At 40.6% G+C, this 67,326-nt stretch overlaps 4 protein-coding genes across 6 annotated transcripts; all 4 read left to right on the top strand.

Moving 5' to 3' along the window:
* The first annotated feature begins 1,295 nt into the window (after positions 1–1,295).
* Positions 1,296–6,629, top strand: LOC130918779 (gastrula zinc finger protein XlCGF57.1-like). Its single transcript, XM_057840835.1, has 2 exons — positions 1,296–1,394; positions 4,844–6,629. The coding sequence occupies exon 2, from the start codon at positions 4,925–4,927 to the stop codon at positions 6,455–6,457; it is 1,533 nt and encodes a 510-aa protein (XP_057696818.1). The 5' UTR covers positions 1,296–1,394; positions 4,844–4,924; the 3' UTR covers positions 6,458–6,629.
* Positions 6,630–13,317: 6,688 nt separating this feature from the next.
* LOC130918963 (gastrula zinc finger protein XlCGF7.1-like) lies at positions 13,318–18,608 on the top strand. 2 transcript variants are annotated; one of them, XM_057841294.1, is made up of 3 exons: positions 13,353–13,424; positions 16,393–16,420; positions 17,065–18,608. In XM_057841294.1, the coding sequence occupies exon 3, from the start codon at positions 17,146–17,148 to the stop codon at positions 18,118–18,120; it is 975 nt and encodes a 324-aa protein (XP_057697277.1). In that variant the 5' UTR covers positions 13,353–13,424; positions 16,393–16,420; positions 17,065–17,145; the 3' UTR covers positions 18,121–18,608. The 2 variants fall into 2 exon arrangements, with proteins under 2 accessions (XP_057697268.1, XP_057697277.1); XM_057841285.1 differs by lacking the exon at positions 16,393–16,420 and having other exon boundaries at positions 13,318–13,424; positions 17,065–18,604.
* Positions 18,609–27,561: 8,953 nt separating this feature from the next.
* On the top strand, positions 27,562–66,769 carry LOC130916764 (uncharacterized). Its single transcript, XM_057837759.1, has 7 exons — positions 27,562–27,654; positions 27,930–28,057; positions 31,104–32,215; positions 35,351–35,354; positions 49,624–51,507; positions 55,897–56,061; positions 65,372–66,769. The coding sequence occupies exons 2-7, from the start codon at positions 27,995–27,997 to the stop codon at positions 66,767–66,769; spliced, it is 4,626 nt and encodes a 1,541-aa protein (XP_057693742.1). The 5' UTR covers positions 27,562–27,654; positions 27,930–27,994.
* Positions 37,173–57,089, top strand: LOC130918662 (piggyBac transposable element-derived protein 4-like). Of its 2 annotated transcripts, XM_057840577.1 has the most exons (5): positions 37,173–37,338; positions 43,255–43,373; positions 44,620–44,743; positions 49,624–51,507; positions 55,897–57,089. In XM_057840577.1, the coding sequence occupies exons 4-5, from the start codon at positions 49,705–49,707 to the stop codon at positions 56,260–56,262; spliced, it is 2,169 nt and encodes a 722-aa protein (XP_057696560.1). In that variant the 5' UTR covers positions 37,173–37,338; positions 43,255–43,373; positions 44,620–44,743; positions 49,624–49,704; the 3' UTR covers positions 56,263–57,089. The 2 variants fall into 2 exon arrangements, with proteins under 2 accessions (XP_057696560.1, XP_057696551.1); XM_057840568.1 differs by lacking the exon at positions 44,620–44,743 and having other exon boundaries at positions 37,174–37,338.
* Positions 66,770–67,326: the final 557 nt, after the last annotated feature.

Genomic DNA, 67,326 nt, shown 5'->3' with positions numbered 1-67,326 from the left:
ATGCCGGTAACACCATGCTCTCTATTTAGCGTGAACTTGCTCAAAACCTAGATTTCACTGATGTTATAAATGACTTTGCTGTCAAAAGAAATCTAGGCGCATCACAGTTTGAGGGCTTGATAACCCCAGGGATGTGGAGGGGACAGGCACAGGATCTTTAGCTATACTGTTTTGTTGCTTAGCAGGCAGGCATAGCACTCTCAGTTGTATTGAATTGTAGCCTACATGGGACAATAGATGGAAATTGTTTGTTTATATTTTGTTACATCACATTATGATCTGTTAAATTTAACTGTCCATCTCAAATTAAATAATTTGAAAATTTACAGTCATTGCTTGCAAAGCGTTAAGGTACTGCGTATGTTGTCGTGACAAGCTGGTGGCAGGGGTGGGGTAGAGGGCCCTATAATCTTCTCTTGTCCCCAGGCCCCTTCAAGTCTGTTGACAGCCCTGATAACACCAATAATAATACATATGAATAGCTATCGCATATGTAATAACACACATCTAATATTTATATATATGTGTGTGTGTATGTAGGATGTTGAAAGACCCAAAACACCTCATGATTCGAGGAACATCATGTTCAGGTTTTTTAAGATGTGTGATTGACTCTCTCTTTTTTTTTATTTTATTTAAGTTCTTCTATAGGGAACCAATAACACAGCTCTTCTCTGTTCTATACGAAAACCATCCCTAAGTGACATCCTAATGCGTATTTTGGCATTTATTTTGAATTCATTAAACAAGTTTTTATTTACATTGCATGAATTTATCAATTCATTTATTTCATACAATTAAAAGTAACACACAAATGAATCAAAATTTTAAGTAATGTATTTGCAATTATATACTATATTCATCAGTCAAATGACACAACCTGCTTTGAGTGGAGGCTTCTTGCCAACAGCGACCTCTCCTGGCCGTTGCTGTTCTTCGCCTCGAAGTAGTTCTTCTTGTTTTCGTACTTTTGAAATAATTGGGTCTCATGGCTAGCGAAAAAAGCTAAACCAAGTGAATCTGAGAATTTTCAGTGCTTTAAAATGAAACGAGTTCATTGTGATGTTCCTTGACAGAAGAAGTGCAGCGAACGCAGTACAGTCAAGATCGAACTTTTAACGGTCAGAATTCTGACCCTTCAAAATGAAGTTATCGAATTAAATACGGATACGCCTGTCATATTTATTAAATATTTTTGGAGTCCATGATTTAAAGTACAGTAGTTTTGGTTCCAAACGCTTCAAAGGATTACCCTGAAGTTTCAGAGACTGAACGTTTCTACTTCCGGTTCACTTGACGCAACTCAAGACTTGCAATTTCTTGCAGTTCTTTCCTGTAGCCGTTTTCTAACCAAACGCGTTTCTTCAAAGTGTTCTCATCAGGTGAGTACCCAAGTAAGAATTTAGTGGAGTGAAACGTCCCATCTTTTAGCTTAGTGGAAGTCGTTTGGCTTGATGTTGAAGCTTCCTAGGCTTACTTAACTTAGTTTTGCTTAGCTTAGCTCACTAGCCAAGACACGCTAACGCATTCCTATTGCTTTGGCTTAACACCACTTCCGATTTGTTTAAAGAAAAAGTCGATTGGTTAACACAAGAGTCGGCAACCAAAAATGTTGAAAGAGCCATATTGGACCGAAAAAAACACAAATATGGCTGGAGCCGCAAAAAGCGTGACATGTAGGCTGGTAGCAGCAATATTGTATTTGTGATCAAGATCATGCTAGAGAAGTCATAGGCGGAGTTTGACTTTTGGGGCAGGGGAGGCACAACATGTTGATGACCCCGAAACGCAGTGTCAGCATTAAAAATAACTTACAAGAATATTTATAATAATAAGTTGGCAATGAGCGTTTTTTTTTGTTTCCCATCATTCTTGAAGGGAATTCTAAATCAGGCTGCTTTGGCAATACAGTGGTACCTCTACATACGAAGTGAATCCGTTCCAGGACCTTGTTTGTAAGTCGAAATGGTCGTATGTCGAGCAGGATTTTCCCATAGGAATACATTATAATTCCATTAATTCGTTCCACAGCCCAAAAACCTACACTAAATCCCTGATAAATACTGCTGGTACAATTACAAATGGCAATTACACATAGCAAAACAAATAAATTATAAATAAAAATCGGAATAATATAATAAAAATAATTCCTGTATTAATGTAACAAATCGGGTTATAATGTGGCGGACGTTTTATGCTGTACCTGAACGCACCGCGGGGCTGACGTGCCAGAGACGGAGAGCGGTGAGTTTGAGAGTTTCACTTTCACTTTTAATGTTTTCTTGAGAACACCATCAATTGCGGCACACAGTAGGTGTTTTGTGTTGAATAAGTTGTGAAATGAATGATAAAAACGTGGCGAATCTGGCAATTTCTTTGGAGATGTTACCACAATGAGAATTGTCAGCTTAATTTATAAAGACTGGCGAACGATGGTCAGAGGAGGACTGTGGAGATTTATTGTTTAGCCATTTCACGGATGCCCAGCCCACGCTCATATTTTTCTATAATTTGCATTTTCATTTAGAAGGTAAGCGTCAACTTTTTCCTTGTTTCACCACCTGTACCAACCTTTTTTTGAAACCTGTGTCGATTTGTCACACAAGAAAATCCGTCGTGCATTCGTCTGCGGTGCTGCCATGTTGTCGTATTTCGAGCTTTTCGTCGGATGTAGAAACAAATGGCGAGTCAAATTTTACGTCGGATGTCGAAAAGATCGTGTGTCGAAGCGATCGTATGTCGAGGTACCACTGTACTTTTCGCCAAGATCGTCATCCATTGAATATGGTACGCCCCCGGTGTCGTGCCAATGTAGTTACCACCGTCAAAAATTGTATCCCCTGAGCGGAGCCATATGGAGGTAGATTTGTGTCTTTATTATTCAATCAAAAAAAAGTTGCTTCAATCAAAATATAGATTGTCAACCCCCCAAAAAATCGCTTCAATTTAAAAAAGTGAATGTAAAAATACATTTGAAACTCAAAAAACTCCCAAAAAATGCATATGAAAGCTATTTTTCTTTGATTTTCTTGATTGAAGTTTTTTTTTTTGACTGAAGCAACTTTTTTGATTAAAGTAATGTTAATTTGTGTTTGGGCCACATTTTGGCTAGGACATTTTTTTCTTTATTAATCAAAAAATAAATTGCTTAAAAAATATATAAGATTAAAAAGAAAAATCCCTTCGATCAAAAAAGGAAAAATTTCAATCAGAAAAAGTTTTTCAATGCGAACAAATATTTGAGATTGAAAAATTTGCATTTGAACACTTAATTTTTCATTTAAAAAGGTTTCTTTGATTGAAGCAATCCTTTTTGTGTTTGGGCCATATTAAGGGTAGGACATTTGTGTCTCAATCATTCAATCCCTCAAAAAGTTATATTTATTATTTTAAATATTTTCAAACAAAGAAAAGAATCCTCAGAAAAATAAAATTGCCCTTCCCTAATATATATATATCTATATATATTTTTTTTTTTCATGAAAATTATATGCAAAACAAATGACCGTCTAAGGTGCTAGTCACATGATCTGTTTGAAAAATAATTTTGACCCATTATAAAAATGTATTTATGTATTTTATTTTTTTGTTCATTTCATTCATTTTTGTTGCAGTTGCTTTACAATTTTTATGTATATAGGAAAGTCAATTACATGCAATGACACTTTTCGGCCACCAGCCCCCCCCCTTAAAATCCGCTTATGGAGAAAGTCCGTGCATCTCCCCTAAAGAAGGGAAATGTATAGCAGTGTCCTAAATCAAAATGCAAGTACAGGCCATAACTTTGATCCCATAGAAATATGACAGACGAGGCGGAAGTTCTCTCTCACGATTGCAGCGGCGTGGAAGGGACGATGGAAGGAACGATAGTCGGGGACTACATGTATTTTTCTCCATATCGCCGACATCAACAAATTGGCATCAATCGTGAAGGAATTCGCACCCCCCCCCCCCCCCCCCCAGCCACGGCGACAGCCGAACGAAGTGCCACTCAGGCGATGCCGCCTCCGTGAGTCAACCGGCAGGGTCAAATATTCCGCGTGTTCCCTTCTTGTGTCAACCCTTTGTACTAACTCCATGTTCCAAAAGTTTGAAGAAGGCTCACCGAAAACGGGTTGATAATTTATTCGTTGACAATGGTCAATAAACAAGGCAAAAACAGACGACAGAGGGACAATTCTGGATCCAGGGTCGTCAAAACAACGGCTACATAGCAATGACCCCGAGCAGCGAATCCTTTGTTATCTCAGTGTCCAGTCTTTTTGAAGGCTATGATAGAGTGGGCCGGGCCGAAGGTGTGGCTGGGTGTTGTCTTGGGATAATCCCTCTGTGGCCAGTTATGGGCGGTTAGGTTCGTGCGTGGATGGGACGTGGTTGCCACAGCAACCGACGCTGATCTTGACATCCCAAGCGCCCGCTATCAACTTTGTTATCCTGGCTGGGTGAGACTGTACTTGTTTAGGACAGAGCACCCTGCTCTTTGTCATTGGAGTGGCTGGGAGAACTGATTGCAAGAGTTGGTGCGTCAATCTTGCTCGTGACGCACACGTTGGGCTTCTGTGATAAGATGGCGTGTATCTATTCTGCTTCTTTTCATTAAACTATGGTATGCTATTTATTTTATATTAGGTGTGTTAGAGTAGTACAGTCCTACAGTAAATATAAGAAATGATACTATTCCCTGATTAATTATAGTACGTGTGTTAGAGTAATGCAAACAGTTATATGGTGTGTGCAGGAAAGGTAACTATTCATTTTGGTCGGGTATGTCCTAACCTGGGGACTACCTGTATTTCTCTCAATATTTCCGACATCAGCAAATCACGTGACTTTTTTTTTTCAGTGTCCCGCGGACGTTACTGTAGAAGATATTCACCCTGAGAAGAACGATCCCCTCCTCGTCAAACAGAAGGAGAAGTCTGGGATGCCGTGTATCAAACGGGAGGCAGAGCCAGAGACCCACGACATGAAAGAAGAAGAACAGGAAGATGAAATCATTGCAGTGACCGTCGGTGTTAAGAGTGAAGAAGATGAAGGTCTAAGCGAACAGAGCACAGCAGCGAACCCTTCGAGCGGCAGCTCATTTCAGCACGTGACAACAAAAGGAGAGGGACGATCGCAACCGGACGGCCTCTTAGCTCCGCTTTCGGACAGCGACGACGTAACGTCACATTCTTCTGACTTTAATTCTGATGAGGAAGATGATGACTTTGACCAAAATGCTTCAAAATCTTTACACAAGTCATCAACGAAAAGAGACACAAAGGAATGTGTAGTCGAGAAACCTTTCACCTGCACACTTTGCGATAAAAGATTTTCTCATAAGCATGTTTTAGAACAGCATAAGCGTACACACACTGGAGAAAAGCCTTTTGCCTGCACATCTTGTGGTAAACGATTCACCCATAAGGGAAATTTAACCAAACACACACGCAGACACACTGGAGAGAAGCCTTTCGCCTGCACACTTTGTGATAAAAGGTTTTCTCAGAAGACTACTTTAGAAATACATAAGGGCACACACACTGGAGAGAAGCCTTTCACCTGCACACTTTGCGGTAAAAGATTTTCTCTGAATTCTAGTTTAAATAGACATAAGCGTACACACACTGGGGAAAAGCCTTTTGCCTGCACTTCTTGTGGTAAACTATTCACCCATAAGGAAAGTTTAAACAAACACGTACACACACACACTGGAGAGAAGCCTTTTGCCTGCACACTCTGCGATAAAAGATTTTATCAGAAGACTGATTTAGAAACGCATAAGCGTACACACACTGGAGAAAAGCCTTTTGCCTGCACATCTTGTGGTAAACGATTCACCCATAAGGGAAATCTAAGCAAACACACACTCAGACACACTGGAGAGAAGTCTTTCACCTGCACACTTTGCGATAAAAGGTTTTATAGTAAGGCTGATTTAAAACTGCATCAGCGCACACACACTGGAGAAAAGCCTTATGTCTGCACGTGTTGTGGTAAACGATTCACTCAGAAGGGACATTTCGTATTGCACACAAGAAACCACGCTGGAGAGAAGCCTTTTGAGTGCACATTTTGTGGTAAAAAATTTGTCGATAAGGGAGGTTTAAACAAACACACAAGCAGGCACACTGGAGAGAAGCCTTTCGCCTGCACACTTTGCGATAAAAGATTTTCTCAGATGAATATTTTAGAAAAGCATAAGCTTACACACACTGGAGAAAAGCCTTTCGCCTGCATATGTTGTGGTAAACGATTCACCCATAAGGGAAATTTAAACAAACACAAACGCAGACACACTGGAGAGAAGCCTTTCGCCTGCACACTTTGCGATAAAAGATTTTCTGAGAAGTCTAATTTAGAAATACATAAGCGCACACACACTGGTGAAAAGCCTTTTGAATGCTCACTTTGTGGTAAAAGATTCGCTCAGAAAGGAAATTTAGTAACCCACGCAAGAACCCACACTGAGTAAAAACCTTTGACTTGCAGCATGTTACAAAATATTTGGATTCCTGCCACGCATTTGCAGTGGGAAAAGCATTTCAATTTCCTTATTCAGTTTCTCTGAAGCCTGTTTTGAAAAAGTTGTTGAAATGATTTTTCAGGTAATGTTCTTTTTCTATCCAATATATCTATTCAATAAATACATATACTGTATATATATATATTTGTAAATTGAATAAATTGTGTTACAAATCTTTCTCTTGCGATTGTTCTATAACGGACGTACTGGTTTTAGGGTGTTATAGAAAATCGATTCTGCGATATGTTGCGATATTAGGTGTTTTCCGAAATTTCCGGGTTCGCGGTGAGTCAGTAACAAGCACACTTTTGCTCAATAGACGATGTTTATTGATTAGAAAATACAGAATAAATGAGATTTATTGATTATAATCCCGCAAGAGCAAGCAAACAAGTATCAAAAACAAGCATAACAAATGGCAACGATGATGCTTGACTTGAGTTTGTCAATCCCAGAATCCCCGCGCCACCGTTACAGCACAACCAAGCGTCCCTTAGCAATGAAAATCGCTTACTGTGACAAATGAGTGGGAGCCAACGCTCTGGTAAGGCGGCGATGGAACAAAGCCAGGCGATCCGTACGTGACCCGCTGGCGGACTTCACGGGTTGCCCGGAAATGTCCGTTTTTTGTAGGGACGCGCCCCGCGGAGGCGGAGGGGCCAACTTCTGTCTCCGAGCGGTGCGGCCCTGCCAAATGACAAACATTAAACCTACTTTTGGTTCAGCCCCCATGAAAAAGGGCTTTTCACATGGGACAAATGAGCTTTGCTGCAACAGATTCACCAAATGGTAATTATTATGGGTGCAAAACAAGTTATCTCGTGAGATTCCCTTCTAGCTATGGGACCCAGGCGTGTAATAAAACAATACTATGGTGCAAAACAAGTTATCTTGTGAGATTCCCTTCTAGCTATGGGACCCAGGGTGAATGTGCTAATGTTAGGGCATCTAGGTCACAGAGGCAATCATACAGAATGTGCTAATATTAAGGCACTTAATATTTTTCCTTAATATGCGTAGTGTTACGCAAGTGCTGTTTTCCAGTGAATACATGAAAGTGTTCGCCTTGATGTCCACCTTGAAATGCTCCCACATTTTTGACATTTTCTGCTTTTTCTTTGTACCTTTTTGCTTTCATCGACTTCTTCGTTGTTATCTCTATATTCATGCGTGGTTGAAATCAAATGTATCTGCCGCCTCTCACTTCTTCCTGTACGCACGTGACTTCAGCCCATTGTGCCGCATTATAAGTTGCTCGTGAAACTAACGTGACGTGAAACTACCGTTTAACTACCGTTCGATTCAAACCCTTGTTTTCAAAAACTACTAAAGAAACATTTTGAAAACGTCAAGAATAAATGTCATCAGCAAATTTAAATTGCAATATTTGAACATACATTATATTAACAGCATACACAATAAATACAAACTTGTTAATAAACTTTTAACTATCGAGGAAGCCCGAAATAAACATTTGTCTTAAGACCACTCAGCATTGGCCGCCTAAATGAATTAAATATAACAAAAACTTTTTAGTAAGGGAATTAAAAAAAAAAAAAAAAATGGAGCCTTCAGGTAAAACACTACTGCTTTTGGCCACAAGCACAGCCAAACTCAACAAAAAATTAATTCAATTTTATTTGTATAGCACTAAATCACAACAAGGTTGTCTCAAAGGGCTTTGCAGAGGCAATGTGATACACCGTCAGAAACAGCAAATGAAGTAAACAAAGATGAATAAATAAAGTTCAAGTCCTGGGCATCCCCCATCCTTGGACCTTCCATGTCGGCAAGGAAAAACTCCAAGCTCTTTGGGAAAAAATGAGAAACCTTGGGGAGTACCACAGTCAGGAGAGATCCACTCCCAGGACGGATAGACAGGATGCACCAGGACTGCTAATGGGAATTAGCAGACGGGGTTACAGTCTGTAACGATGCAATAGAGTAAAGGAACAAGACGTCCATCTAGCCAGATGAGACGGGGTGGCAACGAGGACGTCCATCCAGCCAGGGGTCCGGATAGTCAGGAGGCGGCAGCTGAAAAATAGCCTCTCCCCAGAGGGGAGGGGGGAAAGGGGACACCGGGTGACTAGTGATGAAGAGACTAGTTAACTAGATATTAACACTGGAAAATAGAAATAAAGTAAGACAAGTGGTAGGTAGAGTGAGAAAAAGGAGATAGAACTCAGTGGCTGTACTTACCCCAGCATGATAGCTTCTAGTGCAGCTTAGACTGAACTGTGAGTCTAATCCGACTTCAAGTAGCCTGACCATAAACTTTGTCAAATAGGAACGTTTTTAATCTAATCTTAAATGTGCAGAGTCTCGGCTTCTTTAATATTAGCTGGAAGCTGATTCCATAAAACTGGGGCGTGGTGGCTATAGGCTCTAGCTCCGACAGTACTTTTAGTAACCCTGGGAACTACCAGTAGACCTGCATTCTGAGAGCGGAGTGTTCTGTTGGGGTGGTATGGAACCAGAGCATCGGTGAGATAAAATGGCCCCAACCCTTTAATGGTCTTAAATGTAAGAAGGAGGTTTTTAAATTTAATTCTAAACTCGACTGGAAGCCAGTGAAGGGCCTGGAGCACGGTTGATGTGCTCTCTTCTATTAGTTCCTGTTAAAAGTCTTGCTGCTGCGTTTTGGACTTGAAATTAAGCTTTAAGACCTCATAAATAAAATGGAAATTGGGGAGAAGGGAATAAACCTCGGCACACTACTTTTCTTAAAGTTTAATTAGCGCTAACAGTAGAAAATGTACAGGAGGATATTTCTCTCAAAGCAACTTCCTGACTTAGGGACGTTCACACAGATTAATGTTCTGCTAACTCTGATGCAAGTTGGACTTTCAGCAGAAAAATTAGTGGTGGTGTGTTCACCACCTCCACAACATTGACATTGTCTTTTTGCTTTACTTACAGTGGCTGCTACTAGCGCAAGGAAAACTTCTAATATCCCTCCTCTTCGAAAGGAGCGGAGGAGGCACCTTTTTGCAGTGTTGTTAATAACGGCGTTACAATATAACGGCGTTACTAACGGCGGTATTTTTTTCAGTAGTGGGTAATCTAATGAATTACTTTTCTCATCTTGGCAACGCCGTTACCGATACTGAGGGCGGAAAGGCATGCGTTACTATATTGGTCGAAAAGTCTGAGGGAGACGGACTCACCGAGATGACAGAGCAGAGCAGGAGTGGAGAGAAGTCAAGAAAGTTGTGACGCCGAGCAAACGCGATGCTAGGTAGCTCCAATAATACATGTTGTAGCCGATAGCCTACAAACTACGCCCGCATGTTATAGATATCACATGTACTGTATATAGATATAACTAAATGCAAAATGACAGACATGGCACTAAATGCGTTAGTAGACAGCCGCCATCTTAAAGCAGTAGACTTTTTAAGACGGCTCTGTTGTAGAGAACCTTCCTAGCGAACCTAAGTAACTTTTTATCTAAAATACTTCTAAATCGGCAAAATCTTGACTTGAATCTATCTTTAAATGATGAAACCATTTTAAAACTTTCATATGTCGAAAGTAGAAAGAAGGGAACTAATGCAATAATGGGAGCAATTTTAACAACTTTTAACAGTTGATTCAGGGTAAAGGGTAAATTAGGGTAAAGAATTGGGCTCGGGCCAATTGTACCAAAAACCTTCACAAAAAACTTCACATAGTGTGGCCAATGTTTTTTTTTTTTTTTTTTTTTTTTTTTGAGGAAAAAAAAAAAAAAAGTAATTATCACCAATTACTTTGCCAAGTAACTAATTACTCTTACATTCAGGTAATTGAGTTACTAACACAATTACTTTTTGGGAGAAGTAATTTGTAACTATAATTAATTACTTTTTTTCGGTAAGATTAACAACACTGCCTTTTTGTATTTGTGATATTTTGTGTTTTTTTTGGGGGGGGCTGTGATTGCGTGTGTTCAAGTCATCAGTCAATCAAACATGCGTTTGAGGAAAAAAAATGGACTGGCGCATTCTGCAAGTGAAAAATCTGTACATGATGAAAGTAATTCACCTAATGGTCGGGTCAATTCTATCCTTGCAACATATGGAAAGTCAATCTAAATGAGCTATATAACAAGTCATACAGTATAATGCAAATAAGGTTGCTTAAAAGTTGGTGGGGACAATTTGAGCATCCTGAAAAGTTGGTGGTGTTATGTCCCTACCGTCCCTATCCAAACCTATGCCTTTGGCTGAGTGTTTTCCGCCAAGGATTAGTCCTTTTCTCAATCTGAAATTTGGGCTCATTATGGCTATTACTTCACAGACAGAGGCATGTAGTAGGCTATTTAGAATCCTGCATTCAAGCAGGTTTGGATAAAAGCAGGTTTGCATGAAAAATACAAAACGCGATAATGAAAGCTATATGTTGTTCAAACATAAAACAAAAACGTTTTCTTGAATGCTGGAGGTTTCGGGAAAAAATTGATATAAATGTGCTTTTAGGCATATGTGGAGATTGAAGGAAGGTTGGTGGCCCAAACCCCCCCCCCTACCCTCCAATATCTTCGAATGTTGTTAACAAGCTCTAGTACGTCTGACGACCGGGTTTGTTCCTGTTTTATCTCCTGTCGCACCAACCAGGCAGAGGCGTGTACATTGTTGTCCTCAGTTCTTTCCGCTATCTCTGCACCATCCAGGCAAGGACACGTTTATTGTTTTCGAATGGACTGAGTCGCCGTGGTTGCCCCCACCCCGCACAATCATTCCTCTCAAGCACTCATATTTTAAATGTCTTCTGTTGATTAAAAACATAGTTCAACAATCTTATTTTATTAGGTACTACCAAGGGCGTAGGTTTGGTCTCAACATTGGTAGTGACGATACAACAGCATAACCTGCATGTATACTTTTTTCTGGCGACGGGACATTAATAAGACCAAACAGATTATTGACCGGGGGTCAGGTCCACATTTCTCAAGAATATGAACCTAATTAATTGAAATGATCAAATCAAAATTCATGAAAAAAAAATCTTGAGATATCCAAGAACCGATCTACATCCGAGGCATCCGAGACGACCAAAAGACTCGAACCAAAGTACTCTCATGAAATTCTGATGTGTGATCTATTTTCACAGATTTTTTTTTTCATGTTCATGTCAGTGTCCCTCTGAAGTGGACCCATTCTTGGACTTGCACTCTGAAGCCACCGCGTTGCATTACGAGAATGCACATAATGCAAACAAGGATCCAAATCAGGGACGGCTAGCTTGACTTCATTGTTCCTTGTGAAGGCTGTCCTGACCGAAGTAGTTTTGAAAGTTAGCAAGTTTAAATAGATCAATGCTATGCTAACTCTGATGCAGGTTGGACTTTTTAGTAGCAAAATTAGTTGGTTTTTTTTACATTACTTACAGTGGCTTATGCTGCCTGAAAAAGACTTGTAATATCCCTCCTCTTCGAAGGAGATGTAGGAGGCGGCTTGTTTTATGTTATTTATCGATTTATTTTTTGAGGGGGGAAAAGGTTTTGCCATTTTCAACCGATATGTTAACTTTAGTCTATACAGGGGTCGGCAACCTATGACACGCGTGTCAGCACTGGTACGCGAAAGGTTAACCAGTGACACGCGAGCGCATGGCAAAAAAAAAAAAAGCGCCTTTTTACCTGAAATTAAGACATTGTGGCGGATGCAATGCCCAGTAAGCGAGTGGACGTTATATGCAAGCAATAATGGATTTTTAGCACACCTTGTGCTCTTCCTCAATTTAGGTAGGTAGGCTTGGCTAGTTACTTCCGCCATCTCTGTTTGTGCGTTGTGCGTCTCACAATAAGTGTCAAACGCCACTACGAGACAAAACATGAAAATTCATGGAAAACAGGGCCAGGGATCACATTAAGGTAGGCATCCTTCATATTTGTAATAGAAAATCTAAAATCGTGCATAGAATTCACTATTTTAAGTGGCTAGTGAACAAGAAAAAATGTAAGTCGCCTGTTCTGACTTTGAAGGTTAAAACAGCCCGCTCTGTACTATATAAGAGATCTGCACTGAGAATCACATTTGTTCCCCTTTTCCTGCTGGGGTGTGTGTGTGTGTGTGTGTGGGGGGGGGGGGGGGGGGGGGGTGGAATATGTTTACAAAAGATGATGCTGTTGTAAAGCTATTATTACTGTTGCACTTATTTTCAAGTTTTGATATTTTCTACAATATGGATTTATTTTTTAGTTAATTGATGAATAACAATGGTAGTTATTTGATTTCAATGTATGTCCATGTTGTTTTGTTTGGAGTAAAATTACAGCTCTGTTGGTTATAAAAATTCGGATGTGCGTCATTTATCTTGGTGAGGCACATTGATTGACAAGAAAATTTGAAAATGGCACTCCACACCAAAAAGGTTGCTGGCCCCTGCACTCAGTCTACAGCCGCTGTGTCAACTTCTCTCTTGGAGAATTGGGAGAGAGTCTGGGCATCTACCAACAGTGACCTCTCCTGGCCGTTCCCTCCCTTCGCCTCGATATAGTTCTTACTTGCTCTCTTCTTCTTTCGTGCTTTAGGAATGATTAGCGGGGGAAAAACGCGAAATTAAATGAGCCTGAGAAGCTTCAATGCTTAAAAATGAAGCGAGTTCTTTGATGGAAGAAGTGCAGCGGAAGCAGTACAATAAATTGGATAACGCATTTACGAGTTATTCCAGTTCCGAGCCTTCAAATTGAGTTATTGACAGTGATGACTAATTTGTATATGTTGATCATATTTATTGAATACTTTTTGACTCCAGTGATGTTAAGTCGTGATGGAACTTCCATACGCTTCAACATATCACGCTGAAGTTTCAGTACGTGAACGTTTCTACTTCCGGTTCACTTGCAACATTTGTTTACCATCCGGGTTGTGCAGTACTTTGGTGTAATCTTTTCCCAACCAAACGAGCTCCTTTAAAACATTCTCATCGGGTAAGTACCGAAGTAAGAATGTAGTGTACGAAAAAGTCCCGTTTTAAAGCGTAGTGGTAGTCGTTCGGCTTTATTTTGAAGCTTCGCGGGTTTACCTTACTTAGGTTAATTTAGCTTAATTCGCTAGCTAAAACACGTTCACGCATTCCGATTGCTTTGGCTTGACGCCACTTCCGATTTGTAAAGTTTGTTTTAAGGAAAAGACTTTCGGTTAACACGGGGGTCGACAACCTAAAATGTTGAAAGAGCCATATTAGACCAAAAAAACTAAACACAAATATGTCTGGAGCTGCAAAAAAATAATAGCCTTATAATGAAGGCAACACGTGATGTCTGACTAAGCTGGCTACAAATTCATAATGAGCCTCCATGATTAAATGTTTATTATCCCTGAAGTGAAGTGCATCCCATAGAGCAGGGGTCATGAATTAAAAATCCTCTGGGTCCGAAATTAAAAAAATTACAACAATCTCGGGTCCGGAAATATTTTTAATGCTTCTTTTTTTCAAAAAAATACAAACGTATCTTTACGTGGCCATGCTGATAATTAGAACATTCAAAATTGTAAATAATGTATAAAAGGTGCATAAAACTAAAAAAGTGCTTTAATTCAATCATTAAATAGCAACATAAGAGCATGTTCAAGACTTTTTTTTTTTTTTTTTAAATTGTGGATGCTGACAGGGGGACTTGCTTTATTTTTTGACAGACCTCTTATTTTTGCTTTCCATGAAGCAAAGTTTCAGCAACTGCACTCATACAATCTTTGACAATCGGTGCGTCACCGAAAGACTTTTTGTTTTGACCCAATATCCACGCTATTCTGAGGGAGCATTCATTTGCGCATTGCTGTGCAGTGAATGAATGAACCATGAGCATTGAGGTGCGATCATATTGAGCCCTTAATTCTGCTATTTTTTGAGAACGGATGGCAGAGTTCAAAGGGAAACTTTGCGAAAAGGCTGCGTGCTTCGTCTCGGTGCATTTTCAAATCGCTGCTCTTTATAAGCACTACCGTCTCTGAACAGATGAACCGTAGCGGTCTTGTGCTGCCGCCAGGTAAAATGAATAAAAATGTGTTTGTCCACTCCTCCTTAGACACTCTGTTTTCTGCATCAATCTTGCGAAGTTTTGAGCACCCCATTTGCTGTACCTTTTTCGCCTCTTCCTCCAACTTCATTCGGCTCAGTATTTGGCTGTCACTCCGCGGAGTCTGGAAAGCGAGTGTGAGGGGCGGTTTGCATGGTGACTCTCCGAGAATACGAAAAATTTCAAATTTGTATTTGCGTCTCCATTTGAACAATGTCGCAATTCCGCATTAAAACGATGTAGTATTCATGCCAGGCCCTAGGTGGACAGTGCAGATTTACAGGGCGAGACAGAATGACGCACTTTGACCCCACCAAGCTCCCTCAGCCCGGAAAAACAATATGCCCGCCCACTCGAAGCAATGGCATTTTTTTTTTTGTTCAAAAAGGCACAAAAATTGAAACATTCCACATATTTAATTTAAAAATATTATTAAAACAGTAAATTAAAGCCGACATTCTGCTATATTTGCTGTTTTTAATGTTTAGTAGCACCGCTGCACACGCCCAATGTGACGAGTGCTGACGTTAACGTCGCGGTCTCGCGCTGCGGGAGCCTTTAATCTGCATGCCGAGGAAGCCCCCCTCATTTCCCGGCAATCGGATTCTTCCACTTTGGAGGGAGGATTCAGAATTTTTCGTTTTCGCCTTCCGTCTTCGCCGACACCATATGCGCGCGAGGCAAGTCCGCTACTCAGTCATTGCGTCTTTGTGTCGCAGAGTTGCCATGTAAACTGCCCCTGAGACAAGCTGTCCTAAAAATAACTTTCAAATCCTGCACTCCCTTTGGCTGGCTCACGCTCATCACCGCTAAGGTTTTTGTTTGTTGCCCACCTCCGCTCTGTAAACCCGCAGACAAAAATGATTTTTGTTTTTGCAACGTGTATTAGTCCCGACAGCTTGAGATCCGGTCCAGACGGCTTGGGGGTCCGGAACCGGACCAAGGTCCGCGGTTCCGTGACCTCTGCCATAGAGAATGACGCACCACATGACTACTCTGTTGCATGATGTCGCTTCAAGCTTTACAATTTTAATGAATAAAAATAATATTTGTGTCGTGTTTTTCCTCCTACAGAAACCATATTAAAAAAATATCTATATTTCCCTCTCGCATCTTTTTCCATTTTCAAACTTTTGTGAAAAAGCTCCAGGGAGCCACTCGGGCAGCGCTCAAGAGAGCATTCTGCTCTGCAGACACGGGTTGATGACCCTTGGGTTAACATGAGAGTGATTACATTTAATTGTACTGTATAAGACGCTTCTCAACTTATCTTTAAGATGTGACAAATTACTACTGACTGAAGGCCAACACAATCCCAAACATCAAGTCAAAGAGTAGGGACGTGGAAAATGAGGAGAGGAAATCCATGTTTCGACGAATAATTGAAAAACAAAACATAATGAGGGTAATTGTTGTATTTTTCATGCAATATTAGACTTGCTGTGATGTGACCGAGATCAGTGTTTGTGACACTAGGGCAGGGGTCAGGAACCTATGGCTCACGAGCCAGATATGGTTCTTTTCACAGCTGCATCTGGCTCGCAGACGAATCTTCAATTATTTAGAAAAAAAAAAAAAGTTTCGTCATGTAATGACAAGGGCGCTAGGACCTCGGGGAAAACCCGGCGGACGTAAGGGCCACAGGGGAAGCGTTAAGAAGAGCAACCAGTGAGTGAGGGGTGCTCACATTTTTCCATTGGCAAGCCGGTAATCATGTGACATTCAGGACAGGTGTGGCAGTGGAGAACGTCTAAAAAGTCTGATGATGCCTGATGTCTGATAATAGCTATGCATCTGTAGCGTGGTGCAGGTAGAGATTAAATGCTTCAGTCAGTTGCTACACATTTAATTTTGTTTTATTTTCATTTTTCTTGTACAGCTTAAACAAGAAAAAAAACAATGTTCAGGTGAGTACAATTAATTGAAAATATTGGACTGTTTTCCTGTTCAGTATGCATTTTGTTGGACTCTGAAAAGAGAAATCCTGCCACCAAGCATTTTAAGAGTTGGAACAGAAGTTCACGCCCTGAATTTTGAGCATTGGTGAAGTAACACGCAATTTACATGTGCTTACCCTGATCAATGTCCACCATTCGGTTTGCAGTAATCGATGTTTTTATCATGTAATCAATATATTTTGTTGGAAAACATTTTTTTTCTCTCAAACATTTAAGCTCATGATATGTGTTGACAAAAATTAGCTGACAATGCCACAAAAATGCTAGCAATTTTGTCGTATCGTTTTTATTTCAAATCAGTTAACTTCAAAATCCTGACCTGATTGAGAGAAACGGATGCCATTTCGTGATTCAGCAGTGCAAAAATACCCTAAATGAGTTGTAGAAATCCAAATTTCCAAAAACATTCAAAAAGTGAAAAATCGTTGCCAAATACACTCCAGTTCTTTTCACAGATGTTTATTGGCCATTTGTGCTCTCGCTAAAATGTCAGGGGCACAGCAAAAGCTGAGCGCTCTGCCTTGAAAAGCTACCTGTATTTTTCTCCATACCTGTGACATCAGCAAATCATGTGATTTTTTTTTTTCACCCAGTGTCCCACAGGCATCACTGCAGAAGCTCTTCACCCTGAAAAGCACGATCCCCTCCACGTTAAGCGGACGGTGGAGTCCGATATGCCGTGGATCAAACAGGAGGCGGAGTCAGAGACCCCTAAAATTAAAGAAGAAGAACAGGAAGTTGAAATCCCCAAGATTCCAATGGGTGTCGGTGTGAAGAGCGAAAAAGTCGAAGGTCCAAGCGAAGAGAGTGGAGCAGCGAAACCTTCGAGCAGCAGCTCATTTCAGCACCTGACAACAAAAGGAGAGGGACGATCTCAACCGGACAGCATCTTGGCTCCTCTTTCGGACAGCGACGACATAACATCACACTCTTCTGACTTTAATACTGATGAGGAGGATGATGACTTTGACCAAAATGCTTCAAAATCTTTAAACAAGTCATCATTGAAAAGACACAGAAAAGAATACGCGGTTGGGAAACCTTTTCCCTGCTCATTTTGTGATAAAACATTTTCTTGGAAACGTAATTTAAAAGTACACATGCGTACACACACCGGGGAGAAACCTTTTCTCTGCACGTGTTGTGGTAAACGGTTCACTGTGAAGGGAAATTTGAACGAACACAGAAGAACCCACACTGGAGAGAAGCCTTTTGCCTGCTTACTTTGTGGTAAAAAATTTTCTCAGAAGACTCATTTAGAAATACATAAGCATACACACACTGGAGAAAAGCCTTTTGCCTGCACACTTTGTGGTAAAAGATTCACTCAGAAGGGACATTTAGTATCGCACACAAGAATCCACGCTGGAGAGAAGCCTTTTGCCTGCACACTTTGTGGTAAAAGATTCATCGATAAGGGAGGTTTAACCAAACACACGAGCACACACACTGGAGAGAAGCCTTTCGCCTGCACACTTTGCGATAAAAGATTTAGTCAGAAGACTGATGTAGAAACGCATAAACGTATACACACAGGAGAAAAGCCTTTTGCCTGCTCACTTTGTGGTAAAAGATTCACTCAAAAAGGAAATTTAGTAAAGCACGCAAGAAGCCACACTGGGTCAAAACCTTTGAATTGCAGCATGTGACAAAGTATTCTGATTCCTGCTATGCATTTGCAACAGAAAAAGCATTCAATTTCCCTATTCAGTTTCCCTTGAGCCTCTTTTGAAAAAGTTGTTGAAATTATTTTCCAGTTTTCCTTTTCACAACTATGCTTTTTTTTAATTGAATAAATTGCATTACATGTCTTTCTGTTGACATTGTTCCATAACTTACATACTGCTTATTGATTTTTGCTGTTTTACTTCTGAATGTTAACATTTGACATCCATATCTATATTTCCTCGCAAACAACCTCCTCCCTTCCCCCTTCCTCTGTCACCTTATGTTAACAAGACATCAATATATGGATCTTTTCAAAGCTGCTTTTAAGGGTGTCAAAAAAATCGATTCTGAAATATATTACGTCACGCAATTCTCGTATCAATTCCAATTCATCTGTATCGATAAATACACATGAATTTTTGGTGGAAATAAACAATTCAGTTGCTGCACTTCTACTCCCATCAAGTAGTTGGCAGCGCGCAGAAGAATTGCCTAATCTGAGTAGAGATTTGTGTACGTTGCCCTCTAGTGGTTGACCGCCATTACTGGGGTGTTTACACACCCATAGCAGCCCAGCGTCAGTTGATGTACAGTGGGGCAAATAAATAGTCAACCACTAATTGTGCAAGTTGTCCTACTTGAAAATATTAGAGGCCTGTAATTGTCAACATGGTTAAACCTCAACCACGAGAGACAGAATGTGGAAAAACAAAAAACAAACAGAAAATCACATTGTTTGATTTTTAAAGAATTTATTTGCAAATCATGGTGGAAAATCAGTATTTGGTCAATACCAAAAGTTCATCTAAATACTTTGTTATGTACCCTTTGTTGGCAATAACGGAGGCCAAATGTTTTCTGTAACTCTTCACAAGCTTTTCACACACTGTTGCTGGTATTTTGGCCCATTCCGCCATGCAGATCTCCTCTAGAGCAGTGATGTTTTGGGGCTGTCGTTGGGCAACACGGACTTTCAACTCCCTCCTCGGATTTTCTATGGGGTTGAGACCTGGAGACTGGCTAGGCCACTCCAGGTCCTGTAAATGCTTCTTACGAAGCCACTCCTTTTTTGCCCTGGCTGTGTGTTTGGGATCATTGTCATGCCAAAAGACCCAGCCTCGTCTCATCTTCAAAGCCCTTGCTGATGGAAGGAAATTTTCGCTCAAAATCTCGATACATGGCCCCATTCATTCTTTCCTTTCCACAGATCAGTCGTCCTGGTCACTTCGCAGAAAAACAGCCCCAAAGCATGATGTTTCCACCCCCATGCTTCACAGTGGGTATGGTGCAATTCAGTATTCTTTTTCCTCCAAACAAGAGAACCTGTGTTTCTACCAAAAAGTTCTATTTTGGTTTCACCTGACCATAACACATTCTCCCAGTCCTCTTCTGGATCATCCAAATGCTCTCTAGCGAACCGCAGACGGGCCTGGACGTGTACTTTCTTCAGCAGGGGGACACGTCTGGCAGTGCAGGATTTGAGTCCCTGGCGGCGCATTGTGTTACTGATATTACTGTGGTCCCAGCTCTCTGTAGGTCATTCACTAGGTCCTCCCGTATGGTTCTGGGATTTTTGCTCCCCGTTCTTGTTATCATTTTGACGCCACGGGGTGAGGAGGGAGTTGAAAGTCCGTGTTGCCCGACGACAGCCCCAAAACATTACTGCTCTAGAGGAGATCTGCATGGAGGAATGGGCCACAATACCAGCAACAGTGTGTGAAAAGCTTGTGAAGAGTTACAGAAAACATTTGGCCTCCGTTATTGCCAACAAAGGGTACTACACAAAGTATTGAGATGAACTTTTGGTATAGACCAAATACTTATTTTCCAACATTATTTGCAAGGCAAGGCAAGGCAAATTTATTTATATAGCACAATTCAACACAAGGCAATTCAAAGTGCTTTACATCACATGAAGACCATAAAAATCACATTTAAATCAACACAACGTAAAAACCAAGACAAATGATCACATCTAATCACAGAATAAAAATAAATAAATAAAAATAAAACAAAAATAAAAATAAAGCAAAAACTACTACTACTAATAATCATTGAAATCAGCAATGGAGATAAGCACAATAGGAATAGAAGGCAGGTAGGTTGAAATATATAGACAGTTATGGATATGCAGTGCCAAACAAAAGCGTTTTTAGCCCTGATTTAAAGGAGCTAACAGTTTGAGCATACTTCAGACGTTCGGGTAACTTGTTCCAGAGGTGAGGAGCATAATAACTAAATGCTGCCTCACCCCTCTTGGTTCTTGTTCTTGGAACATGCAGAAGACCCGTTCCAGACGACCTTAGGGGTCTAGATGTCTCATAGGAATCTAACAAGTCAAGCATGTATTTTGGTCCAAGGCCATTAAGTGTTTTGTAGACGAGCAGTAGTATTTTATAGTCTATCCTTTGACTCACTGGAAGCCAGTGTAGCGATTTCAAAACCGGTGTAATGTGGTCCAGCTTCCTTGTATTTGTGAGGACTCTGGCTGCAGCATTCTGTACTAGCTGCAGCTTCCTGACTGATTTTTTATCAAGACCTGTAAATATACCGTTGCAGTAGTCCAATCTGCTGAAAATGAATGCATGCATAAGTTTTTCCATGTCTTGTTGAGTCAGAAGCCCCTTAATTCTGGTTATATTTTTTAGGTGGTAATAAGCGGATTTAGTGACGGACTTTAGATGGCTATCAAATTTTAGGTCTGAGTCAATAATTACGCCAAGGTTTCTGACTTGATTTGTAGCTGTTAGTGACATTGTGCTAAGTTGGCTGCTTATCTTTGACCTTTCCTTTTTTGGCCCAAAAATGATCACCTCTGTCTTCTCTACATTTAACTGGAGAAAATTCTGGCACATCCATTCATTGATTTGACGAATGCATTTACTCAGGGAGACTAAGGGACTATAATCATGTGGGGACACAGAAATGTACAGTTGTGTGTCATCTGCATAGGCGTGATAGGAGATATCATACTGTTCCATTATCTGAGCTAACGGAAGCATATAGATGTTAAATAAGAGTGGTCCAAGAATTGACCCTTGAGGGACTCCACACGTGAATTTGGTTCGTTCTGACTGATAGTTTCCAATTGACACAAAGAAATCTCTATCATGTAAATAGGATGTGAACCACTGAAGAATAGTGTCAGTAAACCCTACCCACTGTTCCAATCTGCTGAGTAGTATGTTGTGATCAACCGTGTCAAATGCGGCGCTGAGATCCAATAGTAGCAGAACAGATGATTTGCCTGCATCGGTATTCCGACGAATATCATTTAGGACTTTGATAAGCACGGTCTCGGTGCTGTGTTGTGGCCGAAATCCAGACTGAAATGAGTTAAAAAGATTGTTTTGCATCATAAAAGTCTGGATCTGTTCAAACACAGCCCTTTCGATAATTTTCCCCAGGAATGTCAGATTTGATATTGGCCTGTAATTACTAATGGTTGAGGCATCCAGATTAGGTTTTTTTAGGAGAGGTTTTATTACTGCAGTTTTTAAAGTCTGAGGAAACTCTCCTGTTTGGAGGGAAGTATTTATAATCTGAAGTATGTCTGGGGCTATGCAATGAAAAACAGTTTTGAAAAAGTTTGAAGGAAGGATGTCAAGGCAGCATGTTGTGGGCTTTAATTTCGACACAATTTCTGTTAAAGTGGCATAGTCCAGGAGGCTAAACTGTCTAAGATTGACGTGGGGGACATTTTGGGAGGTGTTTAGTGTAACATTTGTTAATCCGGAGTTGCACACAGCCTGTCTAATCTTTAGTACTTTGTGTGTAAAGAATGCTGCGAAATTATTACAGGACACCTCAGATGCCAATTCCTGAGGTATTGATGCTTGTGGGTTTGTCAGTTTGTCAACAACAGAAAATAGTGTGCGAGTATTGTTGGTGTTTCTACTAATGATCTCTGAAAAATATGATTGTCTAGCATTTTTCAGTTCCTGGTTATATTTGCGAAGACTCTCTTTGTAGATATCATAAAAAACTAGGAGTTTGTTTTTTCGCCATCTGCGTTCTGCTCGTCTACAAACTTGTTTTTGTTTTATAGCTAGTGTGGCATTTCTCCAGGGTGACCTCTTCTTTCTTGACAAAGTTTTTGTCTTAATCGGGGCAATAGTGTCCATTACAGTCATCACACTGGAACTGAAACTATTTACAAGTTCTTCCACTGGAGCTATTGTAGAGGTTAATGATGAGGCATAGGCCTGTGTGAATAACGCACATGTGTTATCACTTATGTAACGCTTCCTAATCACCACTGTTTCCCTTTTCAGAGGATGGACAGGGGTGGTCATTTTAAACATAATGCAGTAGTGATCAGACAGAGCAACATCATTCACTGTGACCTCAGAGATGTTAAGACCTTTGGATATTATTAAGTCCAGTATGTGCCCTCTGTTATGTGTTGGAACTGTGACATGCTGAGATAAACCAAATGTATCCAAAATATTTAAAAGCTCTCTAGCACATCCTTCTTCAGGATTATCAACATGAATGTTAAAGTCACCCACTAAAACAACACAATCAAAGTCCATGCAGACGGAAGACAGTATTTTGGTAAGCTCATCAAAAAACATTGTGTTATACTTCGGTGGTCTGTAAATTGTTACCAAGGCAGCTCTGCAAGGGCTTTTTAGCTGAATGACAATATATTCAAAGGAATCAAACTGACCACATGAAATATTCGTGCATTGAAAACTGTCCCTGATCAGACTGGCAACCCCACCTCCTTTCTTATGGGTTCTTGGAGCACTAAAGAAATTGAAGTTTGTGGGGGTTGCCTCAATCAGAACTGTCGAACTCTTATCTTGATCTAACCAAGTTTCTGTTAGGAACAACATGTCAAGGTTATGTTTGCTGATAAAATCATTAATTAAGAAAGATTTGCCAGCTAAAGATCTAATATTTAGCAGAGCCAATTGGAGATGCCAGACTGGATTCACTGGTGAGTTTTGGGAATGACTTACTATGCTTAACAGGTTGGCAGAGTTGATTGAACGTTTTTTATTTCTCACCAGTCTAGCCCTTTTTTTGTTGTTTATCACCACTGGGATTGTTGAGCATACATACTGTACTCCATAAGGCCCCGGCTTTTGCTGGGACAGAACAGTCTTTGTAATGTTGTCACAGCCTGGACCCGGTGCACATCATATTGGTGTCGCAAACATGGCTTCCTCCATAGAAGGATAATACCGTGTAATTCCAGAGTTGTAGTGCTTTGGCTTTGCCCCGAGAGAATTCCAGTGGAGGCTGGTTGGTTTGTTGCCATCTTCCCCTGGCACCTGTCGGGTGTGACAGGTACAGGGTGGAAGCGAAGACATGAACTTGAGGAGATCAAGAGACTGGTTAACCTTGCCATCTAGATCCATGGAGTCCCGATCAGGTTGACTCATTATTTCATCCAAACTAAGTCGTCGGCGGGGGGGCTTCCGGGACTGTGGGGATTTAGGCCTTGATGAGGCCTTAGCCTGACTGAGTCGGCGGAGTGGTGGCGTCTTGGAGTGTGAGGATTTGGTGCTGGATGGGGCCTTATCCTGGAGTCGGCAGCGTGGTGGCGTCTTGGAGTGCGAGGATTTGGGGCTGGATGGGGCCTCGACAGCAGAGGATTGCACGGTCGGGTCGTTCTCCTCCTGTTGAGCTGATGGAGCCACTTCTTGAGTCTCGTCTGAAGGGGGTCGATCACCTGCTACCAGGGTCTCCTCCCGTTGAGGCAGTGGAGCCTCAGCAGAGGAGGGTTGGTCACAGCCTGGCAGGGCTGGCTTAGTCACTTCCCCTTCAGCGACTATCGGCTCCATTTTTGGAGGAGACATTGTTTCTGCATGCACACTGTCTGATTCAGCACTCATCCCAGCCACCATGTTTATCCGATGTTTTGGGATAGCTTGCCTCCTTTCCTCGAGATAAGCAGACTATCTGTGCCTCAAGAGATAAAACATGCTGCTGCTTAGTAACCGCACTCCTGACTTATTTAGGTGAAGGCCATCGTTCTTAAAGAGATGCCTGCGCCCTGAAAATATGTTGAAATTGTCAATGAAGTACATCGATTGTCCAGCGCATGTTGCTTTGAGCCATTTGTTGAGCATCATCACTCTGCTGAAACTTTCATCCCCCAGCCTGGGCGCGGGTATAGGTCCACTGAAAAACACCTCAGTATTTAAAGTTCCGACTTTGTTTATCAGTTCAGTGAAGTCTTGCTTTAAAAGCTCTGATTTTTGCTTCGCAATATCGAGGGCTCCTGTGTGTATTATCAGAGTAGTGGCTGTTGGATGCTGAGCAGCAATGCTCAGGATTTTTTCAGAGATAACAGACACCGTAGCTTTGTTAAAACAACATACTCTGGTATTGTTGCTACAAAAGTGTTTCATCCCATTCACAGCAAAGTCGCCCACTCTCAGAGTGCGGGGCCCATTGGGTCGCTTTCTCTGTAGCCTGCTAGCACATGCATTAGCATCATACCTCTCTTTCGAGCTGGGTGTTCCAACTTTCCCTGGGTCAGGAGTCTCGGAGAGTGGCGTAAATCTATTTTCCAGTTGAATTCCAGCAGCTTGAGGCACTTTGCTTTGAGCCTTTGTTGTTGCCTTGATCTGTGATAATTTTCTTTCTGGTGCCGGAGTAGATGACGCGGTCTTCTGCAGAGGTGGCCATTCCTTTTCATCGTAAATCTGCCAGTGCTGGGTTCTGCCAGGGTCCCGTTGAGTCTCGATGGTGTTTGTTTGCATTCTGTGGGTCCGCTCCCACTCGCTGTTTTGGGAGATCGGCAGAGTGGTTTCATTCCCGAGCTGTCCATTTACCTCCATATTCACTTCAAGCCGGTAGATTTTTGTTTCCAGTACTGCTATCTTCTGGAGCAGTTTGTGGTAATCATCCATTGACAGGGGAGGCATGTTGCTGCTACTTAGCTTTCGTTAGCCGAATTCCTCAGCTCTGATAAGGCAGACTTGTGTTCCAGTAACGACAAAAAAGCACTTTAAAAGGCTAAAAAATGCTCAAAAAGCCTTTGTTTGAATAAAAACAAGATTAAAAGAAAATTCCAAGACTTACTGAGTAATTTAGAGGTGATTAAAAATGATTAAAAAGATGATTGAAGCTTGAGAAGCAGGAGCAAAGCAGAGAGACGTCTGCACAGTAGCGAAGCAGCAGAGAAGAAAAATTCTTTAAAAATCAAACAATGTGATTTTCTGTTTTTTCCCACACTCTGTCTCTCATGGTTGAGGTTTACCCATGTTGACAATTACAGGCCTCTCAAATATTTTTAAGTGGGAGAACTTGCACAATTAGTGGTTGACTAAATACTTATCTGCCCCACTGTAAACAGTAACAGCTGCACTATGCTGAGGGCGGCACACCTCAGCAATGGCGGACGGCCTACTTCTGGTCTTTTTGCTTGGATTAGTCATTTTATAAATCTGAAATTTGGGCTCATTTAAGCTTTTGCTGCAAAAACGGGGGCGTGGAGTATTTAGAATCCTGTGTTTAAGCAGGTTTGGACAAAAGGTTTGCACTAATGAAAGGAATATGTTGTTCAAACATAAAACAAAAACATGTTTATTTGAATGCTGGATGAGGTTTCGGGAATAAATTGGAATAATTGTGCTTTTAAGCATGCGCGGCGGTGGGTGGAGGCAGGTGGCTCCCCTAGTGGACAAAAAGTCATCGTAAAAATGCAGATTCTTGACTCTTTACACCTTCTTGACTTTTTACAAGGTGATGATGCTTGAACTTTTGTTTGGTGCTGTTCCAGTGAGATTTACAAAGATGCCTGCCAGAAGAAAACATCAAAATCCCTCAGTCCTTGATGATATGGGGCTGCATGTCAGGCAAAGGCACTGGGGAGATGGTTGTGGTTAAATCTTCAATTAATGCACAAGTTTACATTGAAATTTTAGAGCGCTTTCTTATCCCTTCAATTAAAAATGTCATTTTCCAAAATGACGATGCATCATGCCAAAGAGCTAAAACTGTTGAAGCATTCCTTTGAGAAAGACTCATCCAGTCAATGTCATGGCCTGCAAATAGCCCAGATCTCAACCCTATTTAAAACCTGTGGTGGAAATTGAAAAAATATGGTCCACAGCAAGGCTCCGACCTTCAAGGGTGATCTGGCAACTGCAATCAAAGAGAGTTGGCGCCAAAGACGGTACACAAGAAAGGCCGCCCGTCTCATCAGACCCTAGGACATGGTCCAGTAATCCATGTGCTTTGTTGACATGGCTTCAGCAAACTGTTTGCGGCATTCTTGTGTACCGTCTTCAAAAGAGGCTTCCTGCTGGGGTGACAGCCATGCACACCATTTTGATGTAGAGTACAGCGTATGGTCTGAGCACTAACAGGCTGACCTCCCCACCTCTTCAATCTCTGCAGCAATGCTGACAGCACTCCTGTAATGAGTCAAATGACACTTTGGAGGGAAAATGACAAGCAGTACTCATATTGGACATTTAGGGATGTATGTTTTTTCATAGGGGTGTACTCACTTTTGTTGCCAAGGGTTTAGATATTAATGGCTATATTTTGAGTTATTTTGAGGGGGAGAATAAATTAACTCTATTATATAAGCTGCACACAGACAACTTTTCATTGTGTCAAAGTGTCATTTTGTCAATGTTGTCCCATGAAAAGATGTACTTAAATATCTGCAGAAATGCGGGGGGTGTAGTCACTTTTGTGAAACACTGTAGCTTAACTCTCTCAACTCAAACCCTGTCTAGTTCACGCCCACACGCAGAGTTTGATGAGCCAATGACAGATAAAATTATTTCATGCAGTTACAAGGGGAACAAGAGTGCAAGAATTACATGGAAAAAAAAGGAAATAAATAAATAATGAAATAATGAATGAATAATGAAACAAATGTTGAATCAAATAAACAAATGTTGAAATAAATATATATTGGAATAAATAAATGAACGATGAAACAAATGGAAATAAACGTTGAAATAAAAAGTTGAATAATTAATGAAATAAATTAATAATGAAATAAATAATTGAATTAAATGTTGAAATAAATATATTGGAATAAATAAATGGTCAAACAAGCATATAAAAATGGAAACAAATGTTGAAATAAACATTGAAATAAATACAAATTGAAATAACTATATCTAGTGGAACATAAATAAAAATTTAAGTAATTATAAATTGAAATAAATATAAATTGAAATAAATTAAAATAAATCCATAAATATTGAAATAAATAGAAAATAAAACTAAAGCGAAATATATAAATAAAAAGTTAAAAAATAATAATACTTGTGATAAGTTACAACTTTTTTGTGAATGATTGCTTTAAGTATTATTAGTTTTTTTTCCTCTCTGATGTGCAATGTTTGGAAGGTTTATACCCCTTGGCATATTTGTGTTTGTTTTTTTGTTTTTATTTTTTTGTGAAGTTTCAGCACCTGAACGTTTCTACTTCCGGTTCACTTGAGGCAACATTTGTTTACCATCCGGGTTGTGCAGTACTTTGGTGTACTGTTCTCCTAACCAAACCAGCTCCTTCAAAACATTCTCATCGGGTATGTTACCAAGTAACAATTTATGGACTAAAGAGTCCCAGCATTTTAAAGCATCTTGGAAGTCATTTGGCTTTATGTTGAAGCTTGGCAGCTTAACCTAACTTAGTTTAGTTTAGCTTAGCTCAGCTCGCTAGCTATTACACGTTAAAGCATTCCGATTGCTTTGGCTTAACGCCACTTCCAATTTGGAAACTTTGTTTTCAGGAAAAGTAGATCAGTTAAAATGAGAGTGATTACATTAAATTGTATAAAACGATTCTCGACTTGTCTTTAAGATGCCTCAAATTACTACTGACTGAAGGCCAACGCAATCCCGAACATCAAGTCAAAGGGTAGAGACATGGAAATTGAGGAGAGGAAATCCAGGTCACGACTAACAACTAAAAAACTAAAGGAAATTAGGGTAAGATCATGACATTTGTTGTTGTATTTTTCATGCAATACATGACGTCTTTTGATGTGATAGTGATTAATGATTGCTCCTAACGATTCGATTACGATTATGATTCAGAGGCTATGATTTGATTATAAATTGATTATTGATGAAATTAAATTAAATCAGTTTAATTTTCAATAACAGCAATTCAAATTTGTGTTTATGACTAGCTACTGATTCAGCAATTCTCGCAGTTGGACATCCGGGCATTAATGGTGTCACTAGCCACAACAAAGTGTCGCCATTTTGAAATGGGGGCAAAACACGAGTCACAAGCAGTTGCTCTGTCGTGCATTTTACTACAAACGCGTTCAACTTTTGCGGTCTTTTTTTCCGTCTGAATGACTAAAAGTTGCCGTGTTGCGGGTTGTAACACAAGGAAGAGTTCGGAGCCACATTTGAAGTTCTTCATTCTTCCTCGTGAGAAGAAAAGGACAAGCAATTGGCTGAAAGCAATACATTGAGAAACAGTCAAAGAAGACGGTTCTGTGGACCAGGAACATTTACGTTTGCAGCCAACATTTTACTACCTGTGAGTAAACTTTAACCGATTTTTTTTTGTTTTTTTGCCCCAATTAGCTGCTAGGATTCAATAGACTAGGCAGTGATTATTATTACCAGAACCGACAACTCGCAAAGCGTTATTTTTCTTTTGCCGTGAACTGCTCTGATCAGTCATTCGGTATATTATTGGCCTGGTGGGAATTGGTTATTTTTGCCGTGACGTGTTCACGGCTAAATAACACTTGGAGGCGAATTACCGGTTACGGCAGAAATAGTTACTCCGTATATACTACCAGTTTTCTTAGTTCCACACAGTACATATTCCACAAATTTATAAAGGTCAACTTACTGGGTGACTTTATGAGGTAGTTGCAGATGTTTCCGAACTCCACTGCAGGCAATTCCTTTAGATTGTTTATCCAGCTACCAGCTGCGACTTTGTATGGGCAGATTTGCAGGCCAATACGCGCTAATTTTAAGTTGTATCGCGTCCTCGCGTCTGTCAGCAGTGACTCGTGATAATAATAAGTCATGTTTAAGACGTTTTTATGAAAAAAAGACGCAAAACACAGCTGAAATATATGAATTTTAGACAACGTTTGTCTATGGATGTTTACCCGTGCGTGCCCCCCTCTCAAAACGGCGACACATTTGGATGCAAGATGACGTCATGGTGACATCACGCCGACTGCCACTGGGGTGGCAGCGAATGAACAAATGTTCATTCGTTCTTCCCTCCCACTTCAAACGGATTGAACATCTATGGCAGTCAGTGGCAGCCAATGCCAGGCAATGAGGTAATTTTGGGCCATTTAAGGTCATTTTCAGTTACTTGACCTGGGAATCACCCATATGAATAGGCAGTGACTCAAACTCAACGGGAAATGACCTGTAAATGCCCTAAAATGAACAGCAAGTGACCTGTAAATGCCCTGAAAATCTGAAAAAATGACTGTGAATGCTCTGGTTTCAAATGAACGAAGTTTCTAGTCTAAATGGATTGTGCGTCGAGCACCGTCAATGTAGCCTTAGAGTTAACAAAGACACTATTATGGTGGTAGATTTTGGTAGCAACTTGTTGGTTCATTTTTATTAGTTTTTTTAGACATTGGCACCTTTTTAAAACGATATCTCGATTCTTTGCAGGAGTATATCGATAACCTTTTGGGATACAAGGTATCATGATATACCACCATTTCGATATTTTGTCACAGCCCTACAATTTAGAGCATTCGATCAGCCTACCATGCATGTTTTTGTGATGTTGCTGTGGAGGGGAAGCCGGAGTACCCGGAGAAAACCCACGCAGGCACAGGGAGAACATGCAAACTCCACACAGAAAGGGATTGAACTAGAGTTGTTCCGATCATGTTTTTTGGTTCCCGATCCTATCCCGATCGTTTTAGTTTGAGTATCTGCTGATCCCGATATTTCCCGATCCGATTGCTTTTTATTTTTCTCCCGATTCAATTCCAATCATTCCCGATAATTTTTCCCGATCATATACATTTTGGCAATGCATTAAGAAAAAAATGAATAAAACTCGGACGAATATATACATTCAACATACAGTACATAAGTACTGTATTTGTTTATTATGACAATAAATCCTCAAGATGGCATTTACATTATTAACATTCTTTCTGTGAGAGGGATCCACGGATAGAAAGACTTGTAATTCTTAAATGTGACTTTGTATATTGTGACTAAATATTGCCATCTAGTGTATTTGTTGAGCTTTCAGGAAATGATACTGTAGCCATTTAACTTCTGCCCAAATGCATGATGGAAAGTGCAACCATGACTGTGCGTCGTGGTACCAATTGATATATCTTCTCCGCGTTGGGAAATAACATAGGGTGTTAAGAAAAAGATCAACTACTACCTTTCTTCCCCACATTGCTTCCCACGATTATTCTAATCATTGGGAGAGGGATTGTAAGGCTTTAGCCATTTAAAACATAGCTCCAAAGGCTGCCAAAATTCACTCTACTGATTTTACGCTGCCTTTTAGCTCTATATACTGTATGGGTAAATCGGCGCCATTATAGATTGAACGCGACAATGCGTGAGTGGGTCGTGCAGCGCATGCGTTAATTGTGGTAAATATTGTAATTAGAAAATGATTTAATTAAAAAAAAAATTTTTTAAATGGCATGGCCGATAGTATTTTGCCGATTCCGATACCTTGAAAATGACGTGATTGGACATCCCGATCGATTGGGACATCTCTAGATTGAACCCTTGATTTTTTGCATTTAGGTGGTTTTAAACCCCCCCCCCCCCCCCCAAAATGGAGTCAGGAAGTTCTGGCAAGAAATTATAGCCACTTTCCCCCCTTACAAAACAAAAGTCAACAATATTTAAAAAAAAAAAAAATAAATACTAGATACTCCAGTGTCATGAAGTTGAAATCACGTAAGTCGGGTACGTTCTAACCCGGGGACTACCTGTATTTCTCTCCATATCACCGATGTCAGCAAATCACATGATTTTTTTTCCCACCCAGCATCCCACAGATGTCACTGTAGAAGATCTTCACTATGAGAAGCACGATCCCCTCCACGTTAAACAGGAAGAGGAGTCTGAGATGCCGTACATCAAAGAGGAGGCAGAGCCAGAGACCCTTGACATTAAAGAAGAAGACCAGGAACTTGAAATCCCCAAGTTTCCAATTACTGTTATTGTGAAGAGCGAAGAAGATGAAAGACCAAGCGAAGAGAGCGGAACAGCGAAACATTCGAGTGACAGCTCCTTTCAGCACCTGACAAATAAAGAAGAGGGACGATCACAACCGGACAGCCTCTTAGCTCCGCTTTCGGACAGCGACGACCTAACGTTACATTCTTCTGACTTTAGTTATGATGAGGAGGATGATGACTTTGACCAAAATGCTTCAAAATCTTTAAACAACTCATCATTGAAAAGAGACACAAAGGAATGTGCGGTTGGGAAGCCTTTCGCCTGCACATTTTGCGATAAAAGATTTTCACGCAATTCTTGTTTAAACAGACATAAACGTACACACACTGGAGAAAAGCTTTTTGCCTGCACATCTTGTGGTAAAACATTCGTCGAAAAGAGAGATTTAAACAGACACACAAGCAGACACACTGGAGAGAAGCCTTTCGCCTGCACACTTTGCGATAAAAGATTTTCACAGAAGACTCATTTAGAAAGACATAAGCCCACACACACTGGAGAGAAGCCTTTCGCCTGCGCACTCTGTGGTAAAAGATTCATCGAGAAGGGAAGTTTAAACAAACACACAAGCAACCACACTGGAGAGAAACCTTACGCCTGCACACTTTGTGATAAAAAATACTTCACAAAGGGAAATTTAAACGTTCATATAAGAATACACACCGGAGAAAAGCCTTTTGTCTGCACATGTTGTGGTAAAAGATACATTGAGAAGGGAGGTTTAAAAAAACACAGACGTACACACATTGGAGAAAAGCCTTTCGCCTGCTCACTTTGCGATAAAAGATTTTCTCAGAAGACTCATTTAGAAAGGCATAAACATACACACACTGGAGAAAAGCCTTTTGCATGCTCATTTTGTGGTAAACAATTTGCTCAGAAAGGAACTTTAGTAAGGCACATAAGAAGCCACACTGAGTAAAAACTTTTGAATTGCAGCGTGTGACAAAATAGTCTGTTTCCTGCATTTACAGTGGAAAAGCATTTCAATTTCCTTATTCAGTTTGCCTTGTGCCTCTTTTGAAAAAGTTGTTGAAATGATTTTTCAGCTGCATTTCTTTTTCACAACTATCCAATATATACAGTGGGGCAAATAAGTATTTAGTCAACCACCAATTGTGCAAGTTCTCACACTTGAAAATATCAGAGAGGCCTGTAATTGTCAACATGGGTAAACCTCAACCATGAGAGACAGAATTGGAAAAAAAACCCAGACAATTATATTGTTTGATTTTTAAAGAATTTATTTGCAAATCATGGTGGAAAATAAGTATTTGGTCAATACCAAAAGTTCATCTCAATACTTTGTCATGTATCCTTTGTTGGCAATAACGGAGGCCAAACGTTTTCTGTAACTCTTCACAAGCTTTTCACACACTGTTGCTGGTATTTTGGCCCATTCCTCCATGCAGATCTCCTCGAGAGCAGTGATGTTTTAGGGCTGTCGTTGGGCAACACGGACTTTCAACTCCCTCCACAGATTTTCTATGGGGTTGAGATCTGGAGACTGGCTAGCCCACTCCAGGACCTTGAAATGCTTCTTACGAAGCCACTCCTTTGTTGACCTGGCTGTTGGTTTGGGATCATTGTCATGCTGAAAGACCCGGCCACGTCTCATCTTCAATGCCCTTGCTGATGGAAGGAGATTTTCACTCAAAATCTCTCGATACATGGCCCCATTCATTCTTTCCTTTACACCAGGGGTGTCCAAACTTTTTGCAAAGGGGGCCAGATTTGGTGTGGTAAAAATGTGGGGGGGGCCGACCTTGGTTGATGTCCTTTACGTAGAACAATATCTTTAAGCAAATTTTAGCAAGCCATTCTGTGTGTCACATTTGCTTTATTATTTTTTAAAATTAATAATATCAACAATCTTGCAACTAGCCTTTGTGGCGTTCTCTTTCGAGACTCAGGTTCTTGCGAAATACTGCTGCTGTGAAATTAAACTAGCTTCAAGTTGCTTTAATTTCTCGCTATGTATCTTCCCTGTAATCTTGTCGTACATGTCAGCGTCTCTTGTTTGGTAATATCACCTCACATTGAAATCTTTAAAAACGGCGACCGTCTCTTTGTGAATGAGGCAGACACATTTGTTGCGTATTTTTGTGAAGAAATAGTCAGATTTCCACCTATCCCTGAAGTGTCGGCCTTCGCAGTCAACTTTCTTTTTTGTGTTGATTGTCACTATTTTAGAAAATTGGGAGTTCAGGTTCACATGGGGTAATGTTGCTTAGAGTGATGCTGCCTTTTAGTGGGTAAATGAGGAGCAGCATTTAGTGTGTAAGCTACTTCATATGATGGTAGCAGTACTGCTGACCAATTTATTAAGTCTGTGTGCGGGCCAGACGTTATTGATTTTATGACAGTGGCTGGGGGCCGGATGAAATTTGACCAGGGGCCGCATTTGGCCCATGGGCCGGACTTTGGACATGTCTGCTTTACACAGATCAGTTGTCCTGGTCCCTTTGCAGAAAAACAGCCCCAAAGCATGATGTTTCCACCCCCATGCTTCAAAGTGGGTATGGTGTTCTTCGGATGCAATTCAGTATTCTTTCTCCCCCAAACAAGAGAACCTGTGTTTCTACCAAAAAGTTTTGTTTTGGTTTAATCTGACCATAACAGATTCTCCCAGTCCTCTTCTGGATCATCCAAATGCTCTCTAGCGAACCGCAGACAGGCCTGGACGTGTACTGGCTTCAGCAAGGGGACACGTCTGGCAGTGCAGGATTTGAGTCCCTGGCGGTGCATTGTGTTACTGATAGTAGCCTTTGTTACTGTGGTCCCAGCTCTCCGTAGGTCATTCACTTGGTCCTCCCGTGTGGTTCTGGGATTTTTGCTCACTATTCTTGTTATCATTTTGACGCCACGGGGTGAGATCTTGCATGGAGCCCCAGATTGAGGGAGATTACCAGTGGTCTTTTATGTCTTCCGTTTTCTAATAATTGCTCCCACAGTTGATTTCTTAACACCAAGCGTTTTACCTATTGTAGATTCAGTCTTCCCATCCTTGTAAGTAGGAGAACTTGCACAATTTGGTGGTTGACTAAATACTTATTTTCTCCACTGTATGGTGGAAAACAAGGCTGAAAATACAGTTTCTGCTCTTGCACCCCTCTTTTCAATAAACTGCAGTATTTTAAGCCAAAAGAACTGTTGTGTTCGATAGAACAATCTGTCTATATGGTGCCATAGCAGTTTCAGGGCGCATTATGCCCCTGGACTATTTTTAATTTGTCCGTTTTACCCTGGAGACCCCCGTTTACAGACACTGAGCAATCGATTTTGTTTAATTCCTTCATTTGTTTCGTTGCCGCTGCTGTGCTCGCTGTGGACAGTCTTCTGTTGCGTTCAGGAAATTATGTCACACTTCTGGGTTTGGGAATACAGTATTGACGCAGAGCTAAAAAAACAAAAAACAAGAAAAAAAAACGCAGATTATCCTTGCAGTATCCTTACGCGTCTGAAATGACATGGTTGGTTCGACTAACTTGTCCAAAGTTTATATTCGTAAATGTCATGACGAGGCGACATGGGGATGGAGGACCAGGCACGTGCAGAGAGGGGGGTGGAGGTTGCTTGAGCACCTGCCCCTTTGCCCCTACATGACCAAAGTGCCCCTTTTGACTGGGCTTTTGTTTGTTTTTTTGGTGTGTATGTGTGCCGGCTGACTGCAGACACGCCACCTAGTACTTTACTTGAACACCGAAAAAAACTTTAAAAGAAAAAAAGCCGTCTGTGTGCCGCTAAGCCGCCGGATAACCCTCCCCCCATCACACTGTTCCTCTTTGACCTGGGTGTGTGGTGAGGAGTTCGAGAACATCTGGTGGTTGAAACACGTTTTTTCCCTATTAAACCTTGTTCGAGCAAATAGTGAAAATTCTTACACCAGGTTTACTGTGGAGATTTTTAAAAAATAGTAATACGTAATTTTCTCTTTTAGTTTTCTACTTTAATATTTACTTACCTCCCACCCCCCGGCCCATGGCCGTTTCGATCTGTGTGTCTCTACTCTCTATAGGCGTATTTGTCCGTTTTCTTCACAACTTGATCTAGAAAGGTACTCATGTTTAAGTTCTCGTTTTGTTCTAAATTTAATATTTCAATCCACCCCTTTATTTCATTTTCTGTGAGTCCGGTCTTTGTATGAATCTTCATGTGATAATTTCTCAGATGAACAAGTTTGTTCATGTTTGTTCGTAGATGAACAACAGGTTAAGGAAGTTTTGATGTAGAGGTTGAAGGAAGAAAAGAGGCAAAGACTGACTGAGTCGCAGCCAGAAAGTGTTGATGCCTGTGTTGATTTCTATTCACTACTTCCCCCTCCCTATTATACCGCAAAGCTGATTAAACTGGAAGTTATGTTGTTGTAAGGTGTATTAAATCATTGTTCTTGTGCCCCTTTTAATCTATGAGCACATGCTCCTCCATCGGTCTCTGGATGGCCCTGGTAACATATAGGTCTAGATTTCGGGTTAAAGACATTCCCAAGGAGTGACGACTTCTGACGGATATGTTCAGTCTGTTTGAAAGCGCTGTGTGGTGGGGAGGCTGATCAGAAGGGCTATCGGAGCAGTGTCCAGGGGTGTCGCCAGTTTTGAATTGAGCGGGAGAGTTCGTGTGTTACTGTTGCCGGGGTGACGGGAGTTACCGTGCCAATGGAATGCGACGCCATCTTCGAATGTTGGTATTGGGCTCTAGTACATCTGACAACCGGGTTTGTTCCCATTCTATTTCCTTTCGCGCCAACCCGGCTTTGTTGTCCTCATTGTCCTCACTGTTCTCTGCTATCTCGGTACCGTCAAGGCTAAGACACGTTTGTTGTTTTCCAATGGACTACGTGGCCGTCAATTCTCCCCCCGACAAGAGCGTCATTTGAGGACATAGCCAATGTGAATGTCTGTATTTTCAGGTCGTTTCGTTTTTAAAAACATGATCAGTTTATCAATTGATTTATAGCATAGAATTAAAAAAATAAACATGAATTATGATTTTTTTTAATGTATAAGCAATTATTTAATCTAAAAGAAAAAAACTTGTTTGTCAGAAATGTTCTTAATTCAAGAATATCGTTTTAAACATTTTTGAAAGAAATTTATTTGGTGAAAAATGACCAACTTTTAGAAGTATGGGCTCAATACGAACAAATAGTCATATTTACTTAAAGTAAGTCAAAGAATCCGACACTTTAATCTGTTAACTAGCCTTTAACAGTCAAAGATGGAGAAAATCATTTGACGAGGTTTACCAAAAATTATCAGATTAGGGCGTTATGAATTTGCAGTGTGAAAGTTAGTATAGGTCTATACAGATTTATTTTTCAATAATCATTTACCCTATCAATGAATTAGGTTCATAATGGTGAGAAATGTAGCCCCCTGAGCCCCATTCACCAATATGTTTGGTCTTATTAATGTCCCCAGCAAAGAGTGCACAATACATGCAGGTTATATTGTTATATTAAGACCAAACCTATGCCTTTGTACTATTTTATTTATCAAAGTCATGTGGAACAACCTGCTTTGAGTCTAGGCGTCTTGCCAACAGCGACCTCTCCTGGCCGTTTCTTTTCTTCGCCTTGATGCAGTACACTCGTCTTCTTTCGTAGTTTAGGAATGGTTAGCGGAAAAAAAGCTAAATTAAATGAGTCTGAGAAGCTTGAATGTTTTAAAATGAAGCGAGTTCATTGTAATTTTCCTTGATGGAAGAAGTGCTGCGGAAGCAGTACAGTAAATTGGATAAAGTCAGTGTATACATTTACGAAATGTTTGAATTCCGAGCCTTCAAATTGAGGTATTGATAGTGATGATTAGAATTCGTATATGTTGATCATATTTATTGAATATTTATTGACTCCAGTGATGTGAAGTCGTGATGGAACTTCCAAACGCTTGATCATATTACGCTGAAGTTTCAGCACTGGAACGGTTCTACTTCCGGTTCACGTGATGCATCCTCTGTTTACGCACCCGGGAGTTGCTGTTCTTGTTCTTTCGTTTTCCCTTCTTCTAACCAAACGAGCTCCTTCAGAGCGTTTTCTTTGGGTAAGTACCTAAGTAAGAATTTAGAGGACTAAAAAGTCCCATTTTAAAGCATAGTGGAAGTTGTTTGGCTTTATGTTGAAGCTTCGCAGGTTTACTTAACTTAGTTTAGCTTAGCTCGCTAGCTAAGACACGCGAACGCATTCCGATTGCTTTGGCTTCACGCCACTTCCGATTTGTAAAGTTTTAGGAAAAGTCGATCGGCTAATATGTGTTGGGCGCCGTTTGTAAAGCAGCACATGCTAAAAATGACAAAATTTTCTCACATTAAGCGCCCCACAGTGTTTAAATTGTGTGAAATTTTTAGTCACTTTTTTATTGTTGTTGCACACTTACAACATTATGAAGCAACTTAGAGCATACGACAGGAAGAAAAAAACTCTTAAATAGCATTATTATGTGAATTAGAATCATATTTTGAGACGATTCAACTATATACAACAATTTAGCAAAGCGCAGATGACGAGAAAGTAGTCTTTTAATCTGCCAGTTAGCCACGCCTACCATTATAGGGCTCAAGCGTCCCCAACAGGTGGATATAGACCCTACCCACCGACGTCACAAAACCACGTGCTCGCTGTATGGTTCCGCCCACTTGTCCGTCATTTTGTCTCTGTATTAGCATTGGTTTCAATTGATCGAGGAATTTAAAATGCATTTCATGGAAGACCCGGTGCTTTCTGATGCCGTAAACTCACTGGATGTGTTGCATAAAAGGCGTTATGTGGAAAAGCTTCGTTCTATACAGTCGTCAGATCCATATTTGATGCCCAAATCGATGTTTTTCGACCCACTGTCTTCGCCCTGTCTGCCTGACATCTGCTACGCTGATATTTACAATTATCTTGTCCACACAAAATCAGCCTATTCTCACGAAAATTTGAAAAACTTCAAGAGCTTGGATGCTTATAAATACTTCGTTGCTGGTTGGATTAAACAGGTACTCGTCCACGAAAATTCGGCAGGAATCTATCTTGTGCTTGGAAAGGTGAGTTACGAAATTTTCAATTCAAAATCTTTTGTTCTTGCTAACATCCACTGTCAAGTCTAATGTATTTCATGTCATTTGTCAATGGAGCTAGGGCTTTTAATGTTTATATGGTTTAGCGATAGCACTCTTACTACATACATACGTGTATGTTATCGGCGATTAGCCTAGCAATGATCTTAATTGTGGTTGTCAGCCCAAAACCCTCTAAATATATATTAAATGCGTCTTACCAGATATAAAATGACTACTACATAATCTGTGGTAATCGTTTGGAGCCCAGTTTTCTCGTCGAATTGCAGCAGCCCATCTCGCTCTCTCCTCTCCGTGTCTCTCGGAATCCGGTAGAACTTCAAGTCTCTCCGTCTATCTTCTCTGTTATTGCAACCGACCGCCACACACGCCTTCACCATTTTGATTATTAATGTTAACGAGCAGAAAAACACGCCGTAAATAGGAGGAATGTACGTAGCCGTAACAGGTCAACACGATGTGTTGACGGACAAGTGGGCGGCACCAGTCAGGAGAGCGGAGTTGTGACGTCACGTGGGTAGGGTCTATACAGCCCATTGAGGGGCAATTATTCAGAACGCGACGAAGAGAGCCTCAAAATGTCATTGTTTCAGTCTCTCTACTCCAATGTTTTTACAGAATATTCTTTTTATCCAAGTATTTTTCCCCAATAGCTAAATAAATGGCTTGAGAAGGACCAGTCAGCTCGTTGAGGGGGAATTATTCAGAACGAGTAAAACGTGACGGAGAAAGCCGCAAAATGTAATTGTTTCAGTCTCTCTACTCCAATATTTTTACAGGATATTCTTTTTATCCATGTATTGTTCCCCAATAGCTAAATAAATGGCTTGAGAAGGACCAGTCAGCCCGTCGACGGGGTACTATTCACAACGAGGAAAATGCGACGAAGAGGTCAGCAAAATGTCATTGTTTCTGTCTCTTTACTTCAATATTTTTACAGGATATTCTTTTTGTCCAAGTATTTCCCCCAAGTGCTAAATAAACGGCATGGTCATGACGAATAAGTCTTGTGCTAAATGGAGTATGAAATAATAAAAATGCACTTATTCAGGACAACATGGCAAAATTACTCCATAATGGTCAAAACTGTCGACTTCACCTTTACTGTTGTACCTCCCGAACGATATTTTATGACACCTAAATCGGACATACTGTATGTCATTTCCCTTCCCCGGCTTCGGAGAATGTAAACAAACCAAAAGGCGTGACAGCTAGCCGACATGCTAACCCGAACCGAGTGATGTTTCAAAGTCTTCGAAGCGTAAAATCTCACATAACTCGCCTGGATTATTTGACATGATGACTGAGTTGTCGATTGTCTTTGCGGATCAGCAAACCGCCCGGCGGAGAACAATTTACAGTTCGTTCCCCGGAGGAGGGAGGCTGCAGTTGTTGTGCAGTTAACGTGCTAATGTGCATGAGGAAAGCTTTTTACATGCCTATCAATGATCAAACGTAAGTAGTCCTTTATTTAAAGAAGGTTTGTAGTGTTTACTTTGTAATCGCTGTATTAATATTTGACATAATACAAAACAAGATGTTTACTCACTTCCTCGTAAGTCCAATGGTCCCACAGTAAATATCCACGGTGAATGGGAACCTTTTGAAACTCCCAAAAGGCGCATACGCCTCTCCCTCATACAGAGTGATTTTTCTGCAGCCGTTTGGCTGGCGTGATGCGAAAAATAAACGTATTAATCCGCAAAATCAGCTGAATCCTTCGTCCTCATACACAACAGTACGCTGTATAGTGAAGAGGACGTCTTCTACCGTACACGTCACAGCGCCCTCCTCCTAAATGCAAGACCGAAGCCGGAAGTCACTCATTTTCATGGCGCGGGATTCAAAAAACTAAATAAATATAGCGATCGCTTCCACACACATCCAAGCGGTCCATATCATTCAGGAGCATAAAATACCGCGTGTATTATGAAATAAACATGCTTTTTCGTGTCACATGCACTTTATTTATTTTTAAATAAGAAGTATTGGACCTGAATGTTTAAATCCAGAACTAAATATTTAATTTAAATCCTAAATGTGTATCGTATATCCTAAATGTTAATCTGGAAAAGGGTTGGAACTAAATGTTTAGCTTACTATGCAAATTCACATGACTGGAGACCGGAAGTAACAAAATAAAAGCTGGCGCACACAAAGTACTCTTTAAATAGTTTCTCCTCAATGTGTATTTTACCTATATATTGTTATTATCACAATGGTTCATGTCCAAGACTTGACTGCCACCGTTGAGTAGGTTTTATTCATTTTCAGTCAACGTAAATAGACAGTTTGAGCTGCTCCAGCTTTTATTTTGTTATTTCCGGTCTCCACTCATGTGAATTTGCATATTAAAGTGCCTGTGACATGAAAAAGCATGTTTATTTCATAATACACGCGGTATTTTATGCTCCTGAATTAAATGGACCGCTTGGATGTGTGTGGAAGCAATCACTATACTTATTTAGTTTTTTTAATCCTGCACGATGAAAATGAGTGACTTCCGGCAACAGTCTCGAGTTGAGAAAGAGGGTGCTGTGACGTGTACGGAGGAAGGAGTCCTCTTCACTATACAGCCGTACTGTTGTATGAGAAGAATTAAGGATTCAGCTGATTTTGCAGATTAATACGTTTATTTTTTGCATCACGCCAGCCAAACAGCTGCAGAGAAATCTTGCTGTACGAAGGAGAGGCGTGTCCGCCTTTTTGGGGTTTCAAAAGGTTCCCATCCACCAGTAGATGTTGGCCAAAACAAGGCCTACTACTGTGGGACTGTGGGACTTATGAGGATGTGAGTAAACATTGTGTTTTGTATTATGTCAAATACTGGGATCATTTTAATATGTAGGTGGCTTGCATTTTGTGGCTGAAGTGCTCCTTGTCCCCTCGGCCGACGACCGGCGGCTTGTCGCACATCCCCCCGCTGGGAGAGCACTATACTCTGCTTATTCCCCTCTTCATGTGCCCGGTGTTCTGTCAAATTTTCCGACCGATCAGAAATTGCAACTTTGTGTTAAAAATAGCCGCGAATACGGCGATTACAAAGTAAACACTACAAAATTTCTATCAATAAAGGACAAGCTACACGCTCCTCCGTTGTCGGCCAGTTTGTTCAGCGGTCATTGTCCAGCTGCTTCCCCGGTGAGCTCTCCTGTCCTTAGTAGCAGAGGAACGAGCTGTAAATTGCTCTCTGCCGGGCGGTTTGCCGATCGGCGAAGACAATCGACAACCCGGTCGTCATGTGAAATGATCCGGGCTAGTTATTTGTGATTTTCCGCTTCGAAGACTTTGAAAAATCACTCGGTTAGGGTTAGCATGTCGGTTAGCTGTCACACTTCTTGGTTTCTCTACATTCTCCGAAGCCGGGGAAGGGAACATAAGCTCAATTTAGGTGGCATAAAATAATTAGGTGGCATAAAATATCGTTCGGGAGGAGCGACAGTAAAGGTGAAGTCGACAGTTTTGACCATTATGGAGTAATTTTGCCATGTCTTCTTGAATAAATGCATTTTTATTATTTCATATTCGATTTAGCACAAGACTGTTATTTGTCATGACCATGCCATTTATTTAGCTATTGGGGAAAAATACTTGGATAAAAAGAATATCCTGTAAAAATATTGGAGTAAAGAGACTGAAACAATGACATTTTGCGGCTCTCTTGGTCGCGTTTTCCTCATTGTGAATAATTTCCCCTCAATGGGCTGCATACTAAATCAGATGAAATCCGGATGAAACTCCGCTGACGTCATCCACCTGTTGGGGCCCTATTATGGAAGGCGTGGCTAACCGGCAGATTAAAAGACTAATTTCTCGTCATCTGCGCTTTGCTAAATCGCCGAAAAAACCGAATCGTCTCAAAATATGATTCTAATTCACATAATAATCCTATTTAAGACTTTTTCTTCTCCTGTCGTACGCATTTTAAGCTAAATTCTAACAGTTTCCTGATTTAACATTTAGGATATAAATTTAAGATTTAAATTTGAGATGTCCCGATCGATCGGCATCCCGATCACGTCATTTTCAAAGTATTGCAATCGGCCAAAAAAATATCGGACATATATATATATATATTTTAACTAAATCGTTTTCTAATTGTATTTAATGTTACAGACATAACATGTTACACTCATCCAGAGTCTTTAGTTTAGACTTCAGGTAGGGTTATCAAATTTATTCCGTTAACGGCGGTAATTACATTTTTAAAAAATTTATCACGTTAAAATATTTAACGCAATTAACGCATGCGTTGCACGACCCACTCACGCATTGTCGCGTTCAATCTATAATGGCGCCGTTTTACCTATATATAGAGCTAAAAGGCAGCGTAAAATGAGTAGAGTGAATTTATGGCAGCCTTTGGAGCCTTTTTTTAATTGGCTAAAGCCTTACAATCCCTCTCCCTAAGATTAGAAATATCGTGGGAAGCAATGTGGGGAAGGAAGGTCGTAATTGATCTTTTTCTTAACACCATATGTTATTTCCCAACGCAGAGAAGATATATCAATTGGTACAACTACGCACAGTCATGGTTGTACTTCCCATCATGCATTTGGGCAGAACAGTTAAATGGCTACAGTATCATTTACTGAAAGCTCAACAAATACACTAGATGGCAATATCGGAACAACCCTAATTTAAATTTCGCTCTAGATTTAAACAATAAGGTCCAAAACCTCTTATTTAAAAATGAATATTTAATTTGCTAAATAACATCGTAAATGTGCAAAAAAAGGTGACTCTAAAAATTTCGCACCATTTTAAACACTGTGTGGCGCTAAATGTGAGAAAATGTTTTCGTAATTTTCAGCATGAGCTGCTTTACAAACGGGGCCCCATAAAAATGAGTGTGATTACATTTAATTGTATGAGACGCTTTTCGACTTGTCTTTAAGATGCGACAAATTACTACTGACTGGAGGCCAACGCAATCCTCAACATCAAGTCAAAGAGTCGAACGTGGAAAATGAGAAGAAATCCAGGTCACGACGAACAAGTGAAAAAAAAAATGAAGGTAAGATCATGACATTATTTATTGTATTTTTCATGCATATGAGACTTGGTTTGATGTGATTGTTACTGTAGGGAAGTACTTCTCAAATAGAGGGGCGCGCCGGGGCGCAGAGCGAAGCAGGGGTTGGCGCATGTAACCTCGGCGAACATACTTTTCGCCGTACTAGAATAAAGTGTATTTGCACATCCGCTCTGTGGATGGTAGTGGCACTCTCGTTTTCAGAGTTGTACTGTCCTTGTCAAGATGTTGGAGAGAAGTCCTTGTGGTTTCCTGACTTTATTCAGCTGCTCATGACATCAACACTTGCAAAATGAAACTAAAGTAAAAATGAAATTTGTTTCATTATCAATAACAGCAATTAAAATTTTTGTCGATAACTCCCTACTGATACAGCAATAACTATGAATACAAATGATTAGCATGGATCAGTTAGCGTCCGCACATCATCAAAAATAATCACATCAACTCGCCCCAAGTTAGGCCTGTCGCGATAACAAATTTTAGTGTGCGATAATTTATCTCATAAATTACTGCGATATGCAATATTATTGCACCTCCCCCCAATTTTTTTTATTTTTTTTAAAACCAATTTACAATAACACAGTGAGAATACAGTATATATTAATAGGTCAAGTACACCCATTTAAATGCGATGTTTACTCTAAAATTCAAAAATACTTTTTAAGAAATCACAACTAAAAACAATAGACCATGGCTCTTTTAAAGGGTATTATAATACTAAGGGGCTGTGAGATATCAATAGAACCGTTATGTGGCAAGGTAACAATTATTAATAAAGTTAAGAAAAAAATTAATCACATTCATGAGCAATTACCGAAAATAGATCGAAAATTACGAACATTTCCGAAAATATTCCGGAAACAGCCGAATGGGGCGGAGACGTCACAACAAAGAAACAAAAGGTCGAGCCAAGTGCCTTCGTTGTTTATCGACGAGAGAGTTGCGTTCGTGTTTCATCAAAAAATTGCTAAAATGGTTCAAACCTGTCATGCTATGTGGTGTACAAATAGCCATTTGTGTCAATGTAGTACCCATGAGTTCCCGAACGCGAGAAAAAGAGCTGGACTACGCAGACAATGAGTAAAGTTCGTCCGTGCTAAGAGGGCTAATTTTGCAGACCCGGCCTCCGGCACGGTTTTGTGTGGTGCGCATTTTACACCTGAAAGCTATTCGATTTATGGACAAATGAAATTAGGTTTTGCTAAGAAATTGCTGCTGAAAGCAGATGCGGTGCCCACCTTACACGCGCAGCCACCTAAATGTCCCGAGATATCAAGAAAAAGGACGATGACTGGCTCTGATGAGACCACCCCACCACCCAGGCAAAGCAAAGGAGGGAACTGGCCAGAGTGAGTACTCTTTTATAATAAAAAACATAACGCATTGGATATAGGACTGGACCAGAGGTTGCACTAGACTTTTTCGTTGTCTGTCATTTTGACTGACAGGGTCATAAAAATCCGGTCATAATCTATTTTTACCCGTCACTTAAATTTTTTAAATGATGATAATGACATTGTGGTGACCCTTTGTTTGGCATAATTCACCTTCCGTACTTGTGTGTCCATTTGGCCGAGCGCGTTACCGGTGTAGGTTCAAGCGCCTACACCGGTGTAGGTTCACTATCCTCTTCCCCTCACTATCCACTCGCTCTCGCTATATGATTGGCGGAAGAGTCGAAATGCTCTCCCGTGAAATGCCTGTTTAAAAATGTTCCCGTTGTTACTTCTTGCGTTCGCTTAAAAGTGCTCATTTAAAAAGGAAAATCGATGGATGATACTACACACAGAGCGTATTATTAACAAACGCTAAAGTTGTATATTCATATAGCGAGAATAAGGAACGTCACTGACAAGCGCAGGCCAACGCGAGTGGATAGTGAGGAGAATAGGATAGTGCGCCTACAGCTAACAAGACTCTTAACATTGCATACCGCTTCAACATATTCAATAGTATTTAGTTTTCATTCATTTTAAATGAATATTCTGTCCGAACAAGCTTAACAGAGAATCCACACCGTGCCATCACACATCAAGCAGATGAATATGTAACTTTTTCTCCGCAGTGACAAAAACAGCTGACAGTGGTCCCCATTAGGTAGGTAGCCTACCATATGTAGCATATGGAACAATGAAATTAACAGTTCACCTGCTGTGGCCTGAGCGTAGTCTCACATTTTCCTCCTGGTGCGCATGGACTTGAATTGCGTGCCCGCTTGTGCAGTCCCTGTTTTTTCACCTCTTTTAGCAACACCATCGTCGTTTTGGGGCTTTTTGAAGAAACTTCGGACACTCAGTTGCCTTGAATTTTTTTCAGAGTAAGGCCAACGACGTCATGCATCAAGAGAGACAATAGCTAATTAATATGCTCACTCACCACCCTGTGGTCTGGGGTGTGAATTGCAACCGGTCAAAATGACGGATGGACTTCAGTTTTTTCTGTCACCGTTTTAAAAAATCGGTCAACGACGGAAAATATTCGGTTAACGCGACCCCTGGACTGGACACATGTATAAATTATCACTCCTAAAATATATAGAACAAATCCTCTAATCCCATTCATATTTGTGTCTGTTGGCAGAGAGCCCAATAAATGATAATTATTCTATACATTATTTTGCGGTCACAGTGTATCAGCTTCACAAAAAGAAATGCAAACAAACCATTCAGTGTTTCCCACACGATCTGTTGCCGGTGTTTCATCAGTATGATTGCTCCCCTCAATTATCCTTTCATTAGGCTGCATTGGCTTTCGTTTGGGCTCAAATTGATAACCCAAAACACCAAAGAAAGCTTCTAGGGCTGTCAAACGATTAAAATTTTTAATCGAGTTAATTACAGCTTAAAAATTAATTAATCGTAATTAATCGCAATTAATCGCAATTCAAACCATCTATAAAATATGCCATATTTTTCTGAAAATCATTGTTGGAATGGAAAGAAGACAAGATGGATATATATAATCAACATGCGGTACATAAGGACTGTATTTGTTTCTTATAACAATATATCAACAAGATGGCATTAACTTTATTAACATTCTGTTAAGGCGATCCATGGATAGAAAGACTTGTAGTTCTTAAAAGATGAATGTTAGTACAAGTTATAGAAATTTTATATTAAAAGCCCTCTTAATGTTTTCGTTTTAATAAAATTTGTAAATTTTTCAGTCAAAAAAAAAACTAGTAGCCCGCCATTGTTGATGTCAATAATTACTTACACAATGCTCATGGGTGCTGAAGCCTATAAAATCAGTCGCACCCAAGCGCCAACAGAGGGCAGCAAAACTCCACAAAACACAATTAACAAGCGGGCATTTCACTGTACTGTCATTTTAAGTCTGTCTGAGCGGGGCATGTGCATTTAAAAAATTAATTATCGCCTGTTAACGCGATAATTTTGACAGCCCTCAAAGGTTCATAACTCTCCTCGTCACCATTAGAAGAACGTTCATTACATCGGATTCATCGCTGCAACTAGAAACAAAATTGTCCGCCATCATCGCCGCCATTCAGTACTAAGCACTGAGCTGGTTGTTTCCTTGTTGTGACGTCACGCACACAATATGCTAGATTTCCTGGATCTCGGGCACCGGTCGATTTAGCTTGACAATCGATCAAAATTTCTATCATTTTCTTGGTGTTGCGATGTGTGTAATTACACGAAGTGGCATGATATGAATACAAAAGGCATGCGTTTATGGATAAATGATGGAATATTAGCATTTACCCAGGTGTTGTAATACCCTTCAAGTAAAAGACAACAATATTAATACCGCACAGAAACACAGAATAAATTAAATGTCCTTTTCAAGAAAATAAATTAAAATGCACTTAATAACTTAAGCATTTAAGGAAATGAAAACTTTCCCCCTCATAGCAGAAGCTATGGCGTTCCATGTGTAATATTCTGATTGTGTGTTTTAAGAGGCACCCTGAACGCAACGGTGATGTTGTTTTGTTCATGTGACGCGTCAGTGAGAGTGAGAGACACAAAGCCTGTGTGTGTTTGATATTATATCCAGAAAAACACACATAATAGGACACCATACAGCTTCCTTTTTAATGTTGTCCTTATAATGATGATCTGCTGAATCATAAATCACTTTGTGACTTTCCACTTCCATGATGGAGCGTTCTTCGTACATGTTCGCTGGTTAAAACGTGAATAAGCAACTGGGCTGTTGACTCAAGGCCCTGCTCCGTCCATTTTGATGGATGCGTCTCCGGCAAAAATAGAAAATAGCCTAAACCATCCAGCAGGCTCCGGCATGCCGGAGATGGTCCGCGGTCAATCCGGAGCACTGACGCGGCCGGTATGCATTGAACAATAGGATATAATGGGAACGGATTGGCTCCGGCGCTATTTTATGGAACGAAGATGCATTTTGCGTAGTTAGTAGCAAGGAAGCCGAACTTTTAACAGCACGTCTGCCGCACGCAGGCGCACGAACGTGAGGCGATAAATTATAGCGGAAAAATTCCCGCCTTCATTTTTATTTACCGTGTGATAAATGGAATTATTGCATATTGCGACAGGCTTACCCCAAGTATTCGACAACAATTGAAAACACACAACAAACAGCACAAAAGGTGTTGCCTCTGGATGCTTCGAAAGTAACAAACGTGCGCGCAGGGTCCTTCCTTTTTTACACTCGGCTTCTTCGTGGGAGCAAGTGGCTCTTCATTGTGTGTGTGCGTGCGCTCATCTTAAGACTGAGTAAATACGTTCTTCGTGTGTAAATGCACTCTGACTTGCAAGTCTCGCGTGTGGAAGTACTACTTGTCCTAAGTTTCCTACGCTAAAATTAAAAGCATCCATTAATAAACAAAAGTCAACATAATTTAAAAAAAGAAAAAAAAAAAGACTGGAGACTAGAGCTGAAACGAATACTCGAGCAACTCGAGTAACTCGAGTTTAAAAACTGATCCGGGTAATTTTATTCACCTTGAGTAATCGTTTATTTTGACAGCTCTAAGCATCACGTTTTGCCCGGACTACTTTTAATGCGGGACAACGCGCTGATGTCACGTGCGTAGAGGAAGAAGCAAAAAAAAAAAAAAAAAACTTACTGCAGCTGACAGCCGCTACAAACGACGCCGACGTTGCTAAGTACTAGCCCGCACGATGCTTCGTTGGTAGCAGGTAGCGTCTGATGAGTCTCATAGAGATCACATGTATGTTGAACTAGATGCGCATTGACAGACTCGGTCGCGTCTGGGCAGCGTTAGTAAACAGCCGCCATCTTAAAGCAGTAGAGCGCTAAGTGCTAATAAAGAGCGCTAAAGCGCTAATAAATAAGATTAACGTTACTGTGACTAGCTCACGTAACGTTAGCCCTGCGGAGGGCTAGGTTTCTATTAATTATGACCACTTTCGATGCGTGGCTAATGTGTCTTACATACAGGCTTTAACATAACATAGCGTTGTGGGGTGATGAGGATGTAAAATAAAAACTCAATAATGCTAACTATCAATTTTAGCTCAGTAGTCATTGCTGGATAAAACACCAAGTAGCACCAGTCCCTAATGTGCTCCAATACAGCCTGTATCATACATTTATTTTGAACACTGCAAAAACTCATAATCCTATCAGGACTTAACAGTTTAGACTAACTTAAAACTTAACTAGAACTTAAAAATGGCTTGACACAAATAGAAATTCAATTGAAACACGTGGGAAAAAATCCTAACTTTTGAGTGATGTGTGTTATCAAGCGTAAAGGCATTTTTAGGTATATAAATATATATATATATATATATATATATATATATATATATATATATATATATATATACACTGTATATATATATATTTTTAATAAGGTCTAAAGGTTTTTTGAGTGAAAGCAGTGAATTAGTCTTTTTTTTTTTTAATTCTAGTTACATCTGAGATGCAATTGTTGGCTGTTTTCAACAATATACATCGAAAATAAAGACATTGATTGACTGAAAATGGTTCAAGATTAGGTGAAAATTCTTGTTTTCTCATGTATATTTATAATTGCTCTTCACCTAAAAATGTATTTTTTTTATCCGATTACTCGATTAATCGATATAATTTTCAGTCGATTACTCGATTACTAAAATATTCGATAGCTGCAGCCCTACTGGAGATTCCACCGTCGCAAAGTTGAAATCACATCAGTCGTGTACGTCGTAACCCGGGGACTACCTGTATTTCACTCTATATCGTCAGCAAATCATGTGATTTTTTTCTTTCCACCCAGAGTTCCGCAGACAACACTTTAGAAGATTTACACCCTGAGAAGCACGGTCCTCTCCACGTTAAACAGGAAGAGGAGTCTGACATGCTGTGGCTCAAACAGGAGGCGGAGCCAGAGACCCCTGACATTAAAGAAGAAAAACAGGAAGCTGAAATCCCCAAGTTTCCAATGGGTGTCGGTGTAAAGAGTGAAGAAGACAAAGGTCCAAGCGATGACAGCGGAGCAGCGAAACCCTCGAGCGACAGCTCATTTCAGCGTGTGACAACAAAAGGAGAGGGAAGATCGCAACCGGACGGCCTCTTAGCTCTGTTTTCAGACAGCGATGACGTAACATCACATTCTTCTGACTTTAATACTGATGGGGAGGAGGAGGATGACTTTGACCAAAATGCTTCAAAATCCTTAGACAAGTCACGATTGAAAAGAGACGCAAAAGAAGGTGCGGTTGGGAAACCTTTTTCCTGCTCACTTTGTGATAAAACATTTCCTTGCAAATGCAACTTAAAGGCACACATGCGCACTCACACTGGAGAGAAGCCTTTTGCCTGCACTGCAACCACCAGAGTGAGTTGGACACTGGAGAGTGCAGAAATGGCTAAGTTTTTTACCAAAGACAAAGCCCTTCAAGCAATTTTGGCAACCGACACCGAAGACGATTGCGGTTCTGAGTCGTCGGGGGAGTATTCGCCCGATTGTCAACCTGATGCTGATGACAACATCGAGGAGGACAACTCCGATTGGGAAGAAGAGGAGGGAGCCCCGGATGATGCTGCGGAAGCGGTCGGGCAGGACCAGGATCCATCGGACAGTGGCGATCATACGGTATGGAGCTCGAAAAATAAAAAAGTGATGTGGCATCCAACCAACGAAGTGGCTAGACAATATGTCCCTGTACAAATACCCACACCTGGCCCCACGTCGTATGCAGTAGCCAGGATCAGGAGCCCGGAGACAGCGTTTGCATTGTTTGTGGATAAGAAGATCGTCGCGAAAATAGTCAAAATGACCAACCTCCAAGGGCTCAGAACGATCAAGAACTGGTCTCCCCTCACGCCCCAAGAGCTGCGGGCGTATATCGGGCTCCTGATCCTGGCTGGAATTTACCGGTCCAGGCATGAAGCGACGAGCAGCTTGTGGGGCGCCAAGACCGGGCGTCCGATGTTCTCCGACGCAATGGCTCATCGGAGGTTTATGGAGATCAACCGAATGCTACGTTTCGACGATAAGCTGCTTAGACCACAGCGGCACCATGCGAACAAACTGTCGCCGATATCAGATTTGTGGAACAGCTGGAATTTCCGGCTGCAGAAAATGTTCAACGTGGGACGTGACGTGTGCGTGGACGATCAGCTAATTGCCTTTACAGGACGCTGCAGCTTCAAACAGTATATGCCGTCAAAGCCCGCAAAGTATGGCATAAAAATTTGGGCACTCTGTGACGCTCGAACCTCCTACGCATTGAAGCTAAAGGTCTACACCGGCAAGCCTCCACGGGACACGCGTGAACACAATGTAGGAATGCGTGTGGTGCTGGGACTCACTGACGCGCTGGAAGGGCACACAATAACAGTGGGCAACTTTTTCACATCAATACACCTTGCAGCAGAACTAAAAAAAAAAAGAAACTCACTTGTGGGTACTATAAAGAGGAACAAGCCGGAGCTCCCTGCACAAGTGACACAAACAACAGGAAGGCAGCCCCTCTCGAGCATTTTCTGCTTCACCAAAGACATGGCTTTGGTTTCATACATCCCCAAAAAAGGGAAAAATGTGCTGGTGCTCAGCACAGTTCACAAGGAGCCTAAAGTGGAGGACGAGGGCAAAAGAAAACCCGAAATGATATTGGATTACAATAAATCTAAGGTAGCAGTGGACCACCTGGACCAGGTAAGCACAAGTTTTGTCTTTGTCCCAAAGTGTTTATCAAAGCTGTCTCAGGGTTTTCCCTAGGATTTTTTGAAGCTGTGGTGGTGGGCTGCATCGGAGTAAGATAGCCTCACTATGTTGTGCCATGGTGACATTTTTTCCCATGTTTTTGCCCCCCAAGAAGAACCATAACAAAGATATATTTGAAATATTTCATTCATGCTAATGTTGCAGCTCACAGCTACGGTACTTGTACGTAAAATGCGAGCTGATTACAGCTATGTTACCCTATGTAATAACACTTTTTTTCTCGTAGCAATAGTACGACTTGCATCTCGTAGTGACCCAGAGGTCGGCAACCCAAAATGTTGAAAGAGCCATATTTGACCAAAAAAGACAAACTGATACAGTATAACTGAAGCCGCAAAAAAATTTGCCTTGAATAAGCATTATAATAAAAGCAACACCGGCTGTATGTATTGATATTAGCCTACTATCCAAATGACTAAGTTGGCTTTAAATACATAGTTAGCCTTCATGATTGAATGTTTATTTTCCCTGCAGTGGATCCGATAGAGATTGCCACACCACGTGACTACTAGGGCTGTCAAAATTATCGCATTAACGCGCGGTAATTAATTTTTTAAATTAATCACGTTAAAATATTTCACGCAATTAACGCACATGTCCTGCTCAGAAAGTATTCTGCCTTTTGGTAAGTTTTACAGCAAGGCTTTTTGTGCTGTCCAACAGCGAACTCTTGTGGTCGCTTTGCGACATGGTTTATTATTTTCTTCTTTTCTTTCTTCATTATGGCTGCACGACGTCTCGGGCTGATGATGTTGTGCTTATATGATCCTTGGACAAGATTTGTCCATAAGTATGGTTGTTGTAAAGAATGTACATATTATGTTAGTAAGCGAAATGTTATATTTTTTGTATGAGACGCTTTTTGTTTATGTTTAGTGAACCTGTATAGCGTGCTAAGCTAACGTTGTTGCTAATGCAATGCTTGTGTACTTTTATTTTGTAGTTTTATGACGGTCTAAAGAGGACAATGGTTTGAGGCCATTTTATTAATAAATCAGATGAAAAAGGAAGAAGTCTAATTATTAAGGCGTCGTTCACTAGCTGTCTAGCTTTGGAAAAAGTAGACGCTTCGGAGTGAGGACAGCATAGACCAGGGGTGTCCAAACTTTTTGCAAAGGGGGCCAGATTTGGTGTGGTAAAAATGTGGGGGGCCGACCTTGGCTGACGTCCTTGATGTAGAACAGTAGATTTAAGCAAATTTTAGCAAGCCATTCAGTGTGTCACATTTGCTTAATTATTTTTTTCTCTTTCGACTCTCGGGCTTTTGCGAAATACTGCTGCTGTGACATTAAACTAGCTCCAAGTTGCTTCAATTTCTTGCTGCGTATCGTCCCTGTAATCTTGTCGTACATGTCAGCGTGTCCTGTTTGGTAATATTGTCTCACATTGAAATCTTTAAAAACAGCGACGTCTCTTTGCAAATGAGGCAGACACAGTTTATGCGTATTTTAGTGATGAAATGGTCTAATTTCCACCTATCCTTGAAGCGTCTGCCGTCACAGTCAACTTTCTTTTTTTGTTGATTGTCACCATTTTAGAAAATGGAAGTAATGGGTCACACAGAGTAATGTTGCTTAGCCCCTAAATACCTACGACATGAAGCAATTATCAGAGAATCCCTAAATTTGAAAAATAAGGTCCTAATGAAACTTTTTTTTGAAATTTGTAAAAACAAAAGTCAAAATGAATATGTGTAATAAGCGCTCTATATCTATAACCCATCCTAAATCATGTGTTTTTTTTCCTCATGGAACCTGCAGATGCATGTGTTGACTTGCATCCATCCTAAATCATGTGTTTTTCTCTCATGGAACCTGCAGATGCATGTGTTGACTTGCACCCATCACTTTTTTTTTTCAAAAAGAAATGTCAAAATTCTAAATTACCCTAATTTTCGCATCATAAGGCGCACCTGACTATAAGCCGCAGCCCACCAAATTTGGCACGGAAACGGCATTTGTTCATAGATAAGCCGCACTGGACTATAAGCCGCAGCTGTCATCACTGTATCATGGGATAGTTACACCAAAAGATATTAACCGGTAAAACTTTATTTGACAGCGGCTCATACGACTGACTGTCATAAGACCAAATGAACCATCATTAAACTTTGAACCAATTACTGCAAAGCTTTATTGCTTCAAGAAGCTTCATTTGGCCATCACTGCTCCCTTGGGAGAGACAGTCAACCTCTGCTGCCACCTGCTGTTGACTGTTGTCATCCAACATGCCTCTGAGCATGCATTGCAGCGCTACAGATATAAATAACAATCAAAAATCATGTTCTGTGCTAAATATTTCTTCAGTTACTGTTCCAGTTGTTTCATCAATTGCTGGTTATGGTATTTGCTAACACTTTATTTGACAGTGGTGCCATAAGACTGTCATTACACATTAATAAATATGACATGTCTCTGTCCTGAGCATTCCTGAATGCTTATAACAGATGTCATTAAGTGCTATCCGGCAAATGATCTCACTTTTGAATGGATGCAAAAGATCCAAGAGGGACGAAAATTTGAGGTAGTGTCATAATTTGCCAAATGACACTTAATGACATAACCATTCAGTAATGTCCATGATAGTGTCATGTCATAATTTTGATTATCCTATGACAGTCTTATGACACCGCTGTCAAATAAAATGTTACCTAAAAAAATCAACAAATAAGCCGCACTGGACTATAAGTCACAGGTATCAAAATGAAGGAAAAAAGTAGCGGCTTATAGTCCGAAAATTACGGTAGTCTCAAAATCATGACGTTTTAGTTGTATCAAATGTGATACATTTGGCAATAAAGGGTTAAAGTGCTGCTGCCTTTTAGTGGGTAAATGAGGGGCAGCATTTTGTGTGTGAGCTACTTCATATGCTGTTTGCAGTACTGCTGACCGATTCATTAAGTCTGTGTTCGGGCCAGACATTATTGATTTCATGACAGAGGCTGGGGGCCGGATGAAATTTGACCACGGGCCGCATTTGGCCCGCGGGCCGGACTTTGGACATGTCTAGCATAGACAGATTTAAATGACAGTAGAGTGAAATGCCCACTACAGTCCTTATGTACCGTATGTTGAATGTATATATCCATCTTGTGTCTTATCTTTCCATTCCAACAATTTATTTTACAGAATATATATATAATTTACAGAAAAATATGGCATATTTTATAGATGGTTTGAATTGCGATTAATTACGATTAATTACGATTAATTAATTTTTAAGCTTTAATTAACTCGATTAAAATTTTTAATCGTTTGACAGCCATAATATATATATTTCCATCACCCATCTTTTTCTATTCTCAAAAATGTTAGAAAAAGCTCCAGGGGCCCACGCTAAACAGCCACACGCTATTCTAGCCGCAGGTTGCAAACCCCCGTCGTAGTCCTTCTTTTTCCATATATTTAGCCCTAATATGTGCTACATTACCACAACAATAATGGTCCTTCTGTCAACGGACCCATTTCAAGGAGTAGGGGGAAATTTTAATAACCGTGTAAAGAGTTTTACTAGTTACGGTGAGAAGGTGGATAGTTTTGTTGTTGTTGTTGTTCGTGAACTACATTTACACGCAAACGCACATCGATGTACCATTAACCTAGCAAGAAGAGGCATGACAGTCATTTTTGGAGTGTCCCAGAGCACGCAAAACTTGAAAAAAAGCGCATTTATCACGGTTTCGTCAGCCGTGATTCCATCGACCAAAACAGCCGGAAAGCACAGATTAAGTACGCCTGTCCCTCGTTGCCAAAGTTAGCGCGGCGATGCTCTGAAAATCGAGCAAGGCTCTCGGCGCAAATTGATGCAAACTTGGCCTTCTGTCCAAGACTGCCGTCCACCGCTCACTTTTGCCGAAATGACCGATCCAAACTACTATAATGCCACAGATATGGGGAAGAAGGAGAGAAGTCTGTATTGGCTCACCCACTTTATTGTGATAACAATAATAAAGACAAACAATTACAAAACAACAGCGGGCTGCCGCGAAGTGCGACTACAATCTCTCGCTAGCTCGCCCATTCTCCTTCTCGCTTCCTTCCACGTCACAGCTCATCTTCTAATGGGGCCTCGCATAATTACGGACATTGCAATACACAATGAATAGGTTGCCGCTGAACCTTTCACACTAGGCTGCTGCTAGTTTGAAATGGTTTTAATTAAAAAAAAAAAAAAAAGAATATTTTTTTTTTTTTTTTTTTTAAATCTTATTTGCAAGGCGTGGCGGCTTTTATTTTAGTGTGGCGTGCCGCTCTGTAAGGGAAACCCTGTCAGTCTTGTCATTGATGCCATCTGATGTTTTGTGTGTGGGTGTGTTTGCAGGCGTGTGGCACATACTCAACTCGCCGGCGAGCACAACGGTGGCCAATGCGCCTTTTCTACCACATGCTGGACATTTCGGCCTTCAATGCCTTTTTGCTGTACACCTCTGTGAACCCGGGTTGGAACGCCAACAAACTTTACAGAAGAAGGCTGTTCCTCGAGGAGGTCGGCAATGCGTTGATCATGCCAGAGGTTCATCGGAGAAAGCCACAGACCGCTGCAGTGGAGCAAGAAGAGGCCACTCCTTCGCCTAGGCGAAAACAATGTGGCCTCTGCACAAACAAACTCATTGCATCCAATGCATGTGAAAACTGTGGTACCCCCATTTGCCGCAAACACATGAGGAGCATCTGCAAAAACTGCTGAAAAAAAAAAAAAGTTTTGAAAAGTGTTCGTTGTTCTTGTTTTGAAAAGTGTTCGTTGTTCTTGTTCTGAAAAGTGTTTGTTCTTGTTCAGTATTTGGTGGTGGATTATTACTTTATATAAATTCTGTTATGAATTCTTCATAGTTGTTGTCACTTATATGTTATAGGTTATATGTGTATGGATAGCTCTGATGCCACTGAACATTTTCAGTGGTTGAAAGTAAAAAAATATAAATGACTTAGTTATCACGTCTCAAAACATTTACAATTATTTTAAAAATTGTGTGTTTAGGGGTGTTATACACAAAAATGGCCATTGCCAAAAATAGGCATGCAAATAGGCATTTTTTGTTTTTGTTATAACTCATTGACCTTTTCAAGGCTCTAATTGTGTGATATGAAATTTTCCAATTCACCTTATATGCAGCATAGTTTGTTTTGGTCATAGCACAGTACTGCTTTTATTGTCCATAGAGGGCAAAAAATACAAATAAAAACTATATGCGTATGGATAGCTCTGACGCCAGTGAACATTTTGAGTGGTTGGAAGTAAAAAAAAATATTCAGAAATGACTTAGTTATCGCTACTCAAAACATTTACAATTATTGTAGAACAATTGTATGTTTAGAGGTATTATAAAAACGTACATAAATACATAAATATTGAAATATGAATTAAAATGTAAAGTGAAATATATAAATAAAAATTTGAATAATTGAACATTTAAATAAAGCAAATTGAAATTGCATAAATATTGAAATTTAAGCTTTTTCATGGCACATTTAATGATTTAATTTCATATTCAACAGTCACTTGGGGACATAGCTAATGTGTATTTCTGTATTTTCAATTTGTTAATTCAGTTTTTAATAACATTGTATTATCAATTCATTGTATATAATTATTTAAAAATAAACATGAATAAAGCTTTTTTTTTTTTTTTTTTCCAAAATAAGCAATTATATATTTTATTTATCGAAGTCATGTCAAAGTCAACCTGCTTTTTAACAGCGACCTCTCCTGGCAGCTCCTTCTCTTGGCCTCGATGTAGTTCTACCTTGAATTGTTCTTTTGAGTATTTGGGTCTCATGGTTAGCGGAGAAAAACGCTGAATTAAATGAGCCTGAGAAGCTTAAATGCTTAAGATTGAAGCGAATTCTTCGATGGAAGTGCAGCGGAAGCAGTATAGTAAATTGGATAAAGTCAATGTATACATTTAGGGATTATTTAAATTCTGAGCCTTCAAATTGAGTTATTGACAGTGATGACTGGAGTTTGTATATGTTGATCCATATCTGTTGAATATTTTTGGACTCCAGTGATGTAAAGTAGCTATGGAACTTCCAAACACTGCAACACTGAAGTTTCAGCACGTTTCTACTTCCGGTTCACGTGAGGCAAAATTTGTTTACCATCCGGGTTGTACTGTTCTAGACAAACGAGCTCTTTCAAAACATTCTCATCGGGCAAGTAGCGAAGTAACAATTTAGTTGACTTAAGAGTCCCATTCTAAAGCATCGTAGAAGTCATTTGGCTTTATGTTGAAGCTTCGCACTTTTACCTAACTTAGTTTAGTTTTGCTTTGCTCGCTAGCTAATACACGTTAAAGCATTCCGATTGCTTTGGCTTAACCCAGTGCTTCTCAATTATTTTCTGCGACGCCCCCCCAAGCAAGACGTAAATGTTTCGCGCCCCCCCAAACTATCTGCCGTCACTGTAAATAGTATTATTTGTCTATAAAATTACTATCATAAATACGCATCTGCCTAATATTGTGTCCCTTTTTTCTAATAAAGAAAAAAAAGTAACATAGATCAACTTATAATAAAGTATAACTTTATTAACATTGTTTTGTTTGTAACAGAGAAGACTTGACGTGCATCAATTTGCCTGAATTAAAAAAAAAAGTCACATTCAAACTGTAAAAATACATTCAAGGTACATTTTTGACCATTTGATACTGAAAAATAAAATGTAATAAAATCAGTAAATAATAACAAATTCAAATTGATTAGGGTGAATGAGGACAAAATGCCAAAAAATTTGACCGAAAAAACAAAAATGAATAAAGGAAAGAAAAAAAAAAGAGTGTCCTTGGACAGAAGGACAGTTTTTATTTTTGCTGCTCACACTCAGTATTACCTCCTTTGCAATGGTGTGGAGTCATTTTGCAATGAGTATGCTAACAATGCTCACTGGTTTACTGATATAACACTGACAAAGCAGGACGATTGATGGCAATATTCGGCACGTTTTCGCTGAAAAACAATCAAGCGGCTTATCAATGAGATTGGAGTCGAATGTCTTTAAGTGGCGTCTTAATTGATTTGGCTTCTGGCGGTCCGCTATAATTATTTTTAGACACAGTAAACAGTCTTTCCTCATCACCCACAGTATTAAAAGTCAAAGCTAAAAGGCAAACGGCACGAACAAAGCGCATTCTCGGCGGCCGAAGTAGAACCGTAGGTGAAGGCGGTCGTCGTGACGATCCCAAGCCGAAAATGGCACTTATCGGGCGGCGGCGTGAGAACCGGACAAGACAGTGGGTCGCTGCGTGAGTGAGTCCGGTCGGAAAACGGCTTTCGAAAACGGCGGCGGCGCACTGCTCTTCATATTTGTTTTCTGTGTGATGAGTGCTCTTCCTTAGTTCAAAAATACTGCACGCACTCTGAAAATGAGAGCGCCACTGCCACCCACTGAGTGGATGCGCAAGTACACTTTATTCCAGTACGGCAGAAAAAAAAAAAAAAGCATGTTCCCCGAGGTCACATGCGCCCCCCCTGGCATCGCTCTGCGCCCGCGCCCCACTATTTGAGAAGTACTGGCTTAACCCCACTTCCAATTTGCAAACTTCGTTTTAAGGAAAAGTAGATCCGTTAACATGAGAGTGATTACATTAAATTGTATAAAACGCTTCTCGACTTGCCTTTAAGATGCCTCAAATAACTACTGACTGAAGGCCAACGCAATCCCGAACATCAAGTCAAAGGGTAGAGCCATGGAAATTGAGGAGAGGAAATCCAGGTCACGACAAACAACTGAAAAACAAAAGGAAATGAGGGTAAGATAATGATATTTGTTGTTGTATTTTTCATGCAATACATGACTTCTTTGGATGTGATAGTGATCAATGATTGCACCGAATCGATTATTGATCACCCCTCCCCCTCCACCGCGCGCTTTTAATGTTTGGTTGTTTGGTACATTACTTACAAAATCCTCTCAGGCTAAACCAAACTACTATTTCAGTATCAAGTTAACAGTTGTAAACAATAAAAGTAGTAGTTGATTAACCGTTGAACTATTTAGTTCGAATAATCGAGTAATCGGATAAGGAACATAAAAAATGTAAAAACCTGAGCTGAGCCTCACACGGTATATGTATATATAAAAAAAAGGATCTATGTACAACAAAGAAAAATTGGATAACTTGCATCGCAAAAGTCTGCAAGCTTAAATGCTATAAAATGCTAACGCTTTTTTACAATGCTTTTAACAAATGGCCCAGACACACATTCCCACAAAAAATGGCTAAATATACCTTTAAACTAAATTACAAATGCATTAAATAAAATCATTAGCTCAAACAAAAACTTAGCGTATGTTGGTCTTAACAGGGAGCAGATGTGAAATGAGGTAGACTATAGGGCCGTGTATCCACCCAAATCAATAGAAATAAATGCAAACACTTTCAAAACAAACCATTACAAGGCCACTTTAATTAAACAAATACTCGAAGCAGCAAAATTTTATTTTGATCTTTTTTTCTAACCAAATACGTGGGTTAATCGATTAATTGTTGCAGCACTAATTTGAAACCAGAGCATTCGCAGTCATTCTGTCCGATTTTCGGGGCCTTTAAAGGTCACTTGCTGTTCATTTACAGGTCATTTCCTGTTGAGTTTGAGTCACTGCCTAATCATTTGGGTGTTCTGTAACTCAAAATAAACAGGAAGTGACCCATAAAATACCCCAAAATCAACAAGTAAATGACTTTAAAGTGCGTAGGACACGAGAAAAAAATTGGTGTAAATATGTGAATTAGAATCATTGTTTGAGACGATTCGACTATGTACAACAATTTAGCAAAGCGCAGATGACGAGAAATTAGTCTTTTAATCTGCCGGTTAGCCACGCCTACCATTACAGGGCTCTAGCATCCCCAAAAGGTGGATGACGTCAGCGAAGTCACGATTTCATCTGATTTAGTATGCAGCCCATTGAGAGGGAATTATTCACAACGAGGAAAACACGACGAAGAGAGCCGCAAAATGTCATTGTTTCAGTCTCTCTACTCCAATATTTTTACAGGATATTCTTTTTATCCAAGTATTTCCCCAAAAGCTAAATAAATGGTTTGAGAAGGACCAGTCAGCTCGTTGAGGAGGAATTATTTAGAATGAGTAAAATGTGACGAAGAAAGCCGCAAAACGTAATTGTTTCAGTCTCTCTACTCCAATATTTTTACAGGATATTCTTTTTATCCAAGTATTTTTCCCCAATAGCTAAAGAAATGGCTTGAGAAGGACCAGTCAGCTCGTTGAGGGGGAATTATGCAGAACGAGGAAAACGTGACGAAGAGAGCCGCAAAATGTCATTGTTTCAGTCTCTCTACTCCAATATGTTTACAGGATATTATTTTTTTATCCAAGTATTTTTCCCAAATAGCTAAATAAATGGCACGGTCATGACAAATAACTGTCTTGTGCTAAATGCAATATGAAATAATAAAAATTCATTTATTCAAGACGACATGGCAAAATTACTTCACAATGGTCAAAACTGTCGACTTCACCTTTACTGTCGCACCTCCCGAACGATATTTTATGCCACCTAAATCGGGTTTATGTCATTTCCCTTCCCCGGCTTCGGAGAATGTAAACAAACCAAGAGGCGTGACAGCTAGCCGACATACTAACCCGAACCGAGTGATGTTTCAAAGTCTTCGAAGCGGAAAATCCCACATAACTAGCCCGGATAATTTCACATGACAACTGGGTTGTCGATTGTCTTTGCCAATCGGCAAACCGCCCAGCGGAGAGCAATTTAGAGCTAGCTCCTAGCTTCTATGGACAGAGGAGCTCGCCGGGGAAGCAGCTGGACAATGACCGCTGCCAATCAATGACAATGACATATTCAAACGTATGTAGTCCTTTATGGGCGACAAGCCGCCGGTCGTCGGCCGTGGGGACAAGAAGCATGTCAGCCACAAAATGCAAGCCACCTACATATTAAAATGATCCCAGTATTTGACATAATACAAAACACGATGTTTACTCACTTCCTCGTAAGTCCCATGGTCCCACAGTAGTAGGGCTTGTTTTGGCCAATATCCACTGGTGAATGGGAACCTTTTGAAACCCCAAAAAGGCACACACGCCTCTCACTACTACAGCAAGATTTTTCTGCAGCCATTTGGCTGGCGTGATGAGAAAAATATACGTATTAATCCGCAAAATCAGCTGAATCCTTAGTCCTTCTCATACAACAGTACGGCTGTATAGTGAAGAGGACTCCTTCCTCCGTACACGTCACAGCGCCCTCTTTCTCAACTCAAGAATGTTGCTGGAAGTCACTCATTTTCATGGCGCGGGATTCAAAAACTAAATAAATATAGCGATCGCTTCCACACACATCCAAGCGGTTCATTTCATTCAGGAGCATAAAATACCCCATGTATTATGAAATAAACATGCTTTTTCGTGTCACAGGCACTTTAAATGTCCCAAAATTAACCTCATTGCCTGGCATTGACTGTCAATGACGGCCATAGACGTTCAATCCGTTTGAAGTGGGAAGGATGCCACCCTCCCAGTTCAAATGGATTGGACGTCTACTAGTGATAAACTCATTCCAATTCCACAGCAAAAGCTTGTTTTTCTGTTTATTGGTTGTTTGTAGAATATCCTAGAATGTTTTCCTGACCAATGTATCGATAATCGTTGTATCGCCATATCGTCAGATCATCGTTATCGTGAGCTTTGTATGGCAAATCGTATGGTATCGTGAGGTAACAAGAGGTTCCCACTCCTAGTTGTGTGTGTGCTAGGGGTGCAACGGTTCAGTTAGCCCACGGTTCGGTTTGAACCTCGGTTTTGGGATTACGGTTTCGGTTCGGTTTGCGTTTTGCATTTTTTTAAAGCTGCCTTTATTTTGCGTTTTAAAAAAAAAGAAATAAACACTTAAAATGTAAACATTTTCGACTGTTAAAATGCCTCTTAGCTCTTTGGCTAGTGTAGTGACTGACTACTGAAATACACACACAGTAGTAAAAAAGTTACTTGGCAAAGTAACTGGTGATACCTTTCATGTTTTTTTTTTCCATTTAAAAAAAAAAAACTAACAAACCCAAAAACACAGTAACCTTTGCAATGTTTGGAGGTCATTTAATGTTGTGAATCAACCGTTAAAGTTGATAAAATTGCTCCCGTTTTTGCATTAGTTCCCTTCTGTCTACTTTCGACAGGTGAAAATTTTAAAACTGTTTCATCCTTTAAAGATAGACTCAAGTCAAGATTTTGCCGATTTAGGTGTATTTTAGATAAAAAGTTGCTTAGGTTCGCTCGGAAGGTTATCTACAACAGAGCCTTTCTGAGAAGTTTACTGCTCTAAAATGGCGGCTGTTTACTAACGCTACCAAGTCTGCCATTTCGCATGTAGTTCTATATGCCTGAGATATCTAGGCGTAGATTGTATGTTGTCGGCAGGGGTCGCGTTAACCGAATATTTTCCGTCGTTGACCGTTTTTTTAAAACGGTGACGGAAAAAATTGAAGTCCGTCCGTCATTTTGACAGGTTGCAATTCACACCCCAGACCACAGGGTGGCGAGTGAGCATATTAATTAGCTATTGTCTCTCTTAATGCATGACGTTGTTGGCTATTCTGTCAGAATATTGTAGCGTCACCGGGGTCTGGCGGCGGCACCGTGATTGACACATCAACGCGAGGTTCTTATTGGTGCACCCGGTGTGCCAGCGCATCATCCAATTGGTGGACTAGATTGCCGCCTGTGTATAGACCCCAATCACATGACGTCAAAACTCCGCCCCCCTGACTGGAGCCGCAATATTATCCGTCAGCTCGTCGTGTTTACACATTACCGCTACGTACATGCCTCCTATTACGGCGTGTTTTTCTGCTAGTGAACATTAATGATCAAAATGGTGAAGGCGTGTGTGGCGGTTGGTTGCAGTAACAGAGAAGATAGACGGAGAGACTTGAAGTTCTACCGTATTCTGAGAGACCCGAAGTGGAGAGCGAGATGGACTGCTGTAATTCGACAAGTAATCTGGGCACCAAACGATCGCCACAGACTATGTAGTAGTCATTTTATATCTGGTAAGATGCATTTAATATATATTTAGAAGATTTTGGGCTGACAACCACAATTAAGATCATTGTGTGACGTGGGTGATTGGGGTCTATATAGTTGCCTCTTTTTCTTTGGAGGCGGAGTTGTTGTTTTGTTGGTGTTGTTGGCGGTAAGCAGAGTAAGAAGAGGGAGAAAAATACCACGACTTCCGTGTCTAATTTTTCGCCGCCAAGCAAGCGTTACAATATTAATTAAAAATGAATGAAAACTAAATACTATTGAATGCGTCATCATTATCATTTTAAAAATTTAAGTGACGGGTAAAAATAGATTATGACCGGATTTTTATGACCCTGTCAGTCAAAATGACAGACAACGAAAATGTCTGGCGCAACCTCTGGTTGTCGGCTAAGTCAGGTAATATTGGAGCCACCTAGCCTAGCATCGCGTTTGCTACAGCGTCTCAACAAACACTCTTCACTCTCCGAGTCTCTGACTTTTCCTGCGTCATTCAACCAATGCATTGTCTCGTTGCAGAAACGGTGACCAAATCCGAATGGATGAAAAAAAAAAAACGAATGCACGAAAAACGTGCAGATTTTGAACGTAACGTACGGCGTACACATTTAAAAATGAGTGCTCAGTTGCTCACTTGTACAAATTACGACGAGACCGTACAATTTGACAGGTATGAATTATAGTGGACCGTCACAGTTAGGTAGTAGCACTCTGTAGCACGGGATGTCCAACTATCAGTGGTCAGGGCGAAACTATGTGCTTTAGCGAAATCATCTTCGATGGCTTTGCTTGCCATTTCATAAATGTCGGGGATTACGTTGTTGGAGAAATATGTCCGCGAGGGAACAATGTAACGCGGGTCAAGCGTTGCAAATAAATTAACGACGCCCGCCGAGTGTTTTCACTGGTGTCATCTTTGGGGTTGTCCTACCCTGAGAAAGTGATATCTGTGGGTGATGCCGGCTGAGGTGCCGAAGTCATGTTATAAAAGTGTTGCCATTAGCATAGGGAACAAGCGCTGAGCAATGCTTGCAAATTGGTTTTTTTTCCCAATATTTTCTCTCCCTCCTATTTTCTCTCCCACCGCATTGTAGTCCACGGGGAAACCGAAATGTTGCCACCCAGCAGATTTGAAAGAAGCCAGTGCTTCCTCAAAATTCGGTCTCTCCACTCCTCCGCTCGCCATAGCTTTTTGTTTTCTTTCTTGTTGCACTTTCACTTCGCTCGTAAGCGAGAGAGGGCGTTACTCGGCTTCTATTACACAGGTGCTTGACAGCGATCCGCCATTTACTTGCGGAGCGGGAATTTCTCCACAGCGGTGCTTCACGTCACACACAGGCACACAGAGCTCGATCAATTCATTCTACAAGCGTTCGGAATACATTAATTGCAAAACCGAAAAGGCGCAGTTCATAAAGGCGTATTGAACCATACAGGGCGAACCGTACGGTTCGGCTTTGAACCGCAAACCGTTGCACCGCTAGTGTGTGCGTACACTGTTCTTCTCATGTGCAAATACGTTCTTCTATGTATGTAAATGCGCTCTTACTCGCAAGTCTCGCGGAAGCACTACCTGCTCTACGCTTCCTACACCAAAATAAAAGTATGCATCACAAAACAAAAGTTAACAATATTTAAAAAGAAAAAAATAACTAGAGACTCCAGTGTTGTGAAGTTGAAATTGCGTAAATAGCGTACGTCCTAACCCGGGGACTACCTGTATTTCTCTCCATATCTGTGATGTCAGCTAATCACAGGATTTTTTTTTTCTCACCCAGTGTCCCACAGATGTCAGTGTAGAAGATCTACACCATGAGAAGCACGATCCCCTCCACGTTAAACAGGAAGAGGAGTCCGAGATGCCGTACATCAAACAGGAGGCAGAGCCAGAGACCCCCGACATGAAAGAAGAAGACCAGGAAGTTGAAATCCACAAGTTTCCAATGGGTGTTAGTGTGAAGAGCGAACAAGACGAAGGACTGAGCGAAGACAGCGGAGCAGCTAACCCTTTGAGCGACAGCTCATTTCAGCACCTGACAACAAAAGGAAAGGGACAATCGCAACCGGACGGCGTCTTAGCTCCGCTTTCAGACAGCGACGACATAACGTCACACTCTTCTGGCTTTAATACTGATGAGGAGGATGATGACTTTGACCAAAATGCCTCAAAATCTTTAAACGAGTCATCATTAAAAAAGGACACAAAGGAATGCGTGGTTGGGAAACAATTCACCTGCACACTTTGTGGTAAAAGATTTTCTCGGAATTTTACTTTAAATAGACATAAGACCATACACACTGGAGAGAAGCCTTTTGCCTGCACACTTTGTGATAAAAGATTCATCGATAAGGGACGTTTAAACAGACATACCAGAAACCACTCTGGAGAGAAGCCTTTTGTCTGCTCACTTTGTGGTAAAAGATTCACTGTGAAGACTAATTTAGAAAGGCATAAGCGTACACACACTGGAGAAAAGCCTTTTGTCTGTACATGTTGTGATAAAAGATTCTCTGATAAGAGAGATTTAAACAGACACACAAGCAGACACACTGAAGAGAAGCCTTTCGCCTGCACACATTGTGGTAAAAGATTCTCTCAGAAGACCGATTTAGTAATGCATGAGCGTACACACACTGGAGAAATGCCTTATGCCTGCACACTTTGCAGTAAAACATTCACCGAGAAGAGACTTTTAAACAAACACACAAGAAGACACACTGGAGAGAAGCCTTATGCCTGCACACTTTGTGGTAAAAGATTCACCGAGAAGACTAATTTAGAAAAGCATAAGCGTACACACACTGGAGAAAAGCCTTATGCCTGCACACTTTGCAGTAAAAGATTCACCGAGAAGAGACTTTTAAACAAACACACAAGAAGACACACTGGAGAGAAGCCTTATGCCTGCACACTTTGTGGTAAAAAATACTCCACAAAGGACAATTTAAACATACACACAAGAACACACACTGGAGAGAAGCCTTATGCCTGCACACTTTGTGATAAAAAATACTACAGGAAGGCAAATTTAAACATTCACACAAGAACACACAGTGGAGAGAAGCGTTTTGCCTGCACACTGTGCGATAAAAGATTTTCTCGGAAGGCAAATTTAGAAATACATAAGCGCAAACACACAGAAATACATAATGATTACATAAATGATATGAAATGACAATAAAGAACGAAATGATATTTCACTGGAGAAAAGCCTTTTGCATGCTCACTTTGTGGTAAACGATTCGCTCAGAAAGGAAATTTAGTAATGCACACAAGAAGCCACACTAAGTAAAACGGTGGCGTTACCCCCCCCCCCCCCCCCTATAATTTTTTTGGCTACCCCCACTTGCCACCAGCATTATTAGAGGTGTGCAAAATTTCCTATTCTTAGATTATTCGTGATTCAGCCGTGCAAGATTCGAGAATGATTCACAAACATCCAAATTCTGATTATGGAAATATGTCAAGTAAAGCGGAACTAAAACACAGTCATCGCGGTCTTCAGGGGGTACACGGGTAATGACAAAGCTCAACTCACGGCTCCAGTTCACCTCATGTCGCTAGATAAAAAAACAATAATACCTGACTGCTGCCGACAGCCGCTACAAACTACGTCCACATCATGCTACGGTAGGTAATAGAGATCATATGTATTTAGAACTATATGCAAAATGACAGACTCAACGGTGTTAGCAGCACATGTATTGAAAACTAAATGTGAAATGACAGACT

This window comes from Corythoichthys intestinalis, chromosome 1 (assembly GCF_030265065.1).
Source record: "Corythoichthys intestinalis isolate RoL2023-P3 chromosome 1, ASM3026506v1, whole genome shotgun sequence".
In the NCBI taxonomy this organism is placed as follows: domain Eukaryota; kingdom Metazoa; phylum Chordata; class Actinopteri; order Syngnathiformes; family Syngnathidae; genus Corythoichthys; species Corythoichthys intestinalis.
Note: the sequence above shows the minus strand (reverse complement) of the source record. Positions and strands in the feature narration are given on the sequence as shown.

What these genes read in the sequence shown, in the direction of transcription:
- LOC130918779 (XM_057840835.1), top strand. Translation starts at nt 4,925, where the DNA reads ATGCCGTGTATCAAACGGGAGGCAGAGCCAGAGACCCACGACATGAAA.
- LOC130918963 (XM_057841294.1), top strand. Translation starts at nt 17,146, where the DNA reads ATGCCGTGGATCAAACAGGAGGCGGAGTCAGAGACCCCTAAAATTAAA.
- LOC130918662 (XM_057840568.1), top strand. Translation starts at nt 43,326, where the DNA reads ATGAGAAGAAATCCAGGTCACGACGAACAAGTGAAAAAAAAAATGAAG. An exon ending in AAGTGAAAAAAAAAATGAAG is followed by an intron (nt 43,374 to 49,623) that starts GTAAGATCATGA and finishes CTTTCCACCCAG; the next exon opens with AGTTCCGCAGACAACACTTT. An exon ending in CAGTGGACCACCTGGACCAG is followed by an intron (nt 51,508 to 55,896) that starts GTAAGCACAAGT and finishes GTGTGTTTGCAG; the next exon opens with GCGTGTGGCACATACTCAAC.
- LOC130916764 (XM_057837759.1), top strand. Translation starts at nt 27,995, where the DNA reads ATGGAAATTGAGGAGAGGAAATCCAGGTCACGACTAACAACTAAAAAA. An exon ending in CAGTGGACCACCTGGACCAG is followed by an intron (nt 51,508 to 55,896) that starts GTAAGCACAAGT and finishes GTGTGTTTGCAG; the next exon opens with GCGTGTGGCACATACTCAAC. An exon ending in GAAGGCTGTTCCTCGAGGAG is followed by an intron (nt 56,062 to 65,371) that starts GTCGGCAATGCG and finishes TTTCTCACCCAG; the next exon opens with TGTCCCACAGATGTCAGTGT.